This window comes from Chionomys nivalis, chromosome 1 (genome assembly GCF_950005125.1).
Source record: "Chionomys nivalis chromosome 1, mChiNiv1.1, whole genome shotgun sequence".
Classification (NCBI taxonomy): Eukaryota; Metazoa; Chordata; class Mammalia; order Rodentia; family Cricetidae; genus Chionomys; species Chionomys nivalis.
In genome coordinates, this window is record NC_080086.1 from 76,483,161 (window position 1) to 76,555,249 (window position 72,089).

The 72,089-nt window shown below is 36.4% G+C and overlaps 1 pseudogene; it reads left to right on the forward strand.

Annotated features, from left to right (window-relative positions):
- Positions 1-31,453: 31,453 nt before the first annotated feature.
- LOC130877443 (keratin, type II cytoskeletal 8-like) lies at positions 31,454-32,969 on the forward strand (annotated as a pseudogene).
- The last annotated feature ends 39,120 nt before the right edge of the window (positions 32,970-72,089 follow it).

A 72,089-nucleotide genomic window follows, 5' to 3' on the forward strand; every position in this document is an offset into this window, starting at 1 on the left:
CAGAGTGTGTGCATTTATATGTAGGACACTGAAAAGATGAGAGAGAGAGAGAGAGAGAGAGAGAGAGAGAGAGAGAGAGAGAGAGGGGAGAGGAAAGAAGGAAGGAAGGAAGGAAGGAAGGAAGGAAGGAAGGAAGGAAGGAAGGAAGGAAGGAAGGAAGAGAGAGGGAAGAAGGAAGAAAACAGAAAAGGAGATTACTTCATTAATGTTTGATAATTATGTTACTGTATTTTTAATCTAGTTAGCACAGCATGAAAAAAATATTAAAATACTACTTAACTCTGAATGTTTATTAATATGTTTTAAAATAGTAAGAATAGTTTTGTTTTTAAATATCTTAAAAATTTAGTTATATTACCACCCTTTAATCTATAGTCTTCACGCTTCTTCATGTTTTCTTTATTGGTCCTGAAATAGAGAGGAATAAATTTTTATCAATATAGTTTATGAATTACAATAAGGAAATTTTTTTTCTTTAAAAATGGCTTAATTTGAATAGGTTTCATATTTATTAGTGAAAATGTATTGTATAAAAGAGGGATACCAGCAAATGACTTACTGAGATTTTTCATCACCACAGTGAAACAGCCAAGGAAACACCTAAGGAGGGGCAGTTATTTTGTTCATAGTTTAAATCCACCTCTGGCCCCACTCAGTGAAATTATGTGGTCCACATTCAGGACAGGTTCATCACTAGAGTTTCTATTTCCATTACTGTGATAGCTACTCTCACTAAAGCAGCTGAAAGCAGTGGGAGGGAGAGGAATGTGTGTACTTTCTTGGTGTTGTAAATTTTGACACACAATTTCAGGTTTTGTCCATCTTTGCAGGGAAGTCATAGTATCAAGAGCTTGAGCGAGTTGGCTGTATTGTACCCCATAGTTAAGCAGCAGGAAGAGAAGAATGTTACTATTAAGCTCCTTTTCTCTACTTCATATAGTCTAGGGATGCCCAGGAAATAAAATACCATTATTAAGATGGATCTTTCTGTATCAATTAGCATAACAAAATCTTCCTTTGGTGTGATTAGAAGCCCTTCTCTTTTACTCCTCCTAGGGAATCCCTCGGGAGATGCCTTCCCAGACAGACCCAGACTCCTATTTTACTAACCTCCAAGGTGTTTTTCAATGCAAAAATGTTGTCAGTCAAATTAACTGGTAGAATAGATCAGTTCTAGTGCTATTTTTCAAATGCAGGAAAAAAACAGAGACTTAGATGAGGCAACAAGAAGAGAGGAGTCCTGTTTCTTAGAGACTAAGACAATGTGTTTTAGAATTTAAAAATTAATATCAATTTCAGTTCTGACTTTGCCTTGCTCTAGTTGTTTGACATCAAACAGTCAGTGTAACCTTAAGTCTACACAGCATAATCAAATTAGATCTTGTGTGGAGTGAAGCTCAAACATGAGTATAAACAGAAACATATCTCTTCTTGTTTTAATCTGTAATCAGCTTTGAGAAGTCTGTTAAGTATTCTTTATTGTCTAGAGGTACACACATATCTTTAGAACTCAATGTAATTTACAACTAGCATATAATACTAACTGGGGCACTTTGTACATTTGTTTAAATTACTTCAAAAATAAAGGACAATAACTTGTGAATAGAATTTTAGTTTCCAGGAGTTTGAGTTCCTAGCATTCCTCTACCTAAATCGCATGGAAAGTTTATCCACCTATATGTCCAGAAATAGTCACATATATCTTAAAATGTGGTATATAGATGCATTTACTTAGTTGTATAATATAAAAATAATAAATGAATGTCTATATATGGATGCTTCTCAACTCACAATTGATTTGGTTTCTGATAAAGTTATTATAAGCTAAATATGTTATACTTAGAAAATATATCGGCTACACCTAACCTAGCAAATAACATAGATTAACAACAGTATAGTACAGAGTTTCATTGCTGAGCCTTGAGATCACATGGTTGAGAAAGAACTGTTAGTTGCTGTAGTCAGCAACACAAGGGAGCATTGTAATACATCTCAATAATTTAGAAGAACAATCACAATGTAAACTTTAAAACTCAGACTTTCAGAGGCCTGTCCACTCCTTTGCGGCACAGGCAGGCAGAAGACAGCAAGAGGCCTTACTCAGACAGGCCAGAGTCACTAGAATAAGCAAATCCATGGTAAAGAGATGAGAGAAGAAAAGAACTGGAGCTGTTTGTGCACTGTGAAGACAGACAGAATTTGAGAAGAGACAGTGATGAAGAAAAGCCTTATGTGAGAGACTACACTGCCACCTGAGGCCATGGTGATGTCTCACTCAGTTCTGCCCCTGAGGGCCATGTCTGAGTCCCGGGTTCTGGCACAGCCTAGGTCTGTGTTAGTGTCCGTGGCCCATGTTACCACCAACGGCCTTGTGGAGGTCAGTGGTCTGGGTTGCCACCTGAAACCATGCTAATTTCTGAGTGCCGTGCTGACTTGGCCCCATCCCTTGCCCACAGCATTCATAAGATGTTTGGGTTCATGAGACCTCATCCCATTCCTCACTAAAGTTGCTAGCTGGCCTTAGTAGCATGGGTACAGGAGAACTTGTACACTGGTCAAATCACCTACCACAAAGTCCTAGATCCTGGACTTTGAATTTGCCCACCCCAATTTTTATCCTATCTTGTTGTCTAAGGTTTCTGTCCTGCCTAGTTCTGCAGTCATTCAATCACAAAGAAATACACAGAGATCTACATCAATTATAAACTGATTGTCCCAGTATCTCAGGCTCTTTTTATTAACTAATTCTTATAACTTATATTAGCCCATAATTCATGTCTATGTTGGCCACATGACTTGGTATCCTTTTCAGTGATGCAGTCACATCTTGCTTCCTCTGTGGTTGAGGCACACCTGCAGACTGCACTTCCCTCTTCCTAGCATTCTCTTTGCCCTGCCTTTACTTCCTGTCTGACTACTGGCCAATCAGCATTTTATTAAAAATAATACCTACCAAAAACAATGTAAAGGAAGGAAGGCTTATTTAGACCAAAGTTTCAGATTTACTTCATTAATCCAAAGGTGAATCAGAATAATTGGAATAATGTGGCGGGGAAGATGTCTTACTTCATAATGGCCAAGAATGGAGAGGAAGAGAATATAGGTAGACAGAACATAATGCAGGGAAGAAGGGAAGTGATGCAGATGTCTCAGGCAGACACTATAGCTCTCCTCTCCAAGATGGCCACAGGTTAAAATCCTTCCGGGTAAGCCACCACCTTGTGGTGCTACACAGATTACTAAATATGGGTTAACCAAGATGTGAGAATTAGCCAGTAAGATGAGAGAGCTAATGGGCCAAGCAGTGTTTAAAAGAATACAGTTAACGTGTTATTATTTCCAGGACTAAGCTAAACGTGTGGGAGTTGTGTGGGAACACAGCCCACCGTTCCCTCTACAGATCCTCACTACAAAATGGCGCACACAACAACAACAATATTTGCACATCTGACTCAAAATGTAGGAGCCAACAGAAGGAATAAACCTCCAACAGGAATCAGGAATGGTTGTGCAGGACAGGGTAGCAATGAGCAATGAGTGTGTCTGATACTGGAGAGTTGATTATAAGTCTAAGCATGAAACAAGTCCCAGCATCCACATGGTGGCTCACCAATTTCCCTCCTGCTCTCCCCAGTCACCAAGAATGCATTAAGTGCAACTATTTGCACATGAAATAAAAATAAGTAAATATTTTTGCTTTAAAGTAAATGTATTTCCTTTTAAGCAACTCATTAGCAAAGCAAAACATTATCTAAAGATCTATATGTTCTGTCACATATTAGACTTTTGAGAAATTAAATAATTGAAGTTATAATTCATCAATTATATGCCATCAGTTTTATAGCATTTTTTTCTGTTATTTTAGTACCATTTCAACATGGTCTCAGATTTAAGAGTGATATGTAAAAGCCAAGTAACAAAATTTTTATTAATGTTTTGTACTAGCCATCATTGTTATTATATAAATAGAATAATTGTATTTAATTTTGCATCATTATATTTCCTTTATGTTTCTATTACTTTTATTTGTATAATATGTATATGTATTATGACATATACATAAGTGTGTACTCAGGTATATACTCCTGGGAAAAAGCATTCAGAGACCAAAGAAGGACAAGAGTCCTACACTTTCACATTCTCTTTTATTTTTTGAGATAAAAATTTCTCACTGACTCTGTATCCAGGTAGGTAGCTTGAAAACATTAGAAGTCTTCCTTGTTTTTGCTCCCCACATCATTCATTTCCCCAAACTCTGTCTGTGGATAGCAGGTTATTGACCCATCAAGCACATACCACTGAGCAATCTCTCCAGTCCTCTCACTATCTACCTTAAAGCTTTTAAGAGATGTGACTACTCCTATGACAGTTATGTGAAGAGGAAATTCTCAGGGCAGTCATTGATGGTTGAAGTTTTTTCTGTCTATGGGACTGAGGGGAAAATGTTCTTTCATGATAGACCAGAATGAAATCAATTCAAAATCTACCATTCTAAAAATATTCCTCCAAATCAGCAAACATGTTTTCTAGTTAAAGAGAATCAATTTTTAATTAATTTTCAGAAGCCAAAAAAAAAAAAATTAGGGAAAGTATCATTCTCTACAACCAATGAAACATCAGGCTGCAATTATGGTCATAGTTAAAATTACTTTTGCATGAAAAGATGAAAAGTGTATTTTCACAGAAACTTTTATATACAGTTATTTTTTATACCACTTCACTATTGCATTTTAAAACATATTGATAGAAAATATTCCCCCAAATCTAACATTAGTCAATAAAAGAAAAGAAGAAAAAAATTACATTTCAGAAACAAATGGATTTAAGTTCATCAGAAGTTTATTTTGGTCAGATTTTCATTGAAAGATAATAAAGCTTTGGTGCTCTATGGATGTTCACATATAAGTAAGTATGTAAGTATGTTTTTGTCCATAAGTGTTCACATATATATATATATATATATATATATATATATATATTATGTGTGTTTGTATGTACATATATCTTATATATAATATATATGAATTCAAACTTATTTGAGTCAAAAAACAAAAGTATCTATAAAATATATTCATGAAAAAAACAAACTGTTTTTTATTAAAGTAAAAGCAATAAAAAAGCTAAAACATCATGTAAGAAAAAAAATGTGAGTTCTAGAGACACATCCATCCATGTGGTTCTCTTCATAGATCAGAACACTTTCCAGGTGAATAAAATACTACCCACCACATCCATGGCTCTATTGATTTCTGTCATTGTGGAAATGGAAAAACAGATAGCAGAGATTTCTCTCTCTCCTTTCCTCCTGGAATCCTGGTGTCATTCGTTCATTCTTTTTTTATTATTTATTTATTTATTTATTTATTTATTTATTTATTTATTTATTTTTGTTGAAGCAATTTCCACCTTCTCCCCGTCTCCCATTTCCCTCCTCTTCTTCCCACTCCTCTTCCTCTCTCTCCACTCCTCTCCCCCTCCCCCCACTTCATTCCCCCTCTCTCTCAAGTCTAAAGAGCAGTCCAGATTCCCTGCCCTGTGGGAAATCCAAGGCCCTACCCCCTCCATCCAGGTCCAGGAAGGTGAGCATCCAAACAGGCTAGGTTCCCACAAAGCCAGTTCCTGAAGTAGGATCGAAACCTAATGCCATTGTCCTTGGCTTCTCATCAGCCTTCATTGTCCGTCATGTTCAGAGAGTCCGGTTTCAACCCATGCTTATTCAGTCCCAGTCCAGCTGGCCTTGGTGGGCTCCCAATAAATCAGTTCCACTGTCACAATGGTTGGGTGCACCCCTCGTGGTCCTGATTGCCTTACTCATGTCCTCATTTGGACCTTGGGAACTCAGTCCGGTGCTCCAATGTGGGTCTCTGTCACTATCTCCATCCATCTCCAGATGAAGGTTCTAAGGTGATATGAAAGATATTCATCAGTATGGCTATAGGATAGGGCCATTTCAGGTTCCCTCTCCTCAGTTGCCCAAGGTACTATCTGGGGACATCTCCCTGGACATCTGCGAGCCCCTCTAGAGTCAGGTGTCTTGCCAACCCTAAGATGGCTCCCTTAATTAAGATATATACTTCCCTGCTCCTATATCCACCCTTCCTTTATCCCAACCATCCCATTCCCCCAAGCTCCCCCCATCCTCCCCTTCTCACTTTTCTCACCCCATTTCCCATTACCCCCTTCCCTCCCACCCCCACGTTCCCAGTTTTTGCCCGACAATCTTGTCTACTTCCCATATCCAGGCGGATGACTATATGTTTTTCTTTGGGTTCACCTTCTTATTTAGCTTCCCGAGGATCACCAATTATAGGCTCAATATCCTTTATTTATGGTTAGAAACCAATTATGAGTGAGTATATCCCATGTTCATCTTTTTGGGTCTGGGTTTCCTCACTCAGGATAGTGTTTTCTATTTCCATCCATTTGCATCCAAAATTCACGATGTCATTGTTTTTTAGCACTGAGTAGTACTCTAATATCTATATATTCCACACTTTCTTCATCCACTGTTCCATTGAAGGGCATTTAGGTTGTTTCCAGGTTCTGGCTATTACAAATAATGTTGTTATGAACATAGTTGAACAAATGTTTTTGTCATATGATAGGGCATCTCTTGGGTATGTTCCCAAGAGTGGTATTACTGGATCTTGGGGTAGGTTGATCCCGAATTTCCTGAGAAATAGCCACACTGATTTCCAAAATGGTTGTGAAGGCGCAAGTCATAAACAATCCCACAGCAGTTTGGAATTGTGATTAATAGGGTCTGATCTCCAAAATATATAAAGAACTCAAGAAACTAGACTTTAAAATGCTAATTAACCCAATTAAAAATGGGGCACTGAGTTGAACAGAGAATTCTCAACAGAAGAAATTTGGATGGCCAAAAGACACTTAAGGTCATGCTCAACCTCCTTAGTGATCAGGGAAATGCAAATTAAAACAACTCTGAGATACCATCTTACACCGGTCAGAATGGCTAAAATCAAAAACACCAATGATAGCCTTTGCCGGAGGGGTTGTGGAGTGAGGGGTACACTCATCCATTGCTGGTGGGAATGCAAACTTGTGCAACCACTTTGGAAATCATTCGTTCATTCTAGCAGTTTTTTAAAAATTATTTTTTATTGATTATTTGGAAATCTCACATCATGCACCCCGACTGTGTTCATCTCCCAGTTTTCTCATGTACACCTTCCTTCCCCCATGACCCCCCTCCAAAATAAACAAAAACCAAATCAAAACAACAACAAAAAATTACATTTTGTGATGTCTATATATTCACTGGACACTAGACTTTCAATCTGTACCAATCACAAGCTTCCAACATGATCAGATTCCCCCCATAATAAAATCATCTTGAGAATCACAAAATCTTTAAGGTTTCTCTCTAGTTAATAATGTCACAGATTGTGATGCAGTACATGTGCATGGGCAATGAGCATGTATTAATGAGATTCTGTTTGAGAAGATAATTTGGAAACCTGTACGTTTTTTTCCTCAGGAACGTACCTTGTGTGTCATTTTCCTTTGGGATTCTTCATTTTACCATTTTGAGAATATATAGTCATAAACGATGATCAAATTTGCCCTCAGAACCTAATATGCCTTCAAACTCCCCCTTAATATGTTCCCCTAGGAAAACCTTATAACTCCTCTCTACTCTTTTAAATTATTTTTTATCTTTCATCTTTTATTCTGTGCATAGAAGACAGAATCAGTTAGTTTTTTTTTCTGGAACTTGATTTATTTACATATTCAGTAAAATATAAACTTCTATAAAGTAGTTGATTCTTCCAAAAAAGAATTTAACATATACTCTCTAAAACAAATCATGCTGAACTCAACAGCCTTACTCATTCACTGTAGAGACTTGTATTCAGTCATCAAAACCTTGTATTCACTAAAGAAAATTGATAATGCTGAAATTAATTCTTTAAGGTGTGTGCATTACATCATAGAAATCTTAAAAAACTTCAGCGGGGCTCAAGAGGTCACCATGGAAATATCCTGGCTGGAGGTTCTACTTCCTTAGCGCTTGATTAGTCCATATGACTTGCATCTCCTGGTGCTTTGACACCCCTCTATCATGGTATCTCACTCTATAGCTTTAACTTATGATTTAGGTTTACTACCATATCATGTACCCATGGCAACTATAATTATTGCATGACTGTCTTATCCCAAACTGACAGAGTATCAATACTAATGTAGTCTCTGAATCATGTCAGTTATAATTCATGCCTGGATTAAGGGTAGATACATTTACTCTTTGTCTTTTAATGGATGTGTCAAAGAAGAGTTGTTAGGATTTATCCAGAGGGAAAATAAATATGGAGTTTTGTTTGATGAAGTTGTTCAGTGCTTATTATAAAATTATATTTAAAGTAAATGCTGCTGAGCAGTGGTGGTGCATGCCTTTAAGGCAGATCTCTGGGAGTTTGAGGCCATCCTGGTCTACAAGAGCTAGTTCCAGAACTGGCACCAAAGCTACAGAGAAACCTTGTTTCAAAATAAATAAATAAATAAATAAATAAATAAATAAATAAAGTAAATGCCTTTTCTGGTGAGAAATGTGTGAGTTATTTATCTGTTTGTGGAAACCATGGCAATAATAGAGAAAAACCAAATATAATGTCTGTCCTTCATAACTGTTTAATTCAGAACCTCCCTATAGAAGGAGCTGTGGGCCTGCTTTTCTTCCTGCCTGGCTCCTGCATGGCTAGCTTAGTACCTGAAATAATTACATGGAAACTGTATTCTTTTAAACACTGCCTGGCCCATTAGCTCTAGCCTCTTACTGGCCAACTCTCATATCTTGCTTTAATCCATAGCTAGTAATCTGTGTAGCACCACAAGGTGGTAGCTTACCAGGAAGATTCTAGCCTGTGTCTGTCTTGGGTCAGAGCTTCATCGCATCTGGCTCACTTCCCTTCTTCCCAGCATTCTGTTCTGTCTACTCCACCTATCTAAATCCTGCCCTATCAAAAAGCCAAGGCAGTTTCTTTATTAACCAATGAGAGTAACACATAAACAGATCATCATTTCCTCCATCACCTCCCCTTAGACAATATGTGTAATTCTCCCTGAAAGATGATTTATTCTTCATTAGCATCAAACAATAGATGTTAAACTAATATATTTATAGAATCCTATCTTTTAATCATTAATGTAAATTCTTCTATTAATTATTTTGCACTTAAAATTAGATGAGTTGCTTATTATTTTAAGGATGTTTCATCCTACATATCATTTGTATGCAATTCCATTTTCTTCACTTGTCTTTAATCTTTGATTCCCTTATAGATATTTTAGCTAAATGGTTCACCTAATAATATAATTATATAAAATAAAAAATTGTATCCAACCACATTATAAAAAAATATTGTTCTCTCTAAAACTTAGACTAACCAATATGTTTCTTTCTAGTACCATTTCTTTTGTTTTGTTCAAGTCATTGGATCAGAATATTGAGCATCCTGTGACCTAAGATAAGATGCTGTTACTTACATAACAAAATACTGAAAACTATAAACAATATGCTGTTTTGGTTTGGGCCTTGAAACACATGTGGTTGAGTGTGATGTTTCAGATCAAAGTAGATGCTAGGTTTCTCTCATGATCATTTCTGTTCTGGGAACCAATCTCTCCCTATAACTATTCTCTGAAGCTTGCACAAGAGTCTATAGTTTGGGGTTAGAAATTATTTTTTACAAGAAATATTTTGTTTTTTTAATATTATCTTGATAAATTTAAAGACTATTTTTCTTCTCAGTTTTATTTTTAAACAAAGTGTAATGTTTTCTTTCTATATGAGTTTAAGAAATCAAATTGAAATATTACAGATAAAATTGAATATGTATGTTTATTATAACAAATTTCTCTCCAATGTGCAAAAGTAGACTAGTATCATTCTGGAAGAAGAGAGTTTTGAATGGATGAGATAGTCAACAAGTCATAAAACTTTCTCAGTATCTTGACTTAGTCACTAAAAGTGTGACACAGGACAAGTATAGTTGTTGGAGGAGGCTGTTTATTTGTCCCAGCCAGCCAGAACTGAAATAACCACACAGAAACTGTATTAATTAAATCACAGATTGGTCCATTAGCTCTAGCTTCTTATTGGCTAACTCTTACATATTAATTTAACCAATTCCTATTAATCTGTGCATCACAACAAGGTCATGGCCTACCAGCAAAGTTTCAGCATGTCTGTCTCCATTGGCTCCATGGCTTCTCTCTGACTCCACCTTCCTACTACCAGAATTCAGTTTAATTTTCCCTACCTAGCTCTGTTACCCTATAGCTCTGCTTTGGGCCCAAAGTTCTTTCTTTATTCATTAACCAATAAAGCAACACATAGAAAGAAGGACCTCCTACACCATTTCCCTTTTTCTTTTTAAACAAAAAGGAAGGCTTTAACTTTAACATAGTAAAATTACAAATAATAAAACAAATATCAAGCAAGAATTACAATTAGAATATTTACATCTACTTTATCTTTTATTATAACTAAGGAAATTATAAATACAACTATAAATTCTTAAACTCCATTAAAGACTCCATAAGGAAATAATATTATCTAAGTAAACAAGAAGTACATTTTAAGCAACTTGTAAAACTCTAGAAATGACAGAGACATCTCGTTGCCTGAACAGTCATCCAATGTTCTTTTGTACTGTTGGGTCATCCATCTTTAGCCTACAGGCCCATAGTATCCAGCAGACTTTTCCAAGAAGCACCTAGATTGGCAGTTTGTAGTCACTTTCTTCTATGTACTGCAGAATGTCTCTCAGACTCTTTAATGAAGCAGAAACCCCAAAGGATTGTTTCACCTTTAGGGAAGTTCAGCAGTTATTTTTCTGTGGGTCCTGCATGTTCAGTTCATCAAGCAATCCAAGCAAAAACTGTTTCTTGCCCAAGTGGCTAATCAATTCTATAAGGAGCCTCTTCAATGCCCATCTTCATTTTGAAGTAATTGGTATTGCCAGGAGTAGATGTTTCTCATTGTCATGAAAAGTCCTAAGTTCTTAAAACATTTTAAATGCCATATTCTGAAAGTCTCTGAAAGATTTGAAGAATACCTGTCTAACTGAAATATATCTCTATATATCTAGAAAACCTGACTAACATGACTACAAGCTTGACTATTATGCATAACTATCTATTAAACTATATTTCTTTTCTATGCATTATATTTTTAAATGAGCTGCACAAACATAATACCTTAATCAAGATCAGAAATATATATAAACAGTATAACAATATTGATCTTAAATTTGTATCAATAAACCAAGATCCATGGCAATGCAAATCTCCATAGCATATCCTCCTTTAAATGTAAGCAAACATTTATAAACAATATTTGGGAATATAGGCATAGTTCTGTCCTAACTTCTTCCTGCTGTTTATTGAGTGAGGTAATTTTTTGAGGGGTGTTCAAGGCAACCTTATAGGAGGTCTTGGTCCATCAATCCACATTAGTCTGGAAGTAGTCCACAGGTTCTCATCCTCTGTGGAAACAAAAGAAGAACCTTTTTACTGCCTACTTGTTCTATACAGCCCAGCATGGTGGATCTGCTTGTTGCCTCCAAGAGCCATGCACAATGCCCCATCTCTTGGCACACAGCTGGCTCATAATTCCACCAAGCAAGCCATAATACATTGTTTAAAAAAACATTCAAATACTCTGTCTCCTGAAAGAGCCAGAGGTTACATTGGCAGTATGTCCCAGAAAGCCTGCATTTCAAAACCGTAGCTATTTTTTCTGCTATGGCTGAATAAGGAAAACTTCTCTTAGAAGAACTGCAGCATGCAACCAGCAAGCAAAGCCCATTCAGAAAAAAAAATGCCTCTAAACTTTGTTTTTTAGTGTCTAGAATTCCTTTGCATGCCCTCTCAGGTTTCAAGTGGATTTTAGTTTGCCATGTGGGTGCCAATTTTTTAGAAGGGGCTGCTTCTTTGTGCTGGCCATCCAGAACTGAAATAATCACACAGAAACTCTATTAATTAAATCACAGCTTGGTCCATTAACTCTCGCTTCTTATTGGCTAATCTTACATATTAATTTAACTCATTTCTATTAATCTGTTCATCACAACAAGGTCATGGCCTACCAGCAAAGTTTCAGCACATCTGTCTCCAGTGGCTCCAAGGCTTCTCTCTGACTCTGCTTTCCTTCTTTCAGCATTCAGTTTAGTTTTCCCCACCTAGCTTTGTTCCCCTATAGCTCTGCTATAGTCCCAAAACACTTTCTTTATTCATTAACCAATAAAAGCAACATATAGACAGAAGGATCTCTCACACCATTTATTTATTCTCAATGCACATATTTTATTTGCAGTATAGCCTATATTTACAAATTCATAAGAGTCTAGAATATACAAGAATCTTCTGGGAGTATTTCTTTTTTTGTGACATTGACATGAGCATAGATAGATTTAAGGTCATTTCCCACTACCCTCAAATTTACATCTTATACTGACTCTGTCTAATAGAATGTAAAACATTGTTCTTCCTATCTATAAAATATGTTATTGATTTAGAAATTTTGTTTCTTTAGTCCATTTTTTTTTCATTTTAAATTTTGAATTATAATGTGTACAAAGAAAATTAACATTTCATTTGTAAAAGCATTATTGAAAATCTTATATTGAATAGTTTATAAAGATTCGAATTAACCTCAACAAATATAGCTTCCATTTTCTGAGAAAATGTTCAGAATGAAAGCAGTTTTATGTGAATTTTAAAGGAGAATAATGAAAAGCATTGTAGGCCAGAGTTTTGGGCCAAACTAAATAATAAATAGTCTAAGATGATGATAATACTGGGTTTATTGTTCTTAATTGATGCTTTTCACCATCCTATAAAGGCCTTTCGAGAAGATATAAATTTTGTATATTTGATTCAATTTACTACTAACTATCTATTCAAATAATTTGTTCTGCCCCCCTAGGATGTGTGCATTGTCTAATTCAGCATCACAACTTGTTTAGGAAACAAAATATAGAATTGAGAGGACAATTTGTACACTAAAGCAGTTACTTCAGTATAAATAGCAATTGCTTTGTATATCATAATTTCTCAAATCCATTACCCTCCCTGAAGCTCTGCTGTTTTCTTAGGCCTCAATGTATGCTCTGTAATATCCTTCAATCGTGTAAACCAAGTGGTCGAGGGGCAAAATTCAAGCATATTTTGTATTATATATTCCAAAGTTTACTCAATTCATGAAACATGTAATTTCTAAGATATTTATAGCTACAGTTTCTAATTTTTAATACATGGTTGACAAATGAATTTGAAAGTCCAATTTATGTGACCATCTGTGAATCTATCGTCTTGTTTTGGAATAGGTTCATCACAGCATCTCCATCACCAAAGGAATGAACAGCTCCTGTCCACTTGCATTCATATCTTATTTCCCTGTGGGATGAACAATGCACTCAAGTTTCCTGATGGCCAATGCTTCCATCATCCTTTTAACAGCTTGATATCATTACCATGAGTATGACCTCCATGACTACATTTCTACTTATTGTCAGCTATTGGAGTAGGTAAAATCTAAAAAGATAGAAAGTAGGAATCACAAGGGAAACAGACGAAAGGAAAAATCACTTTCTCACTCTGTGACAAAGCACAGATGAAGTAAAATTCCTAGAATCACACAACAAAAATTAAATTGTTTAAAAAAAATCTTTATGCTGTGCAAGGCAAGAAGCTTGAAAGAAGCCCTCTATTGTCCATTCTCTCTCATTCTAGTAGAAAGGCACATGCAGTTCCTGGTATAAATTCTGTAGTGGCATTTCAATTGTATTTTAATAAATAAAGACTGCCTAAAGATCTGAGAATGAAACAGTCACACTGGTCAGCCTTATAGACCAGGTGATGGTAACACACACCCTTAATCCAAGTAGCTAAAGTGGCACACACCTTTAATCCTAGTAGCCACTCTAGTTGTCATAGAAATTGGGTGGTGCATGACTTTAATCACAGTGGTGCACTCCTTTAATCCCAGCCCTAGAGAGTATTGTAAAATGGGAGAAACAACTCTCAACACACAGTCTCATTCTGAGATTCCTGGAAGCAGGATCACCATTTAATACTGAGTTCAAGGTAAAAGCCAGTAACTGGTTGCTTTGCTTTTTTGATCTTCAAGTGGAAATCCAATTTCTCTCTCTGAGTTTTTATTAATTGTGTTTTAGAAAATCTTCTACTAGAGAACATAGAATATATCATACTCTGTAGAAGGAGCTGCGGGCCGGCCTGCTTTTCATCCCACCCGGCTCCCGCAAAGCTAACTTAGCCCTGGAAATAACAACACACAAATTATATTCTTTTAAACACTGCTTGGCCCATTAGCTAGCCTCTTACTGGCTAACTCTCACATCTTGATTAACCCATTACTAATAATCTGTGTAGAACCACGAGGTGGTGGCTTACCGGGAAAGATTCAGCATGTCTGACCTGGCGGCTGGCTGCATCATGTCTGCCCTGGAGAGGAGAGGCATAGAATCTGAGTCACTTCCCTTATTCCCAGCATTCTGTTCTGTCTACTCCACCCATGTTCTGACCTATCAGGCCAAGCAGTTTCTTTATTAACCAATGAAAGCAACAGATAGATATTAGACACCCCCACAACAATACTCTCACAGTTCTAAACTTTATATCACCCTCTGATTAGCTCACTGTCTAGTCTATGAACCAAACAAAGGTGACACTGGAACTGGCAGGACACTTGAAAACATACCTAAAGTACAGAGGCAGAAGCAAGATCACAGACTAAAAACAATGTTAATGAAATTATAGATTCATAAACTATAAAACAAAGTAATGACACATGACTACAACCTACAATAATGCAATAATGTGCTTTAAAGAATAAACCTGAGACCATATCTACCACCAATAAAATTATAAACAGCAATGGAATAAAAATTAAAGACAGAAGTACTAAATAATAAAATTGCAACAGAATATTTCCCAAATCTAAGGCAAGAGTGAGCATACAGATAAATGGATTTATACTCCAAAGTAGATTGGACCCACCCACTTCAAAAGTGGACAATTGTTGCAGAATATTTGCCCAAATATTTGTGGAATTTTAGAGCAAGGGAACAAGACACCAATGAAAATGAGTGATCCAGATGATCTGTTCTTTGAGAGTACCTCTACTTAACTTTGCTCAGAGATATGCATTCAGAACAACTTCAGTGCTACTGACTGAAATGATCCAGCCTTACAGATTATTCTAGGCAGGACTTCAGATAAGTCTTGCACTTTACCAAGACACAAAGACTGGACAACAAATGTTCTATCTTTTTATCTTAGGTATTGACCATTTTATCAATTTTCTTAGGGTCCCCTGGGAAAGCTTTTGCTCAAAGCAACAGGAAGCAGTCTAGAGAACAAAATTCCCACATTCCCAAGAGGTGGGGTGGGTGGTTTTTAGTCATTCTATGGGTTATGGAGAGACATAAAGGTTTAAAATGTTTATCTAAGAAAATGCCCCGATTTTTAAGAAGACAGTTTGGGGCTGGTAATACAAGTTAAAATAAAATGTGAATTAGGTACAAATCTTTGGACTCACCAATATAATATAGAGTAGTTTATCTGAATTTTCCAAATACAAATGGACTGGATATTGTAAATGCAAAAGTAAATTCCTACTTGATAATTGATCTTATTGTATATAGTCTAACTATGTTAAAGCTAAAGCCATTTTATTAAAAGAAAAAGTAGAAAATGTTTCAGAATATATGTTTAACTATACAAAGATGTGTTGCATTTGTATAACCATGTGAAGATGTATTGCTTTTGTTTAATTATGTAAAGATGTGTTGCTGTTTTACATAGCCTGCCTAGGGTACTTGATTGCTCTAATAAAAAGCTGAATGATCAATAATGTGGAACTTACAGGTAGGTAGAATAAGTAGAAGGAAGAATTCATCCTACATGTAAAAAAAAAAGGAGATGATAGGGGCCAGAGACAGACATGGAAGAAGCAGAAAAATATAACATAGATAATTAAAGAAAGATAAAAAGGCAAGATATAAAATGATATAAACAGATTAAAATTAAATTAATTTGTTAAATTAAAAGAACTAGTAAAATAAGCATAATCTAGGCTAAGTATTCATAATTAATAATAAGTTTCTGTGACTTTATTTTCAGGTTCATTGACAGTCCAAATAATATTTCAACTACAGAAGAATAGAGAAAAGTTTATTCCTGAGAGTACAAACCCGTTTACCAAGATTATCATGCACAGGACAAGCACCTTCTACAACTGTTGAATAAATAGACAGTACAAAGCAAGCAAAATGTAGGGGAACTAGTAGCGAGTATGTTCTCAGCAGCACTGCAGGACACCTACCCCTAGTGGAAGAGCAGAAATGACTGGAACATGAAGTCACAGGAAAGATAATTTCCTGAAATAAATAGGACAGAATTGATAACAAGCTACAATTAACATAGGATTGAAAGTGGCCAAATCAATAAATCAGCAAATATATGAAAGAATAGAGAGAAATAAAATAAAATGTACAAACAAACAAGTGTATTTAAACAAACCAGCAAAACAACAAAAACAAAATTAAAGAAATTAGTCAAAAAACCTCTCAGTAATAATACAAATATTATTAGCCCCAAACTATGGGATTAGTGCTCACATATTACTTGATTTAATCAAATACAAAAAAACCCAACTCTTTGTGTTTGCAGAGACACAACTCCCTGGGAAGAGGGAGAATCAATTCAAAGACTGGCATAGTCTATACCAAGCAAGTAGAAGGAAAAGACTGACAAGAGTAGCTATCCTTATATATTACCAAGCAGGCTTCATGACATAATTGAATATATTATGTGGCCACATCAAATAAATGAAATGGACCATCAAGAAAACAGGAGGTTTATAGCTAAAATTATAGTTATAATTTATTATTAGTGACATAATTCATAAATTTAGTAGAGTGAAAAAGAAAAGATGAGCAGTCCCAGACATAAGGATTCTGTGTGACTTCTATATAGGACTCTCACTAATTTCCACACTTACATCACTAATCTTATTTTCTTTAAGTTCATTTAAAAACAAATATTTTGCTTGAAGATTGAATTTTAAGAACTTCAGGACTTAGCACTGTATAACTGTTTGCCCCACGTTTAGGTTCCATTATCTCAGTAACAAGAATGTAAAAAGGAAAGAAAAGGATGAAATACATGAGCTCGCAACATGACTCCTGGAGCCTGAATTTAAATCTTCTTGTGTTTGTATGCTCTCCACTATGCTGTCTCTTAGTTATATTACATAATATATAATATTTTATATTCATGTCCTTATATAAATATGAACAAATAGATGACAGATGCTATATGATAGATAGATAGATAGATAGATGATAGATAGATAGATAGATAGATAGATAGATGATAGATAGATAGATAGATAGATAGATAGATAGATAGATAGATAGCTCTATGATATATGATAAATATCTACATAGATAGGCAGATACTAAATGATGTATGGATAGATATATAGGTATATACATAAATAGTTTTCCTTCAGGATTTCAGAGAATATTTATAAATGATATTTTCATAAAAGCTTAAAATATTAGAGAAAACTAATAAGTGAATTTGATATGCAAACCATCTAGAATTCAAGTATCAAAACTGGAGACCATGGGTTTCATAGGCAAGAAATACAGAGATTGTGGTGGTGGTTTAATTGTATCATGGTCAAAAGCACAAAGAATGGCTCATTTTCTAGAAGGCATAATAGATAAAGATCCAGGATTTGACATAATTGTTGCTGTGATTGAAAGGTTTCTGGAGACAGGGGTAGCAAATGTTGAAAGAGTCATTCTAGATGAATTAACTAAGAAGAAAGTGAGCAATAAGAACTCCATTTGTCCTAATCTTCTTTCATACTATAAAATTAAAATATCTACTTTAGAACTGCAGTTGAATTCAGAAATGGGGACACCCTCTGTTACTATCCAGACCATCTGAGGTTCAATGCCAGAGCCCTTGAGCTAATCTTGTTTAGAATACTATATTATTGAGTTTATAATAATGGAGAATTTTATTAAATTTGACATGGTCTGTTTCATTAATTAACATAATGTTCCAAGTATGTGCATACAGTTGTTCTTCCACCAATCAAGATTACATTAATTAGATAATTGTTATGTATTTACAAACCTATTACTAAAGTTCCACATATGTTTAAATAATCTACCAAGATCATTTTACTTGGTTTCAGGACCCAGACATCTGTGAATCTCACTGGATCTTTATTGTGCTATATTGCCTGGACATAGGTACAGTCATGATCTCATAACATGACCCCTGATACATTCACTGCCATCTGGCAGAGTTTGTAAAGCTCATCCACAGAAGAACATAGCTGAAAATTCTTATAGCTTCCCCTTGTTACAGACATCACATCAGATTATATCTTGTCAATATTAAAATAAATTTGGTGATTGGAAGAAAAATGAAACATTTTATAATAAAAGTCTCATAAACTACCAAACTTAAACCCTTCCAGATTAATGCTAAAAGTTAAATTTTTCAGTTTGAATCAACATATAAAAGCCACAAGGCTGTAGCAAATGTTTGAGCCTGTAGAGAAACAAAACTGAGACCAAGAAAGGGAAAGTGACTTCAGAAAGGTCACAGTGCTAATTGGCAGATGTGACATTTAGAGTTTGTTTTGGCTCAGTAAGTTTCTTCTTTGGAAAAAATGAATTTTTAACAGAAGTCAAGAGAGTAACCTTAACAGGGTAGAGATTTCACCAACTGGGAAATGCTTCAATAAACAGAGTTAGAGAGACCATGAGAAAATATAGTATGTACCCAAAGAGGTTCTTCATAAATAATCTTTGGTCCATCCACAGGGCAAAGTATTCCTATCATGTTTGCTTTAGTGCTTCCTGACACAGATTAATCATGAGTACATTCAGCCTATTACTTACTCTGAAGCCCACACTGATGTAATTTCATAAACTGCCTGCTTACCTCAGTATTTTGGTAAACAGCTGACAATATATGGAGTTCTGATTCAAGTGATTATACTAGAACTGATATTTAAAGATGTCATAATCATCATAAAATCATAACATCTAACAATGTGTGATGTTGCTGCTATGAGAAGACCTAAAATAAACCAATTACACCTGTGTGATCTTGGTGGTGTGAGTAAGTGTACCATAAAACAACTAACTATACCTGTGTATGATGTTGCTTGTATGAGAAAACTTATTATAACACCAACTTACTAAACCAGTGTGTAATGGTTCTGGTATGGGCAAGCCTGCCATAAAACATGTAAAACTATGTCATAAACAATTGTACACCATGCCTGGTATCTGATAAAAAATAATAAATCTCAATCTAATTGGCTCTTGTGTTTACTGAACAATGTTTTATTTAATCATTACATTACAGTGTATGTCTACTAACTGGAAAAATAAGTTTATTGGACTGTGAAATCTTTAACTTGTGTTTATTGCAGGCACTACTACATAATTAAGCAATGAAAATACATTCTGTGAAGTTCTGTAATGTTCTCCCAATGAAGAAATTGTGCAATGGCATAGATTTTGGAAAGCATCCATCATTAGGTAGCACAGTGCTGTTTCTAAACTCTGTGGCTCATATACTTCATTTTAGTTATAGAGAACTTTGTGTCCTTATATCACCATGGGTATTTAATTTTTCCTGGTATAGATGGGGCATTATTTAATAAGATTTTTTTATAACCATTTACTAAGGCAAGGGAGTTTTTGAGTGAATTTATTGTATCTGTTATTTTTTAAATTCCTTTTGCTAAACATAATCTCTAAGGTACATCCAAGTAGTAGATTGTATCTTCTCTGCAGCAGCAAGGAATGGAACAATAGTCTGGAGTCTTAGGAGAAGCTGATACTCCCATGGAGAGCAGAAAGTCAAGTATAAACTAGAATTACCACCATCACTTGCATCAAACTTAGATCACCAGATGAAGGGCATCCTCTCTCTAAGATTTTAGATGGAAATTTCTGTCCTGCCCAATCCTATAGTCTTTCAGTCCCAAAGAAACACACAGAGGCTTATATTAATTACAACTTCTTTGTCTTATTAGCTCAGGCTTATTATTAAATAGCTCTTACAACTTAAATTAATGCATAATTCTTATCTATCTTCAGCCACGTGGCTTGGTACCTTTTATCAGTGAGCATTTTCATTCTTGCTTCCTCTGCATTCAACTGGTAACTGACTCTCTGTCTTTCCTCCTCCCAGAATTCTTCCAGTCTGTTTGTCCTGCCTATATTTCCTACTTGGCTAATAGCCAATCGGTACTTTATTAAACCAATAGGAGTGACAAATCTTTACAGCATACAAGAGAATTATTCCACCGCATAAGAAAACCTTGTAAAGGCCTACCAAGCATAAGCCTAGAACAAATTCTGTAAATGAACTATTAATAAAGAGAGTATTTCCATTATCATTGTGTTCTTATGGTCATTATTTTCCAATATGTTCTTGCTATCTGAACATCATAGAAACATAGTAGGCCTATCTAACAGTAGGACCAAACCCTGAAATTTGCAAAGATATCCTTAATCTCTTTCAGTTCTGCTGATTTTAAAAAGTAAATTCTTACTTCTTAAACTGAGGCATATATAAACATACAGTGGGACCAACGTCCACAGAAACTGCAATTATGATCCAGGTAGACAGTTGAGTCAGGTGCGGCATTTAAGTGTAGGACATGTTCCTTATAGCCTCTATGTGTTTAAAATCTAGAGTGATTTTTTTTTTTGATTTTTCGAGACAGGGTTTCTCCGTAGCTTCTAGAGTGATTTTAAATCTTAGTTCATTGATTCTCATACTGAAATGTCTAATCCAAAACTCATTTTGAAGATAGTCCTGGATCCTAGGGTAAAAGAGAAACAAAGAGCTAGAAATGCCTTTCTTTGGTCTACTTTTTATTCATTATATATGTGAATTAAAAATATATTGTGCCAAATAATTACAACTATATTTGAAAAACCACTAACAAATATGATAACTTTCAGTTTTCTACCCTTTTTTAAAAATAATATTGTTTTATTTTTTCAAATGTTTTATAGACTTTTACAATGGACATCGATTATACCCATCTTCCACTACATTCCCCAAATTCCCATACTGTTTCCAACTACATCATCATCCCAGGTTGATCTGTTCTCCTTTCGTTATTGTTAAAAATCCCTAGAGTCCAATTAGTATCCCTATGCATACAGGTGTCACGAATCACTGTGCTATGAGAAACCTAACAGTAGTCAGATTCCCAAAAGAGAGTGACTCTTCCTTCAGTGGCCACTAACTACAATCTATTCTTCTTTTCCTGTCATAACTCTCATTTTTAGTTAAAAGGTATTCTTAGAAATTTAGTAGAAAAGCATTAAATTTTGTATCACCAGATGTGGTTATTTAATTTTTTTCCATTTTTTTTTTTTGAGTTTTGGGGCCAAACATTCAGTCTAGGACTAATGATAGAATGCATTTCTCTGGTCCACAGGGGTTATGTGTAGAAACCTTGGTGAACACCTCAAATTGTAGATAGTAGAAAACTACTACCTTTTAGATACGAACAAATAATAAAGATAAACAGACTAAAAACCATCCTATAAAATTATAATTATCCTGTAATAAAATTAAACAATAACAACATATTCTATATTAATAGATTAATTCCTTTCTGCTTCTGTCTTTGTCTCTTTCTTTCTGTCTGTCTGTTTCTCTCATTCTCCTGTCAAAAAGAGGATGGCAAATGCAGGAGATTGCTCTAAGTCAAGGAATGACTCATGATACAAGCAAGATAAAATAGGGCAATGTATGATTCCATAGCAACACATAGAATGGGAATTGAAAATTTATCAATTGTTTATTTCTGGAATTTTCCACTGGAATTTCCAAATTGTGGTTACCTAGGGGTACTGGAACTTTAAAAACAAAAGGATAGATAAGTTATCCTGTTGTTGTGGGGCCCCATCTTCTTCCTGGAAACTTCAAATGGTACTGCACTGAAGATAACACTGAAGGACAGAAATGTGACTTTCAGCTACACAAGAAAACATAGCAATCTTCTCAGCAGAAATTGTCCTGAGTTTCCTTTTCCTTTTGATTCTCTCCTGTTTTCTGTCATGTTTTTAAGTCAGGTCTCACTGTGTAGCCTGACCTGGCCTGATATCAGCTAAGTAGATCAGGTTGATCTTCAACTCACAAAAAACCTGAATATTTTTTCAAGGATAAAAAGAAAGCTGCCATAGCACCCTTGAAACCAAGGAATACAAACTGAGCAAGAGCCTTGTAAAAGTGACACAACTAGAAGCTAAGTTAACAAATGAATGGAGCAATGAAAGAGGCTAGTATCTCAGACACAGACATTAATCTACATAATTCCTTGCAGGTATGCCTGGCATCTTCTCTCTGGGTTGATTCTAGAATCTGTCAAGTGAATAATTAACATTAACTATCAACACTACAACTTGTATCCTTTAATGAAATTAACAGTCTATTCATACAAACTAAAAATATTTTAATTAGCCAATCAAACCAAATTTTAAGAAAATGTATGTATCCCTCTTTCCATGTCCACTTTCTAATGAACTATACAAATATTTTGAAAACAGAAGTAAAGGCTAAATAAATATGTATGGAATAAATAAAAAATAAATTGAGAGATAGAATACAAAGATATTTCCAAGTGAGGAAAAAGTTGATTAGGTGAAAGACAATAGACTATGTTGTTTAGGAACTGAACTCATGTAGAGACCCTTTACTGTATCTGTTGACCATAATCTATCTGCATAGAGATAGTTAATACATTAGAGCCATCAATAATCTGTTCAAAATCTCATTTCCAAATGCACTTGTTTGTCAGATTTTCTTACCATAAACAGGACTCTCAATATTAATAGTTCAATATGCTGGACCTACACAAATGCGTAGAGCTCAAAATGAGTTAATGAAGGGTAGATTTACTAAATCCTCTAAAACTTAGAACAACTGTTACTATAGTATCAAGTCTGACAAATGCAGTTAGTGGATAAGTGAGGATAGTTGCTCATACAGTATCCCCGAGTTGATCAAAACTGATTAGTAAATTAGAGCTTGATGTGTCTAGGTCATTAATATTAAAAAGACACCTGGGCATGTTCTCCACATATTAATTTCTCAGAGGACACAAAACACAACTTGGAAATACTAGCAGGAGAGCAGAAATAGCTTCAAACGTAGGTTGATTCTAATTCTGCCTGCACAACATTTTTGCCAGGAGGAAAATTATTTGCCATGAAACACACTTTCAAATTCAAGAAAAACATATAAGCATCCCCTGAATATTAACCTTCATCAGGCGATGAAAGAAGACAGAGACAGAGACCAACATTGGAGCACTGGACTGAAGTCTCACGATCCAAAGGAGGAGCAGAAGGAGAGTGAGCACGAGCAAGGAACTCAGGACGGCGAGGGGTGCACCCACACACTGAGGCAATGGGGATGATCTATCGGGAACTCACCAAGGCCAGCTGGCCGGGGACTGAAAAAACATGGGACAAAACCGGTCTCGCTGAACATAACGGACAATGAGGACTACTGAGAACTGAAGAACAATGGCAATGGGTTCTTGATCCTATTGCACGTAATGGCTTTGTGGGAGCCCAGGTAGTTTGGATGCTCACCTTAATAGACCTGGATGGAGGTGGGTGGTCCTTGGACCTCCCACAGGGCAGAGAAACCTGCTTGCTCTTTGGGCTGAGGAGGAAGGAAGACTTGAATGGGGGAGGGGGAGGGAATGGGAGGTGGTGGCAGGGAAGAGGCAGAAATCTTTAATAATTAAATTAATTAATTAATAAAAAAATCAGCAAGAAAAAAAAAGACAAATTCATGTAAAACAATTTTAAAAACCTGCTAAAAGCTTCTACAAAAGACAGTATCTATCAATATTTCTGTCTTTCTATCTACTTACATCTATCTATCTATGTATCTCTATCTATCTATCTATCTATCTATCTATCTATCTATCTATCTATCTACCCAACTCTCATCTATCTATCTGTATCATCTCTCCCTCTTTCAGTCCTTCTCTCTCTCTTTCACACACACCCACACTATGACTGTATAACAACACATCCCATTTGTAGCCTTCTATTTTTTATGTTGTGTAACATAAAACTAATTTTGATGAAACATGTAAGAATGGGCTTGCATTTTTCCCCTTGACAATCTTTTCACATGTGATTTGTAACTGATACATTATTTTCTGTATTTCATTCCTACATATTAATTTCTATGTCTTATTCAGGGTTACTATTGCTATGATGAAACACCATGACTGAGTCAGTTCGAAGAGGAAAGGGTTCATTTAGTTTATGCTTCCACATTACATTTCATCATCAAAGAAAGTCAGGGCAGGAACATAAAGGGCAAGAGTATGGAGGCAGGAATTGATACAGAGGACACAAAAAAGTATTATTGTTTGTTGCCTTGTTCCACAAGCCTTGCTTATTTAGCCTGTTTTATTATAGAACTCAAAACCATCAGTCCAAAGATGGTTCTACAACAATAGGTTGGGTTGAAGCTATGTAAAATGGACTTGATCAGGCTAATAACTGATAAAATTGCTGTCTTCCTTGGGAACAAGTAGGAGTTTGATAGTACCATGAATGGGGATCCTAAATTTTGAAAAATGAAGAAAATTATCTGGCATAAACCTTCCTCTCCTTCTGATTATGACTGTGGGGTTACAGTAGCTAGCTCCAGCCTGCCAGACTTCACCATCATAATGGAGTAAACCTGTGAGCTAAGAATAAACCTTCTCTCCCTTAAGTTGCTTTGGTCAATAATAGAAAAATAACTACAACAATAGCTGTCTCCTAAATGAAAAGAACAATATTCAAAAAATGCTTAAGATGTACAATCTTAAGGGGATTATTCAGCAATTTATAGCAATTTACAATGAGAAAATGTCTGGTGAAGTGCTGCCATAATAAATTCTATGGCCTCAGAGTATAGATGAATAAATAAAAAATAAGAGACAATAAATAAATAACTAAATAAGTAAATTTTATTAAAAAGTTGAGTAGATCATATAGAAACCAGAAAAGACTGGATCAAGTTCAAAAACATTATATTTGACTAGAGAAAAATGGAAATCTTAACAAAAGTAGTAAATCTGATAAACCATCATGTTGAAATATTATCAAAAATATTTTATTGCTCTGGGTGATGCTTTGAACGGAAATGACCGCACAAACTTATATATTTGAATATTTGGTCTCTAGTTGAAAGGGTTAGGAGGTGTGGCCATGTTGGAGGAGATATGTCACTGGGAGGAATGGACTTCGTGCATTTAAAAATCCAGACTAATGCCAGTCAATTCTCTCTGCCATGTACTTGTGAATCAGATGTAAGTTCTCAGTTACTGTTTCAGTGCTGTGCTCCCTTGGCTTTGCTTTGGTGGTCATGGACTCGCCCTTTGAAACGTAAGTCTCCAATAAACTTTCTTCTATAGATTATCTTGGTCACCCTGTCCTTTCACAGCAAGAGAAAAGTAAACATAACTCCTTTAATTGTCTGTGTCTGCCTGATCAAGTTTATTTGCTGCAAGTGTTCCTGGTGGTTGTGTCATTTCATTGTGCACTATGCTGCGCTGAATACTCTGTGTGTTGTAGAGTTTCCTTTGGGAATAAATTATAAGTCCTTTTAAGTCAATGATTATCATGAAGTCTTAAAATTTATGTTGAGCAATTCACAACAATATTCACATTCAACAAATTTAAGTCAACTTCCAAAACTCTTCTCTCACGAAACAAACCTCTACAATCCTTAAGCAATAAATCTTGGAGAGACTTCCTTGCTCATGTTCTCCCTCCTTCTGTTCCTCATTTGGACCTTGGGAGCTCAGTCCATTGCTCTAATGTGGGTCTCTGTCTCTATCTCCATCCATCGCCAGATGAAGGTTCTATGGTGATACGCAAGATATTCATTAGTATGGCTATAGGATCGGGCCATTTCAGGTTCTCTCTCCTCAGCTGCCCAAGGACTTAGTTGGGTACATCTCTCTGTACCCCTGGGAACCCCTCTAGAGTCAAGGCTCTTGCCAACCCTAAAATGGCCCCCTTAATTAAGATATATACTTCCTTGCTCCCATATCCATCCTTCCATTATCCCAACCATCCCATTCTCCCAAGCTCTCCCCATCCTCCCCTTCTCACTTGTCTCTCCCCATCTCCCCTTTCCCCCATCCCACCCCACCCCCTAGTTCCCAATTTTTGCTCAGCAATCTTGTCTACTTCCAATATCCAGGAGGATAACTGTATGTTTTTCTTTGGGTTCACCTTCTTATTTAGCTTCTCTAGGATCGCGAGAACATGAGCAAGGAAGTCAAGACCGCGAGGGGGGCACCTACCCACTGAGACAGTGGGGCTGATCTATTGGGAGCTCACCAAGGCCAGCTGGACTGGGACTGAAAATGCATGGGATAAAACCGGACTGTCTGAATATGGTGGACAATGAGGGCTGTTAGGAAGCCAAGGACAATGACACTGAGTTTTGATCCTACTGCATGTACTGACTTTGTGGAAGCCTAGCCTGTGTGGATGATCACCTTCCTAGACCTGGATGGAGGGGGAAGGACCTTGGACTGCCCACAGTGCAGGGAACCCTGACTGCTCTTTGGACTGGAGAGGGAAGGGGAGGGGAGTGGGGTGTGGGGAGTGAGGGGAGGCGGGGAGGAGGCAAAATTTTTAATTAAAAAAATTTAATAAAAAAATCTTAGAATGTACATCCACCCTACGTGAGCAATCTGCATATACTCTTCTGTTGGAGGGGGGGATGCTTGTTCATCCTGACTGCGCAGAACCGAAATAACCACACAGAAACCATATTAATTAAAGCACTGCTTGGCCCATTAGCTATAACTTCTTATTGGCTAGGTCTTACATCTGAGCTTAACCCATTTCTAGTAATCTGTGTGTTGCCACAAAGCTGTGGATTACCAGTTAAAGATTCAGCATGTCTATCTCTGGTTGCAGCTCCATGGTGTCTCTCTGACTCCGCCTTTCTTCTTCCCAGTATTCAGCCTAGCTTTCCCTGCCTACCAAAGTTCTGCCTTGCTGTAGGTCCAAAGTAGTTTCTTTATTCATTAATGGTAATCACACCACACAGAGGGGACTCGCACATCATTCTTCATTGTAATTTTGTTGCATCCATAAATAGGGTATTCTGTCCCTCCATACTGCCACAATCATGTCCATAGGAACGTGCCATCTTTCATTTGAACTTTTAAAAACACTATATGTCAGTACACTCATGTTCATTCCAGTTTTGCAAGAACATTGTTTGTGTGAGTTATTAAATCTAAGGCATCATATTTACCTCCTAAATAAATAACAAAGGAAAAAACAAATGAAAATAACTCTTGTGAATTCACTTTGCCTGAGATATGTATTCCCAATCCTGCCTATATTTCTATTCTTCTAATTCCATATAACTACTGAATTTCTCTCCATTATGTTGAAAAAATGAAATCAGAATTTAGCTCTGTGACTGCAATTGGAGTAGCATTTGCTCTAAATGTCACTCTTCACCTTTTTCTCATTTTTCATGATTTAGGGGCTTGCCAAGGAGTTCTTTCTTAGCAGATTTAATTTATACGAACTCAAAGATCACATTCAACTGATAACTGTGTTAATCAACATCAAATTTATTTAAAGATGTGTCTATGAATATGTGTATACAAGGATACCACATCTTATTGCGGTGATATTTTGTTTGTACTTTAACAAATAAAGATTGCCTAAATGTCAGAGTGCGGAGCTAGCAACACTATTTAGCCAGAGAGGCCAGGGCTTGGTGAGGCATTCCTGAAAGCTGTGTCCCATATGATCTCACTAGTTATTACATTAATTTATGTAGTCATTTTTGCTGTTGTTGTTTTTCAAGACAGGGTTTCCTAAAGAGTTGTAGTCTGTCCTGGAACTTGCTCTATAGACCAAGCTGGCCACAACTCACAGATATCCATCTGCCTCTACCTCCTAAGTGCTAGGATCAAGGGTGTGTGCCACCACTCTCTGGCCTCTTTGGCTAACTAGTGTAGCTAGCTCTGCACTAAGATCTTAAGGCAAGCTTTATTTGTTAAAGCACAAGCAAAATATAATCACCTCTTCAACCCATCTTCTCATTCATGCTTTTTTTCTTTAATAAATCTGATTTTATAATCTTTTTCTATAAAGAATAGATGGAATTCATAAAACAACTCTACTATCAATACACTATCTCCAGTCACAGGAACAAACACATATAAAAATAACCTTATTGGTATAAAGTGTACACATGATACTAAAATAGTTCATTGGAGAAATTTGTAATTTCTTTTTGGTATATAATCAGAGAAGGGTTGTAATTGGATGTTTCTCTCCCATCTACTAGTTTCCAAACAACCACTCTGAGGCTTAATATTAATTGCAAACTGTTTGGCCAAAGATGTAGACTTATTACTAACTAGCTTTTACAGCTTAAATGAAACCATTTCTATTAATCTATGTATTGTCATATGACCATAGTATTACCTTCCATCTTGCTTCTCAGATGGCTACCGATGTCTCTAAAATTCTGCCTTCTTTTTTTCTGTATCTTGCTTGAGTTTGTTGCCTGGTTCTATTCTGCTTGTCTATTGGCTAAATCAGTGTCTTTATTACCCTGGGGTAATAAAGCATATTCACAGCATACAGATGGACATCCCACACTAAAGGGTCCCAACAGAAAAAGCAGAAATGTAAGAACAATTTGCTGATGCTCAAGTGTAGATTTCACTACACCCCACCTATATTTGACTACATTTAGTAATGACACAGCAAGCACACTGTGAATAAATAATACTGTGATTGCTAACCATTACTTTGCATGAAATAATTAAGGGAAGTCTTAAAAAAGAAAAAAGAAAATACCACAACACATTGAACTTCCTAAACAACATAGCAATGCTTCTTCTTGAAAGCCCCAAAAGAATTGTTTCCTTGGTAAAGGAAGACAGATGGGCTTTCTGATTTTATCATGACACCTGCTCATTCTGTTCACCACACTGCTTAATCATGTGTTCCAGCCAAAGAAATGGCAGGCCATATTTCTTAATATGTTTTAATACTAAAAATTACAAAACAATAGTTGTGATTTATTTGACATAAAAATGGTCATTTTGGGCTTTCCCAACTTTCCACATGAGCTCTTTTTTTTCAGGTCAAAATTACTCTCTGAAAAGGGGTAAAGACTTTGTATAAATGCAAACTAATCTTTATTGGGCATATTAAATTGTTGTTTGATTATTCAGACAATCATCAAATGTAGTTTTACTTTTAACATATGCACGTATTTCTTTTTTATCTCACACAATATATTTTCTCCTTTGGTTGCTGTTCTGTTTCAGTCTTTGTCATCTTTGCAAGCTGGAATATAATTCTTGGGCAAATTCTTGATGACTTAAAGCCACCATGTACTTCTAGGATGTATCACTGCACCCATAGGTTACAATATCTCCCAACCCCCATCAGAGAAACTTATATCGACATTAGGTGATGATTAGCATAGGATCTACAAGTAGCCAAGGTACAGAGAATAAGTGACTGCACAATGCTCAGTTCTAAATGTAATATATACATCATATCCTTTTCAGAATGGCTAGAAACCATGGCTAAAGAGGGCACAGCAAGACTGCAAGTGCCATATGGGTGAGTGACTACAAGAAAACAGTGTCTTCTGGGCAAATAGCTGCACATATGTACTCACAATGGTCATGACAGAATGCAAAGAACTGGGCAAGCTCAAGTCAGACAGTATCCCAGCATGGAGAAGGAGTTGGTCACAGAATCCCACCCATACCCAAGAAGGTATTGTGAATTGCTAGCTAATGAAAGAGGGAGAGGCGGTTTTCTCCAAAAGTATAGACTCTGTTAAGTCAGCAATGCTTCAGTGGAAGAGCACATCTCCAAGAATATGTGAGCTGCAAAATAGACCTGATGGGTTTAAAATGAAAAACAACACAAAGTTGGATAAGGAAGGAAGTGGGGGTGAATCTGGCAAGGTATGAATGAGTATGATCACAACTCATTATATAACATTGTAAAAAAATTAATAAAATATTTTAAGACTATTTAAAGATTTAAATCATTCTAAAATTAATAAAAAATTTAAAGATAGTTTCCAGTAATGTCAGTGTCTGGTAGAGCTTATGCCAGATGTTGAGTTGCCCAGAAAGGGTATGTTAAGCCTGCTTAAGACCTTATATGCCTCGAGAACAAACTCTAGAGGACACAGGTGGGATTTCCCTGAAGACAGGCAAATACTTCCTGTCTTTAGCAGCATTATTGTTGTGTTTAAGAAATGAGAGATAAAGACAGAGTTAAGTAAACAATTAAGCATCCTAGTGGATTAATATAAGTTAATTACACTCGAACTCATTATATAGTTGAAACAAACTGTTATCTACACACAATAATTAAGACCCTTACCTGCTTTTGCAGATTACTGCTCATCCAGTGGGAGACCTCTGAGCCTCAGCATGTAATAATAAAATAAAACAGAGGCACAACACATTCTTTCTAGTAATCCTCCTGGTTACTGTTCACTGCACCTTGACAATGACCTTCTTATACATTTATCATTATTTGTCTAACTAATTGACCTCATTAAAATCATATTGCTCTGGTCTATCAAAGTGATGATAATGTCCCACAGTGTGAGGAGACTATAAGCAGCAGTTTTCTTTTTTCTCTTAAGAGGGACAGTTAGAAGTAAATGTCATGCAGAATCTGACTCACATAATTGTAAGAATACTTACAAGTCTCACATTTATGGAGACACAGAATATACATATAGACAGAGGAGTTTTCCTTTTGAAGGATGATAAAAGGCCAAGAAATTAGTACACAACCTCAAACAATGCTATATGTGCATCTAAAATTTAAAATCTTATGTACCTGATAAGACAACAGATTTGGTTATATTGTAAAGTGTAGTAGTTCTAGGAGCATGGGATTTTCTTTTTAAATTTTTAATAATGAAGGTCTTCAATAATTAGTCCTAGATTTCCATATCAGTTGATGAAAGAATATATGCTATTTAACTTATATAACTTATTTCTTTCCCAGGTATTTAATCTGTCCTAGTATAACATAAACATGGCAGTCAGCCAAGCAGTATTAGTTTTACGGCACGATTGGAAAGCAGTGGTTTTCTCTGCAACCTCTGTAACGTAAGATTAAACAGTTCTTAATTTTTTTCCTTTCTCTCTCTACAAACTAACTGCTATCTTCATTATAATTGTACATTTAAAATAAATACACAATAGGCCACGGCCTAGCAGCAGCTGCTCCGCTTGCTCTTGAACCTCTGTTTTTGGCTCACCGCCTTCACTCCAGACTTCACCATGTCCATCAGGGTGACCCAGAAGACCTACAAGGTGTCCACCTCCAGCCCCCGGGCCTTCAGCAGCCCTTCGTACACGAGTGGACCCGTTGCATGCATCAGCTCTTCCAGCTTTTCCCGGGTGGGCAGCGGCAGCAGCTTCCGGGGCGGCCTTGGCACCAGCATGGGTCTGGGCGGCTTCAGCGGGGCTGGTGTAGGAGGAGGCATCACAGCAGTCATGGTGAACCAGAGCCTGCTGAGCCCCTTGAAGCTGGAGGTGGACCCCAACATCCAGGCCATGCGCACCCAGGAGAAGGAGCAGATTAAATCTCTTAACAAGTTCGCCTCCTTCATTGACAACGTGCGCTTCTTGGAGCAGCAGAACAAGATGCTGGAGACCAAGTGGAGCCTGTTGCAGCAGCAGAAGACATCGAGGAGCAACATGGACAACATGTTTGAGAGCTACATCAACAACCTTCGACGGCAGCTGGAAGTCCTGGGCCAGGAGAAGCTGAAGCTGGAGGCAGAGCTTGGCAACATGCAGGGCCTGGTGGAGGACTTCAAGAACAAGTATGAGGATGAGATCAACAAGCGTACAGAGATGGAGAACGAATTTGTCCTCATCAAGAAGGATGTGGATGAAGCATATATGAACAAGGTGGAACTGGAGTCCCGCCTGGAAGGGCTGATGGATGAGATCAACTTCCTTCGGCAGATCCATGAAGAGGAGATCCGTGAGCTGCAGTCTCAGATCTCAGACACGTCTCTGGTGCTGTCCATGGACAACAGCCGCTCCCTGGACATTGACAGCATCATCGCTGAAGTCCGTGTCCAGTATGAGGACATCGCCAACCGCAGCCGGGCTGAGGCTGAAAGCATGTACCAAGTTAAGTATGAGGAATTGCAGACCCTGGCTGGGAAGCACGGGGATGACTTGCGCCGCACAAAGACTGAGATCTCTGAGATGAACCACAACATCAGCAGCCTGCAGGCAGAGATTGACGGCCTCAAAGGCCAGAAAGCTACCCTGGAGGCTGCCATTGCCGATGCCGAGCAGCGTGGGGAGATGGCCATTAAGGATGCCAATGCCAAGCTGGCTCAGTTGGAGGCTGCCCTGCAGCAGGCCAAGCAGGACATGGCGCGGCAACTGCGCGAGTACCAGGAGTTCATGAATGTCAAGTTGGCCCTGGACATTGAGATCGCCACATACAGGAAGCTGCTTGGAGGGCGAGGAGAGCAGGCTAGAGTCTGAGATGCAGAACTTGAGCATCCATACAAAGACCAGCAGTGGCTACGCAGGAGGGCTGAACTCAGCCTATGGGGAACTCACCAGCCCTGGCTTCAACTATGGCATGAGCTCCTTCCAGCCCGGCTTTGGCTCTGTCAGGGGCTCCAGTTTTTATAGTTGCACCAAGGTTGTGGTTGTGAAGAAGATTGAAACCCGCGATGGGAAGCTGGTGTCTGAGTCCTCTGATATCCTGCCCAAGTGAACGGCCCTTGGAGACGTTGCCAGCCTGGGCTCCTGAAGCTGCCCATGGAGGAGACATCTGACAGAGTCCAGGAAAGGAGTGACCCACCAAAGGATCAGAGGCATACCTCTCTAGCCACCCCCCGACTCCCCTCAAAACCCAGTTCAATTGTATTTTCCAAAATAAAGAAGCCTCAGCAGGCTCCATCAACTGAAAAAAAAAAAAAATACACAATAGGAATTAGTTGTTTATCTGGGAAATTGTGAAATAAAACAATGTGTTTCTAAAATGTACACTTGTTGTCTGAATTTTAAGCTCTAGTTCAAGACATTATGTTTCATTGCAATCATGTTTTTAATTTTGTGTGGAGTGTGCAGAGTAAATGTGTGGTGCCTGTTTATAGTGTCTGTACTTGTATCTGCATGTGGAGGACTGAGGTTCAAGACGTTCTTCTCTCATCAGTCACTTTGCATCTTTATTTTTTGAGACAAAGCTCATAAACATAAAGCTCATAGATTTGGGTTAAGACTTCTTGACAAATGCACCCCGGGGATCTACCTGTCCTTATCCTTCCTGGTTCTGAACCCAGAAGTATAAGGTTACAGTCGGGACTGCCACATGTCTTTCTTTTATGGGTTCTGAGGATCAGAATCCAAGTTCTTGCATTTATGCACCAGGGATTTTACCAGTTGAGCTTAGTCCCAGCCATCATTTGTGTTTTTATGTCTCATGTCTTGTACTATGCATGGAAGACGGTTTTTAGCTATATTAATTGACAGGGCTTTCTAGTTCTTTCATAATACATTATTTTTTAAACTTTAAAAACTGACAAGATTAAACCTAACATTCAGGAGGTGGCAGATGTCAAGGTCATATTCATCAAGCTCCACTTTAGACAGAATTTATGCAAACCCTTTTCATGAACTGCCTTGTGCTAGAAAGAAACTGGATAGAGCTATAACAATTTAGAAGTATGACTTAAATTTCTTTTCTCTGGACTTATTTTCTTTATCAATAAAATTTTTATATTGCTTCAACTTGCACCTGCATTCAATTCATAATATTTATGCATCTCTAAAGCAAGAGTTTGGGGGGCTGGAGAGATGGCTCAGAGGTTAAGAGCACTGGCTGCTCTTCCAGAGATGCTGAGTTTAATTCCCAGCAACCACATGGTGGCTTGCCAAGGTTCTGAATTATTTATTTTTTATCATAAATGTGTTGTAATTTGTTATATTATTTATTACCAAAGTAAAACAAAACTAGAGTTGTGTTTACTCATAAGAATGTATGGTATGACAAATACAGGAAAGAAACAACTTACAGGAGGGAAGACCCATTTGGGCTCATAGTTTCAGCGAGGTCAGTCTATTATCACCTGATCTAGTGAATTTAGGGCATTAATTATATCCTTCTGCCAAAGCAGAAACATCATAGAGATAGGGCAAGGCAGGCAAAGGCTTTCATCTCACGACAATCAAAAGAAAGAGAGAAAGAGGAGAGAGAGAGGCAGAGAAACAAAAACAGAGGAGAGAAGAAAGAAACAAGAAGGTATACACAATTGCACAAAGTCTATCCTTTTATAGACCAAAGATTCTATGACTTACTCCCTCCAATAACACCCTTTCTCCTACCTCTTCTAGTAACTCCTAAAATAGCCCAATTCCTTTCAACATATGAGCCTGGGGCAAATATTCTGTCTTGAGAACTAAGCATGGTATTGTAAAAATGCTAATCTAAGTTCCTGGGAGTGTGGGGCAGAAAGATCTTTCTTACATCTGCCAAGTTATCAATTACACAACATATAGAATAGGTTTTATTGTCTGGTTGATGGAGTGAAGCACAGCACAGTTACTTCTCTCCTGCAAAATGCAAATGAAGAAAACAGGGTGGGATAAGCCTTTTGCCAAAAAACCTAAAAGAATATTGGTGGTGGTTCTTGTTTCATTGTGCAACTAACTCAAACTTGCTAATCTAATGGATCATTTCCTCAATCTTATTCTGCAGCAACCTATTAGCCTGCTGACAGCCAATAGTATAATTTACAATTTACAGTTTAATAACAGACAGAAAATGATATCCATTTAGTAAATACTACACATTGGAGTTGAGCTTTGACGATTTCCTTGCTTAGTGACTTTTAGCACAATACTCCCTCATTATGTTAGGCAATATCAGTGAGCCCTGTCATCTATTGTACTTATTACATATCTAGCTCACCATGAGTTTATTGGGTCAGATACTCATGCAAGTCAAGAAACATCTGTGCTCTTTTACATTATATATTACATCAGTTATTTTTTTCTTCATTGTGACCATATACCTGACAAGAAGCAACCTAAAGGAAGAAGAGATTTTTGGCTTCTAGTTCTAAGAGTTAGAATGCATCATGGTGGAAATGCATGGTGGCAGAAAGTTCAGGCAGCTTGTCATGTGACATTTGCAGAGAGAAAAAATGTTGGGGGTTAGGGCATGCGTCAAAAATTTCAAGCTAACTCCCAAGTGTTCCAATTATATTTTCTTTGTTATAAGGAATAAACTCATGCAACAGGAGGGGAAGTCCAGTCTCAGGTGAACCAGAGTGAGCCCTGAATGACTTGGTGGTTTTCTCTCAGTATCCAAAAGACCCACACCCTAACCTGGTCTAGACTTGTAATGGTTATTGGCTGACAAAGATTCCCCATCAGAAGAAAAAAAAAAGATGCTAATCGCCCTATATTATCCTTTCATCAGTGCAGTACCACAGACCATGGAATGGTACCTTCTATGCTTAGGGTCATCGTATATTTTCTATTAAACCTTTTAGAAAACACCCATATGAACACATCAAGGGATGTGTTCCATTATAAGGGTAAATCCAGCCAATTTTATAATGAAGATTAATCACAACACATGAGCATATGATTATCACAATACATATATTATCCATATGCCAATGTTCAACATTCATTTATATTTTAAAATATATGAAAAAATGATACCAGTAAAAGATTTAAGAAAATTGTTGGGGGCTGGAGAGATGGCTCAGTGGTTAAGAGCATTGCCTGTTCTTCCAAAGGTCCTGAGTTCAATTCCCAGCAACCACATGGTGGCTCACAACCATCTGTAATGAGGTCTGGTGCCCTCTTCTGGCCGCAGGCATACACACAGACAGACTATTGTATACATAATAAATAAATAAATATTTAAAAAAAAAAAAGAAAATTGTTCAGTCATTTGTGTCAAAGTTTGTGCTGCTATAACTAAACACTCCAAATTGAATAATAATGTAATTTTATAAATTATGTTTGCCTTCTATATCTGCTTTCCCTGAAGATGAGAAACCCTTAACCATCACCTGAATAGAAGGAAAACTGTACTATCACATGGTGGAATGCCGAAAGTAACTAAAAGATGTCTGAAGCTTCTTTTTTTTGGAACTAGGTGATCCTCTACTTACCAGAGGATCTTTTATGAATTGACTGCATTTTACACATTTTTCTTATTATATAATCATATTAGGATATTTAATTTTTAAAGGAGATGTATTCAATTTATAGCTGCATGATCAAATGAGCTCCTTCTCAAGATACCTTGGTGTGAACAATGGAGGATAGCATCAGAAGTTAAACGTACAGGAGGAGGAAAATGTCTGTACCTTACCTTGAACCACGAGCTTATCATCATGATGGGTACTGCCTTCTTTAATACCTGTGTTCTCAGATGGTTATCACCCTAAAGGTAAAGTTCCCTGTATGCTTCTCTAAACAAGTTGTAGTTTCTATCATTTTCAGCATTGTTATTAGCTCTTTGTTTTCCCCACTACCCAATATTGACCATAAACACCACCTATGCCTTTTCTCTGTATTTGTAGTGACATTTCATTTGTATTTTACTAAAGTTTTCCTGTGGATCCAAGAGTAAAACAACCCCTCTGGTCAGCCTTATAGACCACACAGTAGTAATACATATCTTTAATCCCAGGAGCCATAGTAGTTGCCATAGAAACTGGGCAGTGCATGCCTATATCCCAATGGTACACGCCTTTAATCACAGTCCTAGAAAGAAATATAAGATGAAAGGAGACAGTTCACAGCTCAGTCTGATTTGTGAAATTTCTGAAGTCAGGGTCGCCATTTTAGACTGAGGTTAGGGTAAGAGCCAGTGGCTGACTCTTTTACTTCTTTGGTCTTCAGGTTGAACTCTAATATCTATATCTGAGTTTTTATTAATCATGCTCCAATTGTATTAATCATGTTCCACTATTATAGTATTTTCTAGAAGGAATTTTTTACTGTTATTGTTTTATAATAATATATAGTTAATCACATTGACTTCAGAAAATACAGCCCCGCCACTCCATCAACAACCCTGATACAATTAAGTCTTTGCTTCGAGGTGCTAGAATGTTTTATCAAGGGAAATGAGTTTACAACAAAAGGAGTGTTTGAGGCCATATATCCTGCTCCCTGCTCTGTTCCCTGACTCCTGCCTGGGAATCAGAGAGCCTAAATGCAGGCTCCCAGTGTGAATCACCTTCTTTATTAAAATAACTATCACCTACCTTTGCATCAAGGATTCTAATTTGTGTCCTCAGAGACCAGCTGTAGGGTCTCTTTCTGGTGTGGGGCCTGAACTCTCTCCTCATTGTGCTGACTATCCTGTTACTTATATAGCTGTCTCTCCATGGTATTACTGATTCTTCTAGCAAGTATCTTACCCTCCACAATCCATATCTGTGTCCCTCTTGAACCACCAACAGAGACCTTTGACTTACCTGATTTAAAAACATGGATTTCTCTCCATTTCCCTCCCTCTGGCAGCCACTGTGACTTTTGAGACTTCCTGTCCTATTGCTTTTTATTCAAACTCTAATCAAATGGTCACTAAACTTTTTCTGAGTCCATTTTCTAAATTCTTTCACTAATGAAACTCAGAAGCCAAAATTTGGAATCCGGTTTCCCTGGTAACATTTACTAAGTAAAATGTAATTTGTGACCTGGACATTAATATTAGTGATTAAGACTGGAATAAAAGGAACTTTGTTTTCTAAAAGTCAGCTATCAAGAGCTATCAGGACTATTTAGGAAACTCCAGGCAACAAAGCCAATATTTCTTATGAGTGTATTGATATCCAATAGATTGTGACATTTTAGACACAAATATGTCACTCTATGTTTCTAACATAGTGGAATCACAGTAGCAATAAAATGTACTTATGAAGGGTGAAATTCTTATTTCTTTTCCTACTTAGTGAAAAGTGTTAAGAAGGTAGGTAGAATGAAACTCCTATATAGCGCTGCATGGAGAGAGTGTCCTGACCGAGTCTCCAGAGACTGAGTGGAAAAACTTGCCCAGAAATTGTCAGGCAAAGGTACTCCAAGGTAAGGCAAGTAACTACCTAAAAGCTAACGAAACTCATTATTGGTGCTATAAATGACTTGGGTTCATAACCCAGTGCATTAGTGACCCTATGTTTCAAAAGAATTATGAGTCAGAAATGGGTTAAAAGTAGGGAGAGGAAGAGTCTGAAAATTTTCTCTCTGCCATTTCTATGGTAACCTTACAGTTTGTACAAATCTGTGAGACAAAGACTAGAAGATGTATGGATTAGTGATTAGTGACAAGACAGTTGAACTGCCCCCTTTCTGAGGAGGTGAGCTAAGGACCCTCAGGTTGCCTCCACCATCTTTATTTCCAGAAAGCTTCTCCCTTCTCAAATGAAGGAGTCTCCATTTCCAATAGACAACATTCTTTGTCCTGTAGGGGCTCCAGCTCACTCAGCACAGGGCCATCTTTCCCCCTGGTAAGGTTTTCCTATGGAACTCTCTGGACAGAAGACATTGTTTTGGCACATAAGACTGTCAGACCACAGACCTCTAGCTACTTTTAACTCTTCTCCAAATATAAGGACAAGATCCCATGGTTTCTCTTTTAGAACAAAAGACTGATAGACTTCGCCTGAAACATTGCCTAAACAATGTTTAGATCTCAAAGCGAAAAACTAAGCCTAGCCCCTTCTCCTTGTAACCCCAAGATAAATATATGGTCCTACCTAGGGCCTACCTCGGTATCACATGTATTAGGTATAGCTAAACCATGCTGTGTGGAACTTCTGCCCCTTGCCCCCCATCCTAAAAGCTCAGAAATCAAATTTCTTTACAGGTTTTAAAGTTTCCTTCCTTTAAGTCCACCATCATACTGTACGTGATATCTCTCTCTCCTAAGGCAGCTCCTGGTCAGCTTTTGAAGGGTAGGCCACCTCTCTCACCTCACAGCCACATCACTTTGTCTAGAGGATGATGGTGTATGCCCCTAATGCTCTCTTCCTTTAAGGCCTTATCATAGCCCCTGGGATCTTTAGTCTCTCTCTGTCTCTGAATCTGTCTCTTGTCTTTCTCTCTCTTCCCTTCTTTCTCTCACTCTATCCCAATCTCTGTCCCTCTTAATAAAGCTCATTCTGAATGGAGTTCTCATATGGGCTCCCTTTCTGAGCCAACATTTATGTTATGACAATAATAATCTTTTTTGTCTTTGACATTCAACTTAAAGGGATCTCCTTATGCAAATGTAGTTGTAGGTGAATCAGAGCTATATGCATGAAGATTTTTAGAGTAATTCTGGCTAGAGGATCTTAGTAAAGCTTATTGGGCAAATCAATCAACTGACAGTGCCTAAAACAGTTTCAATTACTTAGCAACAATCATCTTTGACATGACTGAAATGCTATAGATCACAAGCTGAGTGAAAAACAGTTTAGCAAAGTGACTCCTTGACTTGCAATTTTATATTATTTCTGTGAAAACAGAACTCAAATATCCTTTAAAATCTATCTTAATGGCAGAGTATTTTAAATCTCCTACAGATGAGTTAACCCCCTTAAATGCTTTATAGAAACTGAAAATTAAATACTTATGAAAACAAGAACTTCTCTCCAGAGATTAATAGCCAGCAAGTTGGTCTCAACTTGTTAGGGGCATACTCATAGTACTCATAGATTTGTCATCTTTGTCACTGAACTTACAGGAGAAAAATATTCTAAAGATAATTGTATCCCTTTTGTTGTTTATTAGCCTGCTGAAACAATGAGTCTGGGTAATTAGAAATCTTCAGGATTCTTACACAGGAGTAATAGAAAGACTGAGGCCTTTGTGCTAGGCAGAAGGGGAACATATATTTCAGGGAGATATTTTATGGTGCTGATAACTTCAAGGCAGTCTACAGCTGAATTAACGATGGGCCAATGATGATCAGGACACACTTTGATGTTGAATGCCTAGTTGTGCATAGCTCTCATTTTCTATATAAGCAAAATATCATGTTAGTACCTCAAAGATGGACTTAGGGGAGTCACTGTAGTTCTTACTTGTGGTTCTTCCTCATGTGGCCATGTTAAAAAAATGTTCTCCATGTTTTCACCAGAACTTAGCTCTTTAGCTGTTGCATTGAGGGTAAGCAGGATAGCCTAGTTTCTTTGGACTACTAGGGCCCAGTTTTGAGACTAAAGACCCTTGTAACAGTTTCAAAATGTCATTTGATATATTTTCAACTGGCTTTGTATGATGCTGGCTGAGCGTATCTGGAGATATCAGCATCTAACATTTAAAATTTTTAAATGTGAGTTTCAATACTTTGAGCAAAGTATACCATAAAATTTGTTTCTTAGATATTATTATGTCATTAACCTAAAAATAGAACACAAAGCTCAACTGAGCTTCTCAGGAATTGGCCAGCCTAATTCTTCCCTTGGGTCTTTGAGGGTATTAAAACCCCCATACTCTGCTTCACGTCACAAGAAATGACTTTTTCTCTATTCCTTTATATTTGTGATGTGATTGCCTTGGCTTTGCATGCTCCAAGATGCTGATCCATTGTTTGGATGACAAGATGACATTAGTGATCAAGTAATCATCACAGGAAAAATTCAATTTGACATTTAAAGTGTTGGAGGTGAACAAGTGAAGCATAATGTTTTTGCATGTGTGAAGTGCAAGTACTGGTCCTTACAGTTTATATGGGTCTTCTAATCTGTTCAGATAGCTTAATGTGATGGCAACAGTTGCCCTGGCTCTATGACATCCATTTGTGTGATAGAGACTAAGATGCCCTAAGTGTCCATGAGATACTTGGTCCTACTTTTCTCTTTCTGGAATACACTTTTATCAGATGTCTTTCTTAGAACCATTTCCCAATTGCCAATTCTTTCTCTGCCCCTTATATTACTGTTTTTAAAACATCTTGTCAGCATTGAGAGGCAATCTTTTTTTTTTTTTCTTTTTGGATTTTTGAGACAGGGTTTCTCTGTAGCTTTGGTTCCTGTCCTAGAACTAGCTCTTCTAGATCAGGTTGGCCTCGAACTCACAGAGATCCACCTGCCTCTGCCTTCCAAGTGCTGGGATTAAAGGCGTGCGCCACCACTGCCCGGCGAGAGGCAGTCTTTTGCAGGAACCTGAGAGTTATCCACTGAACAACAATCATCAAGGAAAACAGGTAGAGCCTCTGCATTCCAGGCTCAATGGACAATGGAAGCATAAGGTCTAAGCTCCATATGCAAGAAATGACAACATATGGCTTAATTTCTGGGAACACTATCTTCCTTACCTCCCTGAGTGTTGTTTTTTGTTTGTTTGTTTGTTTGTTTTTTGTTTTTACTAAATCATCCAATATTTTAGAAAGAAACTAAAATTGTTAGGATAAAAAATTTCTATGAGCAGTCCTTGCTGGGAGGGTCAAGGGAGAAGACTTAGTTCAGTGTTGATTATGAGTCTAAATCTCTGATTATACTCATGATCATTTGTCAAGTCAAGATCAAGTCTGTGGTTCCTTTAACTCATCCTCACAGACAACTTCCCTACAAAGAATTATCATAACTAAGTCTTGATCTTTTTCATTATGCTTACTCCCTTCAAAGTTTAAATAGAATTTATAAAAATCAATGCCATTAATTCTTTGGTAGTTCAAGAGCATTTCATTCAAACTCTGACTTAACAATACCTCTGTTAGATAAATGGAGAGAGGTATAAGAGAAAAGTGTCAGAAGGAGCTCAGAAGCAGTTCCTTCAGATGAGAGCTTTCTTAAGCTCTTAATGCTATAGAGCAAGTGTCAGATATCTGAATTTTGGGAGAGGCTTCAATTCCAAACAAAATCAGCTCCAGAGGAAGGAGAGATCCTACAACTTGAGGTAGAGTCGTTGGTCAGAGTTTATGAATATGTGATCTATGCTGCCTGCCTTCTGTCATGTTTCACCCTATATAGAATAGGAGCATTAAGAGGAACACTTGCAAAAGATCAGCTCATCACAGAAATCCTCGATAGGAGAGGGACTTCAGGGAGCACGGCCCGATCTGTAAGGTCCTTGGCAGCAGCTAGATCCCAACAACCTCCTCCTCTTTAATACTCACAAATCTTTATCTTTGACAGTCCAAACAGGACACCAATATCTACAACTGATGGGCTCTAGACATTTGCCCTAAAAGTGTACAAAAGGCATCATTTTTCCAACTGTATTTGGATATCACATTATTATGATATCACATTATTATGATTTCAAGCTGTAAATGTGACCCTGATAAGTATTACCATATTTATCTGCCTCTAAAACAAGCTGTTACATTGGTTTATTTCAAGCAACGTCAACAAAACAGTTTTTTGTGTTTAAAAACTCAAGTTTGAGCCGGGCGGTGGTGGCGCACGCCTTTAATCCCAGCACTCGGGAGGCAGAGGCAGGTGGATCTCTGTGAGTTCGAGACCAGCCTGGTCTACAAGAGCTAGTTCCAGGACAGGCTCCAAAACCACAGAGAAACCCTGTCTCGACAAAACTAAAAAAAAAAAAAAAAACAAAAAACTCAAGTTTGTAATCCTTTTGGTCAGAAGAGGAGTCAGGACCTGGCTTAAGCTACTGTCTGTTAATCGAATATTCATGAAAAAAATCACTTAAAAAAGTATATATATATATTACAATTCCATATTCTCCTTTTTAAAGCACAAATATATGAAATATATGCTTGTTTCAACACTTTGGTTCCAAACCTTTGCCCTAAGTCAGATTCAGCCACCCATCCTCAATAAACCAATTAGAGGCACCAAATTAAATAGTAGAAAGCAGGAATAAAGAGATACATTTAATATGAACATGTTGGAAAGAGGAACAAATAAACCCGGAAATATCCTCAAGTCTGTTTTTGGTGTCTTAATAGATATTAAACTTTAAATAAGAGACGAAGATCATGTACAGCTAAGCGGTCAGGCCAGTGTGTGGTTGTACTTACCATTGACCCATCACTGCATAGGTTTCGGTGTTATCCTGTTGTTGGGACTGTGTAACAACCATTTCTGTGGAATGAATTCCACCTAGTTTGCTCCTTTTGTTTGTCCTAGCGTGAGATTCTTGAGGAGATCCCTATTTCTTTGGGATTCACAGTTTCAGAGGTTTGAAGTCATATTGAGACTCCCAAGTGTCTCTTAAAAAAATTGCCATTGCAGACATACCAGTTACATAGTGATCTCAGTTTAGAGTTTGGGTTTTCATTATTATTTAACTTCAGGAGTTATAATAAGCAATATAGTAAGCAATGCATCAACTTTGTGGCAGTTTTCTGTTGAAATATCAATTCTGGAGTGAAGCTCCGTAAAATTCAAGATGTAAATCATTCACAAACCTAAACAAATTCATAAAATGTATCAGATTCACAGGATCCCTACATGTTAAAAATAATAAAAGCAGTAAAGATTGTTGTTGAAAGTAGTATTTCCACTATACCCAAGGGTCTGGCAATGTTCAGAGAATCCTAAGACTAGAACTTTTGTGAGTAGTTACCTGGGCTATAGTGGTCCTTTAGGTCATACAACTGTCTGTGAGTTATTCTTTCTCCTCTGGGGAACTTTGTACCTACATTCCTATAAGTTATACCAATAAACTTCTTCATTCACTAAGTCAGTCTTTGGCAGATGGTTTATTTGGTTTGTCCTTGCAACCCCATCTGTAGTGGGTTAGTATTTGTTTATGTGACCATGGAAAAAGTTACTCAATGGCATCATGTTCTAGTTGCAAATGTTGTCCGTGGAATCCATGTGGATATTAACAGTAGTTTCTTATTACTTCTATGAAGCAGTAGGCCATGTGCTTTGAATCCATTTCACGAATAAAATCTTATTACTATTCTCTAGATTGTATGTAATTCCAGAGAAATTTTAATGTTTGAGACACTAAATGATTTACATTTGTTTGAAAGAGAGAATTTCTTCTTCCTCAGTTGAGTTTCAAAAATATTTAACCCATGTTTTCTTGAAACATCATCTTCATTGTCTTCTTGCACAGTTTTTGATGCACAATTTTCCTTCCGTTTTGAATCTTGATGATATATTGCTCACCACTATATTCAGTCCTTGAGTTACTATAGGATAATGTGACAGCCTTTTTGACTCATAATTGAAATGTGCCATTGTTGAAAATAAAGATTGGCAAAAAAAAAAAACAGGAAGAAACTTATCAACATATATACTGTTAACATATCAACATATATTTAAATATATTATCAGCATACATATGCATTTATATATGATATATTAACATTTTAATAATATATGTTATATATTATATTAAGATATACATCAATATTGTATTGCATAGCAAACGTGTGCTATTTTTATATGCTATATATGTTAATAATGTAAATTTCTAACATATATGTGTATGTGTTATAAATGGGAGCCTCTCGAAAAAGAATTGTTCTTAAAGAAGCACTTAGAATTTTGTCTTATATTGTATCTGCAAAAATATATCTTTAGAGGTATAATATGATTTGAATATGAAATATGTTTAGTTTTTTCTGTGTTTGCATTATAACACTCTCTGTTACTGGTGCTATTAGAAAAGAAATATAATTCTTAACAGGTAAACTCTAAATACAAGAAAGGGGTCACTGTGTGTGGACCTTAAGATTTTATAGTCCATTCTAACTTCCTCTATACATTCTGTTTTATGAGTGTGAACAATTGACCTCGTGCCCTTGCCACTGTTCTTTGTCTATAGTCATGGAATATATTTCCTTATAAAGTTCAAGTCTAAATAGATCCTTGTTCCTTAAATTGCTTTTATGTTCAAGTATACAGTCAAAGCCACGGGGAAAGGAAACAGAGAGGAACAATTACAAAAATAAAAGAAATTTAACTCTAACAGTTTAAATGAAAACAAGTATCAGAAAAGTTAGCTGGCAAAGATTGTTTATATGAATTCTCCCCGAATCTTCTTTTCTAAGCTGATGAAAATTTATAACTGTCCTTCCTTTTTATTGTATTATTTATGTGCACATGTAAAAAGAGATGCCAGTAGAGGTCAGAATAGGGTATTAGACACCTTGGATCTGGAGCTACATGCAGTTGTGAGCCACTCCATGTGGGTTCTAGGCACAAAGCTTTGGTCACTTGCAAGAATAGCAGTATTCTTAATCACTGTACTAGCTGCCAGCTCCCAACTTTTTTACATTTATATCTTAGGTATATATGGAGAACAGAATTCTTTCATAGATCTGGGTTTATTTTCTTTCAGTTTATGAATTCATATTTCTATGAGGTATATTCTAATTTTTCACAATCTAAACCAATATAAACGAGTAAAGGAATGGATAAAAAAGAATATATGGGGAGTCTTTATAGTTTCAGTCTTTTAAGTCATAAGCTAGAATTGCAAAATTAAAATAATTTCATTTATTTTATTCATATATATATATATATATATAGTTACTTGGCAAATTCATAGGTATTAGATTTATAATACAGCAATGTCTTTGGCACTACAAACAAGGGAGAGCCACTGAATATGTCCTAAAGTATTAGTGATCTCAGATTCTGAGGGAAATAGTGACCGGATATTCAATGGGAACGACTTAGCATAAAAGTATAAAAAAGAGATTCTGCATTGGCAGTGATTAGACACAATTGAACCTTGGTAAGAGTCAATAAAAGTGGTGACAAGACCACCATAAAGTAGATGGAGGAGGTGATACAGATTTACTCAGTGTTTGGAAGAAATTACAGTTAGCATCTGAGCTCAGACTTTTAGATTATTTTAATAATTATACAACTGTAACAAAGTAGAGAAGAGAGAGGTTTATATTGACTTGTCATTTCATTGAAAGGACAGAGAAAACTATCAAGTTTAAGGACACAAGAAGTGGGAATAGACTAACACCTTCAGGATCAGTGCCCATGACTCACTTATTCTTCCAACATCATCACCATGTTCAAACACATGAATCTGTAGGGGACATTGCACATCCAGATCACAACATTTTCTCTATATAACTGCAGTATTTATTTGTCTTTTCCTGGCCTCTAGTGAAAGACATATCAAACATTTATGTACTGAATTAAAAGAAGTACAAATCATCTGGTGTTGATAAATTCTGTTCATTTAAGGAACCAGTGTAGTTACTTGCAGAGCTCCATTGCTAAGCTCATCTGTTTTCTTAAACACTGACTCAAAAGCATGGCTTTCTCTCCTCCTATTAATTCATCTCCCTCCCCCAGCACCTGCTGAGATTTACAGCTTGTCTACCCTGTTGCTTTTCTCGCATACTATGATAAATGGTCCTTTATCTGCCCGCTGAAAAAACAAACAAAATAAAAAACAAAATGTGGTTTTGTTTTTCAGAGAGGTGGGATAAATGCTTGGCAGCACAGAATCGATTCTAATGTGCATTGTCAGGAAACATACAGCATAAACTCACAGCCCTTCCTAGTAAATATTCAGAGCAAGTTTTGTTTTTCTTTTTCTTTTTTTTTTTTTTTCCCAAATGGCCTCAACAGAAGAAAATGAGCCCAGATATCTTTATGGTATCACATTTCTGGTATTATAACTAAAGGTCAGTTGTCATATTCGCTACCATCTCTGATTTTTCAAGGGTTTATAGCATATCAAATTACATCTGGCAGAAAATTGCTGTGATATTTTTCAGCTTGGTGTTCAAATGCCTGTGGAATCTACATTGTACTAAACTTTATAGAGAGAGCAATTTAAATAAAAATATGAAAGAAGTTTGAAGATGACTTCTACTTTAGAACAGAAATCTATGGCAGTTTTGCATGAAGTCTTAATGTATTTCAGTATTTGGTCTTACTAAGCTAGAATTGCAAATGTATCAACAATTCTTGGGAAATCTTCTGCTAATGAAATTTCTATGTAATAAAAGGAGAGCAGAGAAAAAATGTAGAGCCCAATAAAAATCAATTAATAAAACAAAAAAGGAGAACTTGAATATTTTTATTTCTAACACTTAAAAGAAATAATGAATTAAGAAAACAAAAGCAGTCATTAGAATGTTATTGAGGTGAACTCTGACATAATGTTTCAAAATGAAATTCCTTGTTGATGCAGAGAAGAAAGGATCCTGCTAAGCCCGAAAGGCCAGGATGAAAGAGCAGTATTAGCCATGGAGCATAAATTGATGAATAAATCCTGTGTAGTATACCCTAGATTCTGAGACCTGCACAGCCTTGGACTTGATGTGACTGGGGCAATGAGATAATGAAGTAAGGGTAGACACATAGAACACACATGTGTCTGGAATCTGCGGGACAGGGCTCTCAGATGGAGAACTACCAGCAGCCAGCAAGCTAAATGTGTTTATTATATAAAGCTGAGTGAAGAGTCAGATTTATTGTATACATCTTAATGAGAAAGTAGGGTTTATTATACAGAGTTGGAGGAGGAAGAGGTGTGTTAGGTAACTTTGGTAGGAGATCTTTGTAAGGAAATAGCTTCAGGTTGCAATAATACACAGGGAGGAAGCTGTGGTTGATAGTTTCTACAAACACTGCTTTTGATTAAAGGTCAATCATTCATCAGCTTCACGCTTTACCATGGGAAAGCTGTGCCATTTCAGTGGGTTTGAGGTATTGGGGTCCTCGAGATAGTCTTGTTTATGTTGATAACACACATTCATTCAGGACTTCATTCATTCCTCATACCAAAACAATAGGCTTAAGATGTGTATGAATGATTATGTGCTAAAAAAAAAAAAACTGGTATATTTTTGTGGTCACAAGTGGAATACCACATATGCTTAGTGTTTGCTGGCACAGTAACAGGCTTCAGTAAGACAGGACATGCAGAGGAACTGAGAGTCAAGGAAAAACACATAGCTTATGGTCTTTTGAGTTCTCATCCTTCAACTGAATACACCTATCCAGAAAAGAGTTCCTGTTCCAATATTTTTTTTTTCACAAATTGAGTGAGAAGCTGAAAGACAGTAGGTTATCCAAACATTATGCTACAGATTTAAGGTAGAAATTTCTATTCATGAAGTTAATCATATTACCATATAACCAGGGTGATGGCACTGGCCATCTTACTTGATGAGTTTGAAATTTGGGGCTGATATCAAATAGTTTATTGGAAAGTTTCCTAATTACTGGCGAGTTTACTGCTGCTTTCAAAGAGCTCAGAGTGGTCTCTTAGTGAACTATAATTTATTGTCTCCTTACAGTTTGTACTTTGGAAGCAATTTTCCAGAACCAAAAAAATCTTCTATCTTTTAACTTTATAAAATTGTGTTTATCATGATACATAGGAGAAAGTAATTTCTCATTAAATTTTAATTAAAAATAACAAATACATTAGAGTAATCCCACATCCTGGCCTCTGCTCTCATTTCCCACAGTTTCCAGTATTCTTGACCAATAAAGGTGCAAAATATTAAATTCAATAAATATAAAATTCATAAATGTCAAGCCACTCTCATTATAGTATAATTTTATATTTATTATTGTTATATATCTTTTAATTATCTAACATACATAAGCATAAATATAATATGGAAATACATAGTGATAATATTTTATCCTAGCTTGTTGTTTGGCTTCTGTGACATATCTGGGAGTATATGTACAGATAGAGAGGCAATATTATATAAAAAGCTTCATATATCTAATTTAGAAACAGAAACACAGGGATAGAGCTGACTTTTTGAAGTCCATTCCTTATGATCCTATATGGTGAGATTAATTGCTCAGTCTTGATGCAGCAGGGGATGGGGGTGGGGCTTGGTTCTACTTCAACTGAATGTGCCAAGGCTCTTTTGACTCCCTATGTGAGACCCCTACCTCTTCTGAGGAGTGGATAGGAGTGGGTTGAGGGAAAGGTTTGGGGGAAGGGGTAGGAAGGAGAAACTGTGATTCGTACGTAAAATAAATTAAAAACTAAAAATTTTTAAAATGCTAACCAAAAGAGCACTTTCTCCTCTTATAGAAGACCTAGGTTCAGCTTTGAAAACTCACATGGCAGCTCACAGACACCTATAACTTCAGCACCAGGAATTTTTGCACCTTTTCACCTGCATGCATGTGGTTCACTACATTCAGAAAACACACATAAAAAAATCTAAGACAAAGAAAGAAAAGAAAGTAAAGAAACAGAATAACCTATCAATAAAGATGACTCAAGAGTAGAGTCCCCAGGGTTGGGTGAGAAGGCTCAGCAGATAATGGTACCTGCTGTCAAGACTGATGAACTAATCTACCTGGGAAGTAGAAAAAGACAAGATCTTCTGAGAAAATTGGGAGCATAGGGACCTTGGGAGAGGAATGAAGGGGAGGGGAGAGTCATGGAGGAGAACAGAGAAAATGTATAGCTCAACAAAAGTCAATAAAAAAAGATGGATGAGCTGAATGTGATCCCTAGGACCCATCTCTGACCTCCACATGCATGCTGCAGCAAGTACACAAACACACACACACACACACACACACACACACACTAAAAACATAGAAAAGTAAGAATAGGCTTTAGAACAAATAGAATACTGTGCTGTACTTGCCACTGTGGTGACAATATGTGATTAACAGCATTGAATGATTGAATGTCCATTTTATATTGTACATTTTCCTTTATTTCATGGGCAATATGAATATTTGTTATTTTTTAAAAACAACTTAGCTTTTTATGGAAAATAAAGGCAGGGTTTTTGTTTTTTGTTTTTTGTTTGTTTGTTTGTTTGTTTTTCGAGACAGGGTTTCTCTGTAGCTTTTGGTTCCTGTCCTGGAACTAGCTCTTGTAGACCAGGCTGGCTTCGAACTCCAAGAGATCAGCCTGCCTCTGCCTCCCGAGTGCTGGGATTAAAGGCGTGCACCACCACCGCCTGGCCAATAAAGGCAGTTTTGTTCAGCTTATTTGTTGTTAGTAATTGTCTGTTTTACTTCAAAATCCATTATTTACCTCCTCCAGTAAATTCACTTGTGATTTATAATGTGACTTAGGTTGTAGACTTAAATTTTTCTTCTTTTTATTGGCTATTTTGATAGTATACATTTTGATTAATTGCTTATTTTGCTACATCATGAAGGCTTGATCATCTTCATTTGTATTTGTATCAAGGCAACTCTAATACCCTTTGTCACTATTTCTTTCTCTGATCTATTGGTGGCCAAAGAATGGTTGTCATGTATTTCTAGATTTCTCTCCTATTAATTTCTAGTTTCACCCTGTTGTGGTTAGAAAAGAACCTTTGGCTGGTTTGGGGCTGAATACTTCCAAAAGGAGCACTTGAGCGGCCAAAGTCAGAGACCTTCTAGTGGTGGCCATCCCGGACTTCAAAAGAAAATTCTGTGAGAAAGGATTAAAAGAAAACTAATATAGACTTTATATGATTGGAAAAAAATATTGGAATCAAAATATGCTGAATCTAAAATTAATAAATCTAAATTTATTTTCTATATAAAGTAAGAAAAAGATTAGCAGCTATTTTTGTAGCCTAATAGAGATCTATTTTGCAGAAAGTCCCATAAGCACTTTAGAAGATATATATTGTGTGGTTGTGTTCGGTTTCTTCTAGTACTATTAGGTCTAGTTCAAAGTGAACTTCAAATCCTCTAATGTTTTCTTTCATATCTATATAATTATCCATACCATTTTCAATGCAGAATAGCATATTTCTTCTTACAGAATCTACAGTTACCTAGGAAACAAGCCTCTGGCATTCTTGTGAGCATTTGCCACAGATAAGTAAGGTAGGAAGACCCAGCTTCACTCACAGTTGCACCCATCCATGGACTGTGGTCCTCGACTGAATATAATATAGAAAACCAGATAAGCACTAGTATTCACTACTTTCTTTTTCCTGACTGTAGGAGCTGCCTCATGCCCCTATCATCATGACATCCCTCTCATTAGGACCTTTACCCTGGACCTGTGAGGCAAAAAAGGCATTCCTTCCTGACGCTGTTTGGTCAGGTACTAGTGATCACTAGAGGGATGTCCTCCACATAATAATAAATAGGAAAATGTATTTTAGCAAAAGAAACTGCTGTTAGCTATACTCTGTGAAGAAATTCCTTATCATAGTTTATTGTCATGTTCAAACTTGATATAAAAATTATTTCCCATGATACAGAAAGTGTGTTGTTCTCTGCATTAAAGGAAAACATATTTCTCTACATCCTCACAGAAGCCTGTGCTACTGTATTTTAATTCTATCTTTCTTAATAACTAATTATCTTGTGTATATCTCATAATTTATTTATGTGAATATATCCATACAAGAAATAACTGTCTAGTGTATTTCATTTGTGCCTGTCTTTAATTAACTTGGGGAGCTATTTATATAATATTGGAATGAAATTTCTTTTAATTGTGCTCCCCCATCCCCGAGGAACCACCCTTCCTGTTTATTCCTTTTGAATTTTGTGATTTTGTGGGGGGGGTTGAATTGTTTTGCAAAAATACATTTACATCAGGTTGAAACAATTCTACCAAGGGGACCAATTCACTTAGTTTCCCTAATAGTTGTATCATACATAATTCCAGGACATTATAATGCACAAGGATGTGATATTGTTCCAATGAATGCTTAAAATAAGCTCACAATACCATTGATAGATCTCTGTAACCAGCAGCAACTTCACTGCATTCAATTATTTTATGGTTATCAGCCTCATCAGGATTGAGCAGCATTACAAGTCCTTCAGGAGTCATTTGATGCCCTCTGGTAAGGAAGAGAGGGCAGGCACCATTCCACCAGGTAAAGACAGAAGACTAGGGTCTCTGCAAACACTGGGAGGTGACCCTTTATATAATATTCATGACTACAATTCCAGTATTCAGAGACTAAATGTGATCCAATTAGATTACCTAATTTTTAAAAAACTAATTAAAATATTGATATAAGAAAAGATCAGTTGGCCTTAGAGTATCTCTTCAATGCGCCTAGAACACAATCTGAAATGTGTGTTTTGTGGGTTACAGCTAACAAAATCTAAATAAAAAATTTCTTATTTCTTAGAATCTTTTAATATTTAAAAAATGCTTTAGATATCTTCACTATTTTGAAAATATTACTCTTATTCTATCTCTGGACTTATTCTTCATAAATGAAATAATAAATGACTTGGAAGTGCATACTTATAGATGGAAAATATAACAAAAATATGTTTTATCCAAGTCAACTTATATATTCAACTGAAGCACAAGCAAGATTGTAGTAAATACTATAGATTTTAAGAAGGCTGACAATTTGATATTCACACCTCTCCATCAGTATCATCAAAATTTTAGGAGTAACTGAAGAGTCCCTATTGCATTTCTGCATGCCTTTCTTAAACTCGCCTGGGTTGAGTGATATTATGAATAAGTTTTCACTTATTTTTGATATACTCTGATAAGTGTGATACCTTCAATTTTCTTCTCAATAAACACATTATGTTAACTGATTACCATATGTTAAGTTATTTTAATGAAAGCATTATGAAAGGAATGAGACATGCCACTTGTTTCTGCTTGTAATCTGCTTCATAACTTAAATAAAATCAATGATACATGATGAGGTTTTGAACTCATGGGTGCTTTGAGCAGGTACACACCGAGGCCCCAGCAGAGAGTAGATGGAGAGAGAATGCCACTCATAAGTATAGAATCAAGACTGTAGTTTAGAAAGGTGGTGTCTCAAGCCGGGTGGTGGTGACGCACCCGTTTAATCCCAGCACTCGGGAGGCAGAGGCAGGCGGATCTCTGTGAGTTTGAGACCAGCCTGGTCTACAAGAGCTAGTTCCAGGACAAGCTCCAAAACCACAGAGAAACCCTGTCTCGAAAAACCAAAAAAAAAGAAAGTTGATGTCTCAGCTTAAACTGACATTATATCATTATATTCATTCTGCATTGAAGACAGAATTTCTACTGCACACAGCCAAGATATAGACTTGTCTTTTTTTTTTTAGCATTTTTCTTAGTTAGCATCTATTATTTGTTTAAGTAAGCTGTTTTTTCTCCCATATTTGCATTTCTAAGAATGAGGCTTTTCCAATTTAAATCCTGAATGCACTATTTTACAGAAAATTCTTGTATTTTGTAACAGTGAAATGAGAGTTACAATGTTACTAAATCTTACTGTCAGCATTTTATAAACCCACATGCATATAATCCATATAGATTGTACTCTTCATTAAGTGTGAGCATTTTGAAACCATGGGACTCATGTTTCCAATTCAGAAAATAAGGACTTGACTATGTACAGCATTGTTTCTAGTTGAGAACCTCCGTGTTTTACATTATTTCCTACAACTTGATTTGCATCCTTACCTCAACTTTTGTTCTCAGTTAAAGACATACTTCTGTGGGTATGTGTTTAGCCCCAACTACTTAGGATTAGAAACCCTATCAGAGGCCTTGATTACTTCCTTCTTAGTAAATATTATCTCTAGCTCTTAATCTAGAGATGGGGCCTAACAAAATTTTCCTAATTTAGGTTGACATGCCAAATAATGCTGTCATTTTACAGGTCTTGTTTTGGTGAACATATTGTCAAAATTTATTAAGTATAGGTCCTTGTAGTATATAGAAGATGCTGTCTGAAAAAAAGATGTCCTGATCCTCTAGATGTTGCAATTTTATTCTCCCTCTTCTATGATGTTACTTCAGCCTTATGTGTATTACTTGTGTTGGTGATGTATCAATAGGGTGGGCAAAACACAATAAATTGTTCTCTACATTTTACCTAGCTTAGAATGTGAATGTCTATGATGTTGTCTGATACTGCCTAAAGAAACTTCTTTGGTAAGGGAAAAGGGTGAAAATTACCTGTGTGAATAAGGATGGGTATTTAGAATACAATTGGTAAATACACAGCTTTAGGAAATATTGATATGATACTATGATAAAATTGAAGGTACAATATCTGTATGTGTATGTGTGAGTGAGTGAAGTGTGTGTGTTTGAAAGAAGGAATATGACAGTAACTCACAGTTGCTTCAGATAGAAAAGGTCTAAGTCCTATGGAATTGCTCTAATTTATCTTCCTTCCCAGATTGCTTCTTCATCTCTCTCCCTCTGAAATATGATGCTAGCCCAGGTCAGTGTTCCCCAGTGGAAAGAAATGTTCAGCACATTGTAAGCTCCTCAAACTAAAAAGCAGTCAATGAATGCACTCTGGCAGGTTAACTTCCTTCAGGAATAAAATGGTTTTGCATTTCTTATGAAAAGGGAAGTACATATTTAGGAAAAGAAAAATCCAGTTATGGAAGTAACTGAATTTATCTTTCTTTACAGATAAATCAAGAAAGAGAAAGTTAACTTTAGAACAATGATAACTTTAAATCTTCCCCACAGACTTTTGTATGGCCATACTAAAGTTAAAATATGTCAGTAACCTACAGAGAAGATAAGAAAATGGCATGGTAAGCCAAAAGAGGATGGAGATGGCAAGTGTATTTAAATCACATGCTCACAATTATGTTCAACTTATTTATGAGTTGCTGTATTTCTTTTTTATGCACATCCAATTTACAGTAGGAAATTAAGTTTAAAATAGTTTCCTGCTTGTTAATACTAAATTAACCCTATAAAATTTTAACATAATACAAAGTGGGATTTATCAGCTCATGGAAAGTCTATTATTGGGCTTGCTGAGTCCTCTCAACATTTCTGTATATGCCTATATATGAAGGATGAAAATGTGTGACTTTTAGCATAAAGGACATTTTAAAATGTCATTTGAAAGTCTCAGATGATGACCTTAAGCTGTATTGAAGATGAAGACCTTATTCTGAATAAGAATCCAAATATTCAAAGAGAGGGAGTTGTGAACACATGAGATTAAGAAACTGATCATATCAAACATTGAAAGCTCATACTTACAACTTATTATTAACCAATAATTAGTCACTTGAGTTTATGTATACAGGGGTAAGAAACAAATACATTCAACAAAAGTGTACAGTGTTGGCTATAACATATACCTTCCTATATACCATCTAACCATATCTGCATACATATTAATTAAATATAAAATGGAATTAGTACATTTGCATATGTGTGTAGTATATATAGTATTATATATTATATGTATATGTATACTAACAAACTGGGGAAGTGAGGGATGGCTCAGGGATTAAGCGTCATTGCTGTTCTTCCAGAGAACCTGAGTTTGATTCCCTACACCCAAGTTGAGCAACTCACATCTGCCTGTATTTTCAACTCCAGAAGATTTGATGCTCTTTTCTGGTCTCCATTAAGAATCATACGTATTACATATACTCATTCTCTCTTTATCCCCTCTCTCCCATGCACAAATATATTAATAAATAAATTACATATTTTATAATCATTGAAATTCACACCATATGGAAGCAATGTATATAAATAATATATACATTATATTATGTCCAAAATTTTCCCCACAAAAGTCAAAGGCCATCTAACAAATCCTCCACTACCAAGCATAAGAATCTTCCTTGTGAGTTGTTGGTCTGTGTAGCCCAAGAGACTCCCAAAATAACATATGCTATTTTTGTTGGGCTTTGCTGCCTCTCATAGGCTGAAAGTAAGTAAGTCCTTATTACTGAAAACACTGTACACTTTAGCACAGGACATGAAATACTTGATTGGATCTGTCCTGAAAACTCCTCACTGAGGTCTAGCTTTTGTAATACCAGATCTCTATACAAAGTACCATTGAAGAGAAACAATGAACAGCCCGAAGCAGTTTTGATGCCTATGAACTACAGCAATGACAAGCATGGCAAGATATCCCTAAAGATGAAATAGTAACCCTCATATCTTTAAGTAATCAGCACCTCTCTAATTGGACATAAGGTCTATATAACTGAAGGGTAATGATGCCTCATGCTAGAAACTTAGGCAACAGCATATTCATGGATTGGAGATGAGCCTAGTACATCCACTTTACTATATCAGCAAAATTCCTAACTGCATTCTAAAACTTTTCCTTATACACACAGATAAGAGTATCTCTTGCCTCTCATTAAATAAGCTTATCTTTATGGCAGATGAGAAAATGACAGAAAACCACATCATGTCAAAATGAAGAGAACAACTGATTGTGGATAGTAGAGGTACCCTGGATACATCCATAATACAACCCCTGTACCAAAGGCTCAGGAAACATTAAGGAAAGCAGAAGAGGGGGCAGAAGGTTGTCAGAGTAAGAAGATAAATTTGTTCTGAGAGCCTGTCCTTTCAAAATGGCAGGCAAACTATACCCATGACACTTAAGAAAAATACAGTAATACTATTTAATACTTAAAAATAAAACCTGAGCAAAGATAATATCAGTTGCCATTCTAGTGCAGTGGGGGAAATCTCATGGTATTCCAACCCTAGGTAAAGAACAACAAGCAACTAATGAATACTTAGACATGGAGAATATCCTAGGGATGAGCCCTTTAATTGGTTCTCCAGTACCAAGTGGTCAGCCCTGTAATCATCTACACACAAGTAACTCTATTTATACTCTCCAGATTGTATTCATATATTTGTGTACACATTACATATATATATATATATTCGCGCATATTTTTGAAACATATGAATGAACCTTTGATATGCTTGTGAGGAAACATGTTAGAAATGAGAAGGAATGATTCTTCTAAATAGACCAACTGGTTGACAGGTAAGGGATATATAGTCACCAAAAGAACATGTAAACATAAATTACTCGCTGACATAAAAATAATCATCTGCCAATGTTTGTACTGCTGGAACAAGTTTGAATTTCATCACTCTCATAATAGGAATTCTGTTCACTGATATGATTGGTTCATTTTAGACACCACAGAAATCTAAATGATCATTGGAAATTATTTGAATAATCATAACTAACAAACTAGATAGCCCAAGCAAAGGTGTCATGATTGAACTAATAACAAAATTCTATTTTAGCTGGCATGACAGTTCAGATGAAAAATGTCTTGTCACAAAAATCCGAGGACTAGAGAACTATCCCCAGAAACCTTGTATGAAGTCATATGTGTGATACACCTGTAATCCCAGAATTCATGTGAAATCAGGGAGACATAAGGCTTACTCAGAAGTTCGTATGCCACTAAAAGAAGGAGGAAATAGAGAAGAGATCCCTGAAAGTTGTACTTTGACCACTACAAGTGCATCCACACAAATGTTCCCTACCACACACAACATGCTGCACCCCCATATACATACAAATATAAGAAAAATAAACCCAGGACCTGCCATGATCAGTGATTAATTTTTTAAAACTCTATAAAGCAATAACACTGAATATTTCCAACCTATTCTAAGAAAACAACAAGGAGAACTTTTGGGTGTTTTCTAGAGTCTTTCTGAAGCCAGCAGTATCTAGGTATCAAGATCAAAAATGAATCCATTCAATATCCTAGAGGAGTATAAATCCAACCACAAATTCTAAGATCATATGGGATCAGGGAGATAATTCAACATGTAAAGGCAGTTGCTGCCAGTCCGGAAACCTTGAGTTTGATCTCAGCAACCTACGTGGTAGAAAGAGAAATTCTACTCCCTAAAGTTGTCTTCTGATCTCCATGGGTCTGTAAACACACATCCATCCCCAAAACAAACTAAAAGAATGCAAAAAAAGTTCATGTACTATCACCATGTAGTCATTGTCATAGATACTGGAAAATAGTTCAGTAGCTAAAAATAAAGATAATAACATCACATCAGCAGAACGAAAGCCTAAAAATATGTGATTTCATCATTTGATGTGAAAAATATTTTCAGTATAATTCAACATGGACTCATGATGAAGCATCTAAACAAGTGTAGGAAGAATGTACCTGAACCCAAGAAGACCTATATAATAAAAGGTTTAACCACTAGTATCCTACATAAACATAACCCGAGAGTGCCTCTACTGCTCTTTCGGTACAATGAAAATACAGCTCTTGTTTGGAACCTATGGAGATCTGGTACTTGCTGTCACAGTCACTGTGAGTTTATGCGTAGATCAGTCCTGCTCTACCCGGATAACACTCTTTTCTTGGATTCATCCACTATCTCTGGTTCATAAAATCTTACACTTTTTTCTTCCATATAGATTCCAAAACCCTGAGGGTGGAGGTATTTGAGGAAGACATTCCATTTAGGACCCAGTGTTCCAAATCTCATTCTCTGCCACACACTTAGGGAAAGCCCCACATCCAGGAGCAGGTGACCAACAAATGGATTTCATTTGTGTGTGTGTGTGTGTGTGTGTGCGCGCGCGCGCATGCGCGCGCGTGTGTGTACATGTGCTGGTTTGGCTTGTTATTTTTGTCACTTGTTTGTTGTTTGGTTAGGTTAGATGTTTTAGTTTCTCTTGTTATCAACTTTCTTCTTATTTATGGGACGGACAGGAAAGAAAAACAGATATGAGGGTAACTAGGCTGTGAGGTAGGGAATATGAGGAAGAGTTCAGGGAAATGAAAGAATATGATTGAAGTGTTTTATTAAAAAAATACAGTTAATCCTTCAGAGATGAATTGGTATATGTCTATGTTGAGCATCCTCTGAGTCAATTCTGTGCACATTATAATTATAAAAATCAGAAGTACCCTTAAGAACATAAATTTAAATGCATTTTACATAATAAACATATACTAATAATAATACTTTTTCTACATTTTTATTGTTCTGCACTGTTTTCATACTTAAATGCATATGGTAAGATCTTTTTAATTTTTAAATTTTTGATTATTTTATTTGAGATTAAACATTCACCAAAACTTTTAAATTAAATATGTTTTTTCCTGATTTATTTTTCCATTTCTAGTGATATTTTTATTTGCATTTACATATCTTTCTTAAGGTGGTAAAATTATTTCTCTTCAGTTCCTGAGTCATACTGCCTGAGATTGAATTCTTTTGTGGCGCTGAAAACCCTGCTTCTCTCCTCATGCACAGTTTCTGCATTTTCATCTGTCACTATCTTCTCTGTAAGATGGAATTGATAATGACAACCATTCCATAAACAGTCCTTTGGTAAATGATGCAATGAATGTAAATAGGCCAGTCAAGTAATAAGCTTCGTATAAATATTAAATAGTATTGTTATTATCTTTATTATCACAGATAATTTTGGTCTGCATGTTATGAGAATTGTTTAAATAAAGTGTCTGTGGTTTAGCTTTATGCTTTCTATTTTCACTATTCGTTGTTCTTTGGACTGCACTTTTATTAGATGATCTATTCTAGTCTCTTACTTTTGTCTTTTATTTTTGACTTTCAAAGTGTCATTTTAAATGACTTTCTTTTTCATTTATTTAAATAATATTTTTTATTTATTGTACATACTGACTGTAGCTTCTCCTCTCTCCTCTCCTCCTATTACCCAGCACCACGTTTCCTGTCTAACCCCCTACCCTTCCACTCCATCTCTGTCCTCATTCAGAAAGAGGCAGGCCTCCCATGGACTTTAACAAGGCATGGCACATCAAGTTGAGGCAGGACCTAGCTCTTCCCCTTGCCTCAAGACTGGGCACTGTAGTCTATAATGGGGAACAGGTTCCCAAAAGCCTGCTAAGCACCAGGGACAGGTTCTGTGAAGCAAGATTAATAAAAACTTAGAGAGAGAAATTGTAGTTCAATCTGAAGACCCAAAAAGCAGTCAGCCACTGGCTCTTACCTTGACCTCAGTACAAAATGGCACTTATGCCTCCAGGAATCTCAGAATGAGACTGTGCGTTGAGAGTTGTTCTTTCCTGTTTTATAATTCAGTCTAGGGGTGGGATTAAAGGCATGCACTGCTCAGTTTCTATGGCAACGAATGCACTACTGGAAATAAAGTACAAGTCATAGTAGCTACTGGATTAAAGGTGTGTGTTACCATTACCTTGTCTGTAAGACTGACCAGTGGGTCTGTTTTACTCTCAGATCTTCAGAAAGGCTTTACTTATTAAAATAAAATTGAAATGCCACTACAGTCCTGATCTTATTAGTAGGACCCTTACAGACAGACCAAGCTACAAAACTGTCATACACATGCATTGGATTAATGCAATGGGAACAGGTGCAGACTGATAGGAAAGGCAAGGTGATAGGAAGTGTTAGGACTTAAGGAGTTAACAGTCTGTCAAGTTTTGAACTTCTGTGACAAAAAAAAGCAAAGGCTTGTGTCATAATGTTGTTAAGATATCAATCTGATGTAGTCACCATATGAAGACTACAGCTTTGGAGGGTTATGGGTCTGTAAGGGAGTTTGAGTGAATTAAATCAGCATATTATTTCGCTGTCAAAATGTTTTAAAATTCCATATTAACTAAAGTAGAACACAATTATGGAATAATGCTTTATTTTTATTTGCTTTATTTTTAAAGAAAAGTAAGTTAAAATGAAATGAAGGAAAACTAAACATGAATTATAACATGATGGCTGCCATAGTTGAATTTCTGAAAGGGACCTTGTATCGAACTGGTGAAAAAAGAGGAAAGAGATGGTGGTTAGCCTGGCAGTATCCTTATTATGGGATCTTGTGCAAGTTAGAGGTAACAAAATCTGATTCTAGGACACTGACTTGGTCTTGTTTTGCAAGAAAAGACAGTGAAACTCAATTACAAGAAAGAATCTCAGTAGAGAGAAGATGTACTGGATTTAAGCCTTTAAGAAATCTATTCTTAGAGTGAGTTCCAGGAGAGCCAGAGTTAAACAGTGAGACTTTCAAAAAGAAAGTTTCTTTTGCATTGAAATCATTTGGGTGTTCATATACTGAATACGGAAGAATGATTCTTAAATACCTTCTTCCCCAAAAGTTGTTTTCGGGCCCGAGTCAACAACCTCAATGAGAGCAGGCCCAAGGTAGCAACATCCAGGGGCCCAGGCCCAGGCCAATGACCTCTGCCAGAACAGGCCTGAGCTAGCAACCACCACTGGAGTAGTCCTGAGCCAGTGACCACCACAGAAGCAGGCCTGAGGAGGTGACTACCCATCATGGGACCAGGCCTAAGCCAGCAACCTCGACTAGAGCAGGCCCAAGCCAGTGACCTCAGCAGGACCAGACCAAGGACAGCAACCTCCATGTGAGCAGGCCCAATCAGGCAACCTCCATGGGAGCAGGTTCAGGCCAGCAACCTCTGGAGGAGTAGGCCTTAGCCAGGGGCATCCATGAGAGCAGGCCTGATCCAGTGAACTCCACTGGAGCAGGGCCAAGCCAGAAAGCACTTTTGAGCAGAACCAAGCAAGCAACCTCCACAGAAACAGGCCCAACAGAGACCTCAATGACTGCAAAACAACCTCTGGGAGTGTTGAGTAAAATCAAGGAAATCCAAGTGCCCTTGAAGTTAAGTGGAACTGTGGTCCCAACAACACCATGAGGAGCAACCAGCTGAGCTTACAATCCAATCAGACCTGGAAGAGCAACCACCAGATTCATGACCCCAACTACACCAATCAGACAAAAAGATAGGTAGGCAAAAAAAGAAGACACTCAACACCACAAAGAGCAACACGACACCAACAAAAACTAGTAACTCTAAAGCGGCAAGACTTGAACATCCCAATACAGATGAAGAAGTAGAAAATTACATAAACATAAACTTTAGGAGGATGTTTGAGGTCCTTAAAGAGGAAATGAAAAATTTTCTCAAATAAATGAAGGAAAAGACAAACAAAAAAATTGGAAGAAATTAACAAATCCCTTAAAGAAAATCAATAAAATGCAGTTAAATTTAAATTTTAGGTGAAATAATCAACTAAGACTTGAAAACCAAAGTAGAGACAATAAAGAGAACACAAACTGAGGGAATTCTGGAAATGGAAAATATGGGAAAACAATCAGGAACCATAAGTACACACAAAAACAGTAGAATACGAGAGATGGAAGAGAGAATCTTCATTGAAGTTACAAGTGAGGAATTAGATTCATGAGTCAAAGGAAACATTAAATCTGACAGGAAATTAACACAAAATATTCAGAAAATATGCGACACCATGAAAAGACCAAAAATAACAATAATAAAGATAGAAGTCCAATTCAAAAGTGCAGAAAATATGTTCAACAAAATCATAGAAGAAAAATTTTCCAACCTAAAGAAAGATATGAATATGAAGATACAAGAAGTTTACAGAATACCAAATAGATTAGAACAAAATAGGTCCCCTTGCCAAATAATAATCAAACACTAAGCATACAGAATAAAGAAATGGCATTAAGACTTGTAAAGGAAAAAGACCAAGTAACATATAAAGGCAGACCTATCAGAATTATACCTGACTTCTCAATGGAAACAATAAAAGCCAGAAGGTCTTGGTCAAGGGTTATGCAGACATTAAGAGACCGTGGATGCCAGCTCAGACTACTTACCCAGTAAAAGTTTAAATCACTATAGATGGACAAAACAAAATATTTTATTACAGAACCAGATTTAATCAATACCTAGCCACAAACTCAGCCCTACACAAAGTACTAGAACAAAAATTTCAACCCAAGGAATTTAGCTACATCTACAAAAACACACACAATAGAAGTTCTCAAAGCAGCAAACCCCAAAGAAGGGAAAAACCTGCACAATAACATCATCAACAAGGAAAACTAAATTAACAGGAGAGAGCAATCACTGGTTATTAAAATCCCTTAATATAAATGAACTCAACTCACCTATAAAAAGACACAGGCTGGCAGATTGGATACAAAAATAGAATCTATCCTTCTGCTGCATACAAGAAGCACACCTCAACCTCAAAGATAGATATTGCTTCGGAGTAAAGCATTGGGGAAAAAAATCTCCAATCAAACGGACTTAAGAAACAAACTGGCATAGCTATCCTAATATCTAACAAAACAGGCTTCAAATAAATACAAAGAAGGACATTTCATATTAGTCACAGGAAATATCCGTCAAGAGGAAATCTCAATATTGAACATCTCTGTCCCAAATACAAAGACACCCTCATTTGTAAAGGGAACACTTCTAAAGCTTAAATCACACATTAAACCCAACAAACTAATATTGGGAGACTTCAACACCCCACTCTAATCACGGGAAAGATCTGTCAGACAGATATTAACAGAGAAATGAGAGAATGAACAGAAGTTATAACTCAAATGACTTAACAAGCATCTATAGAACATTCCATCTAAACATAAAAGAATATAATCTCTTCTCAGTACCTCATGTAACCTTCTCAAAAATTGAGCACATACTATGTAGCAAAGCAAACCTCAACAGATGCACAAAAATTGGAATAACCCTGATTTGGGGATCGACATTGCTTAAAATTAGAATTCAACAGCAACACTAATTCAAGAAATCACACGAACGCATGGAAATTAAACAATGCTCAACTGAATCATCAATTGGTCAAGGAAGAAATTAAAGACTTCCTAAAATTCATTGAAAATGACCACACAATATACTCAAATTTATAGGACACAATGAAAGAAGTGTTAAGAGGAAAGTTCATGGGACTAAATGTCACATAACAAAGCTTGAAAATTCCACACTGGTGAGTTAACAGTGCTGTTCTTTTGGAGACAAGGCCACGCATGCGCAGAAAATACAGCCTCTAAGTGGACTACGAATCCCAGTGGTACAATGGAAAGGCACGCATGCGCAGGACATTTTCTCCCAGACACACCTGGACTCCCCTTTAAAAACTGGGGGACACCTTAACCCACCCCTTTTTCCCCCCTTTCCTTTCGTCTCTTCACCCCCGTCCCTTACTTGTTGTCCCCATTAAAGTTCGCCCACGTGGGACCCCTCGTGTCTCGTCTCTCCTTCGCCAACTCCGCGTGTCTCGTCTCTCCTTCCTGAACCCCGCATAAAAAAATAATAACAAACGGAATACTTGAAAACACTAGAACAAAGAAGCAAACACATCCAGGAGGACTAGAAGGCAGAAAATAATCAAATTGAGAGCTGAAATCAATAAAAACAAAATAGAAACAAGGATAATAATACAAAGAATCAATGAGACCAAAAGCTGGTTCTTTGAGAAAATAAACATAAAAGACATACATTTATGTAAACTAACCAAAAAGCAGAGAAAGCATATCAAAATTAACAAAATTAGAGATGAAAATGTGGACACATAACAACAGACATGGAAGAAGTTTAGAGAATCATCAGATCATATTTCAAAGGCCTGTACTCCATAAAATTAGAAAACTAAAAGGAAATGGATAATTTTCAGGATAAATATCTTTTATCAAAATTAAAACAAGACCAGATCAGCTAATTAAATAGACCTATAGCTGCTAAAGAAATAGAAACAGTCATAAAAAGTCTTCCAATCAAAAAAAGCCCAGTACCAGATGGTTTCAGCACAGAATTCTACAATATTTTCAAAGAAGAGCTAATACCAATATTCCTCAAATTGTTTCACACAATAGCAATAGAAGGAACATTGTCAAACTCTTTTTATGAGGCTATAATTACCCTGATACCCAAACCACATAAAGACATTACAAAGATAGAAAATTACAGACCAATCTCACTCATGAGTAATGATGCAAAAATCATCAGTAAAATACTGGCAAACTGAATCCAAGAACATATCAGAAAAATCATGTAGACAAATTACCATGACCAAATTGGCTTCATCCCAGAGATGAAGGGATGTTTCAACATATAAAAATCTGTCAATGTAATCCATTATATAAAAAATTAAGAAAAAAAACACATGATCATCTTATTAGATGCTGAAAAAGCCTTCAACAAAATATAACATCCTGTAGGGAAGACCCAGCCAATCACCTTGCTGGTAGGGCGGGGTCCCCCGAGGATAATTTTTACTTATAAAGATTGCAGGCTCGCTCCCCTATGCCCCTTCTGCTTTCCTGTTCTATGCTGGAACCACGTGTTCTGTGAGTTTTTCCCTAATTAAAGCTGTATATATTATTACAATTTCTGTCTGCCTTCATTTTACGCCGATACATCCCTTTATGATAAAGGTCTTAGAGAGAGTAGGAATTCAAGGAACATACCTAAACATAATGAAGGCAATAAAGAACAAGCCAACAGCCAACATCAAACTAAATTGAGAAAAACTCAAAGTGATCCCACTAAAATTAGTAACAGGCAACAAAAAGAGATCAAGGGGATTCAAGTCAGAAAAGAAGTCAAATCTCACTATTTGCTGATGATATGATAGTTTACATAAGTGACCCCAAAAATCCTATCAAGGAACTTCTACAACTCATAAACACATTCAGTAATGTAGTGGGATTCAACATTAACTAAAAAAAAATTAGTAGCCCTCCTTTATACAATTGATAAATGGGATGAGAAAGAAATTAGAGAAATACCACTCTTCACAATAGCCACTAATAACATAAAATATCTGTAAGTAACTCTAACCAAAACAAGTGAAAGACTTATAGGACAAGAACTTCAAGTCTTTGAAGAAAGAAATTGAAGGAGACACCAGAAAATGGAAAAATCTCCCATTCTCGTAAGTAGCTAGAATTAACCTACTAACCTACTAACCTAAGTAAGTAGTAAAAAAAAAATGGCAATCTTATCACATTCAATGCAAGGCCCAGAAAAATTCTTCACAGACCTCAAACACATTGGCCCAAAAGACCACTTCCTAAATTTAACTCTAGTAACACAGACACTGAGAGTAACAATTAATAAATGGGACCTCTTGAAACTGAGAAGCTTCTGTAAAGCAAAGGACACTGTCAACAAGATGAAATGGCAGCCTACAGAATGGGAGAAGATCTTCACCAATCCCACATAGGACAGAGGGTTATCTCCAAAATATACACAATCTCAGGAAATTGGTTATCAAAAGAACAAATGGTCCAATAAAAAAAAATGGGGTAGACCTAAATAGATAGCTCTCAACAAGATGACTCTAAAATGGAATTATTTTTCTACAAGATATCCTGAGTAATTTGGGATCATGGGGATCATGGGAGAGGGACAGAAGGAGAGGGATGAGGAAGGTTAGGGAATGGAGAAAAATATATAACTCAATAAAAAAAGGGGGGGGGAGATGTAACCCAAGGTATTTGGTTCAAGTTGCTAAAGACAGTTACTCTTCAGCTAAAAATAGTTTTAATATTCTTTACACAAGAATCAACAAATTAATTTATAAATAAAATATTTATCAAACCTATAAGAAAACGTTATAGAAGTATCACAAAATAAAAATGTAAAAATGTGTTATCCCATGGTGAATTATGATGCCCAGTATGAAAAACTTTCCTAAGATCTGTATTGCTTCATTGACAGTAACAGTATTTTAAGAGCCATTACATCACATATGATTAAGAAAAAAAGAGATATTTGAATGGCTCTAGCTTTTTCCTTTGCCAGATTCAATATTTAACAACTATAACACAATTAGGGTAATTTGATAGGTTATAAGATAACAATTACTCATACACATAATCTGTCTTTGTGCAGAAGTTATTAAACTTAATAAAATGCATAATAAGCTTTCAGGAAATCTTATATGAGTTATTCTAGAGGGATACATAACTCCTTAAGTATTTTTATTGTTTAACAGTTCCTTACATGTATATAATGAATGTTCTTTGGTATGCTCCTGCATTCCCCTCTATGGTCTCTTCTGTCAGTCACTTGGCCCTGCATCTCCACATGCCACCATTCTGATTTCATGAAACAGGCTGTGCATCAATAGACATTCTACATTCCAGAATGGTGAGCAGAAAGAATGTAATTTAAAACTTTGAAAAAATGCTGACTTGGAAAATTTACAATAAAGTAAATTAGAAATCTTTTTGTCTTAAGTTATATAAATATCAGTCGAAAATTAAGACAGAAGGAGGAAGGAAGTATATTTTATTAATGATTATTAATCTCTTTCTAAGTGGTGAGAACTACAAAGAATAGTGTCTAGAGGCAACAATGACAAATATTCACAATGTCTTTGTTGGGGATGATGACACTAACACTGAAAAGATTCTGATTAGCATTCAGTGGGAAGCTTGGGAATTTCACTTTATTCCAAGCACAGGAAGAAATATCTGACATGATTTAAGGTTGATCCCTAGTGAGAGTCTACAATAAATATTCTCTGGGATTTTAAAGCAGTGTGTATGTTGATTGTGCAAAGCAGTGTTTTTCATTACAAGATTAAATTTTTTTAATTATTGGGATTTACTACTTTAAATTGTTATTAACTTAATTCTAAACCTTTATTTACTTTCTGTTCATGGGCAAATGTAATTTATCTTGTTTGTTAAAGTCATTCTTTCAAACACCTGTCTTGATCTCCAGTGGATGCTTTCAAATAAAGACACTTGGAAGTCATAGTTCATGGAAAACTGTGTTTATTAGACTCCCAAGGGGAAAAGAACTAATAAAAAAAAAAGTACTAAAAGAAGAAAAAAAGTGCATTTTTATCAGCTGGAGTAAAATTGTTTTCTATGTAATACTTTTGTTAACTCTCTTCCTTCTTTTGGAAATGTATGTTGCTATTTTCTATAAATATCTTTTCGCAAAAAATTGTTGTTCTTAACCAATTTCAATTATTTTTTGTATTCTATGCTTTTGTTCCTCTGGTTTTAACTAAGTATACTTCCTAGGATTTGGGGATTTTGTCTTTTTTTTCCATTTTTATCTTTCTCCCCAATCCTACGGAGCAGAGGACCAAACCAGAACCTTGTAGTTGGTAGAAAGCTAACTTAAATAAACTGTTTTAGAAAGTATCCTTTAAAATATCCAAATGAATTAATATCTAGAACTTAACAGTTCCAGTTTTTTATTTATTCTTTGGAATTTTCATATGTGAATGTAAAGAATACTGATCATACCTTCACTCCCATTATTCAGTGGAAAAAATAATTTTAAGTTTAAGGATTTGTCACTCCTACTGGTTTAATAAAACATTGATTGGCTAACAACCAGACAGGAAGTATATGTGGGGCGAACAGACTAGGAGAATTCTGGGAACAGAGAAGGCAGAGAAGTACTCATCAGTCAGATGCAGAGGGAGCCTGATGAAAATGCCTCACTGTTAAAAGATTCCAAGCCACGTGGCCAAACATAGACAAGAATTATGGGTTAATTTAAGTTGTCATAGCTAGATAATAACAAGGGTGATCTGATAGGGCAAGCAGTTTGTAATTAATATAAGCCTCTGTGTGTTTCTTTGAGACTGAACGGTTGCAGGTCCAGGCAGGACAGAAACTTCCGTCTATGTAAGGAAAGTCACTTTCCATCTGCAATGTGATCACTAGAGTACATTATCCTAAATTCAGGGCTAATAGGTGTATGAGTGATATTTTAGAGTAAATGAATGTTACTAGAAGTTGTTAAGCAAGGGGTTCATTGTTTTGTGTTCAGAAATACTTCAGCATTGTGCCATTCTATGCAGAAAATCACTGAACAACAAAATTCACAATGCATCAACACATCTGAAACTTTCAAACAAGTTGCAACAACAAGCTTCTATGGCTGAAGTCTACTATCAAGGAAGGGGTTTGCAGGACAGTGAAGGATTGCATCCAGGTAGAGTTATAAATTTTGCAGGGATTAAAATACAGACATGCATTTTATGGCAGTTGCCACAGGGTTGAAGATATTGAAATTTACACAGAATTGTGGCAATACATTTTATTCTGAGTTTAGTCATTTGTCTTTAGTTTTAATATCTTCTCTTCTCTTGGTGTAGACTAAGCATTTCCTCAGTCTCAATTATAGTGTAGAATTAAAATTGATGACTCTTAGTTAGATGCCAGCTAGACTGACAAATAAATTATATCTTCTCACCATCAAAATTGATGAACAGTGGAAATATTAGGTCTACTACAACATATAATTTATTTAAAACTATTCAAAAATTCCCTCTCTCTCTTTTGTTTCTATATCTTTTTAACTTTTTATTAAAAATATTTTATACAATGTATTCTGATTAGTTTCTCTTAGCTCATATCTTCTCAGACCCCCTCACCACACCCATCCAACTTCAACATTTCTTTCTCTCTCTGCTTAGAAAACAAATAGGCCGGGCAGGGATGGCTTACTCCTTTAGTCCCTGTACTCAAGAGGCAGAGGTAGGCAGAGTTCTGTGAGTTTGAGACAAGTCTGGTCAACAGAGCTTATTCCAGGACAGGCTAGAAAGCTACAGAAAAACCCTATCATAAAAAAACAAAATTAGCAAACAAACAAAACAATAGCAACAAAGAAAACAAACAGGACAATGATGAAATAAACCAGAGAGAGAAGAGAGAGATAGAATGGAGAAAGGAAGGGAGGGAGGAAGGGAGGGAGGAAGAACAGACTAACAGAGAAAAATACCACAAAGGAACACATACAGTAGCAATGCACATGTGCACACACACACACACGCACATGTGCATTCACACACACACGCACATACATATACACATAGCTTATAAAACTACAAAATCAGAAACTGTAATAGCAATCAAGATTTTAAAATAGCCAGGCGGCCTTGGCACACAACTTTAATCCCAGTACTTGGAAGGCAGAGAGTTGCAGATTTCTGTGAGTTAGAGGCCAGCCTGTTCTCCAAGAGCTAGTTCCAGTACAGGTTCCAAAGAAACACAGAGAATCCCTATCTCTAAATATAACCACCTGAAAAGAAAAAAAAAAAGATTTTAAAATAGCTAAGCATAGCAACATGAGGCAAAAATACCAATATGTTCATTCTGTACTGACCATCTACTGCTGGGCATGAAATCTCCCTTAAGTGTGGTTTGTATACCCAGAGATAGTAAAGAAAAGAATTTTTCTTTTACTGGCAATTGGCAATAGCTTTTTGGTTATGGATGAGGATAATGTCCATGTCCTTCTTAGTGCTGGGATGCAAAAGTGTCATTTTTTGATATGTGCACTGATGTTTTCTATGTAATAGTTATCGAAACTGTTTTATATATAATAAATAACATGAATGCACTAAAAATCCCATAGTGGTATAATATTTGATTCTCTGTTTTTCTACTGAAATTGAATGAGGTCATTAGCAAAATGGCAACAGCATGATCTCAACTGAGCACATCTTTGATGGACTGCAGTTAAAGTTGGCAAATAATTGATTAAACACAAACACATGGATATCAGAAAAATATATAAAATAAAATTAAACCTTAAAGTGGTTTACTATTTAATAAACACATATAACAATATTTGAGAATTATGGCCACTTACATTAATACAGCACAGTTATAAGTACCCAGAGTCAAGGGGACTCATATTAAGTGGACTTAGCTTTTTAGTACAGCTAAACTTTATATTGGAAAGGTCAACTATTACACTGATAAGTTAGCATTTGCATCAGAATCATCTTTCAGATAAATTACAGGAGTGGAAAGACAGATTAATGCCCTGGAAAACAATTCATATTTTTATGAGAAGTTTAATTTAAAGATCAGCTTCTAGATGCAACTCTGTGACCATTCATTTCAAGCTACATGCCAGGAGCTTGTATTCTTCGATTGCTTTCCTGCAGGAAATTGCAATATAAACCACTAAGTCCAATCTGCTGTTTTTATACATTTTCATTTTGACCCCAGACAATTTCAACTCTACTTTATGTCTCTGCTGCTTAGGAGTTTTTCCAACTAGACACAAAGTAGACTAACAGATAAATAGGAAGTTTAATTGAAAAAAAATGTTTCCATCAGACTCTTCTATAGACAAGTATTCCATGGGTATGGGAGGACCTAGCTGATAGGGTGTAGTGCCACCCCTGGACTGGTGGTCTGGGTTGGTACAAAAAATCAGGCTGTGCAAGCCCCTAAGCACCATTCTTCTCTGGTATCTGCTTCAGTTTCTGATTCAGGTTCCTAAACTGACCTACCTTCATAATGGAGTATAAACTGTAAGTTGAAATAAACCCTATATTCTTCAAGTTACATTTTTATGGTGTTTTATCATAGCAAAAGAAAGTTAAGACAATATCCTTCACTATTTGATTGTAGGATTCTCTATGGCCTAAATGAATCCCAGCCTCCTTTTATTAGTGTGTTATATTAAAGAGCTTGGTAGAATGCTGACCTAAATTCAGATGCCCAGAACCCATATAAGTTCACAGGCAATGTAGCACATGCCTACAATCCCTGGATCCCCTATGAAAAGATGGAAGGCAGAGATAAAGGCACATCTGAAATCCAGGGTGTCGCCCATAAGCACTTAAGTAGTGGCACTATTAGGAGGTGTGGCTTTATTGAAGTATATGTGGCCTTTGAGGAATTGTTACACTGTGGGGATGAGCTTTGAGGTCTCCTGTGCTCAAGCTCTGTGCAGTATGGACACAGACAATTCATTTCCATTTGCCTGTGGATCATGACATAGAACACTCATCTTCTTCTCTAGCACTATGTCTGCCTGCGTTCCACCAAGCCACAACATGATGATAATAGACTAAACCTCTGAAACTTGAGATCACCCCAATTAAAAGCTTTTCTTACATAAAGTTGCTGTAGTCATTGTGTCTCTTCACAGCAATAGAAACACTAACTGAAACAGAGAAGGTACCAAGGACTAGGACATTGCTATGATAAGCCTGACAATGGTTTGTTTGGAGAAATGTAGACTTTGGTACTCTGTGTTAGGAAAGCAGTAGATTGTTTTAAATATGGCTCAATGGATGACGCTAGTGGAAACATGGAAGCTTGGAAATGTGGGAGCTTGACTCAAGAAGACTCAGGGTAGAATAATTTTGATAAGTTACCTAGAAATCATTCTTAATATTTTGTGAGGAATGTGGCTGCCTTGTCCCAAGACTCTGCTTGAGAGTGTAGTGAAGAGATTTGGATTGATTCTGTTTGCAGAGGAAGTTTTAAAATAGCCTTATATAGACAAGAGGATACTGAGAACAATATATGTAGATTGTTGAATAGGCTTCTAATAACTCTTCAACATGAAAGTTGTTTTTTAACAATTTTTCAAGACTAAAGAAATTGGTCTGGACATCCCAAACCCAGAAGCTATTTTTAGCTGATATCCACTTGCAAACCAAAATTTAGTTTTCTCTAAGGGAGGAGTCTCAATGAAGGAACAAACTACTCGAAAGTGTAGGT